Source organism: Typha angustifolia, chromosome 12 (genome assembly GCF_048772165.1).
Source record: "Typha angustifolia cultivar Huaian chromosome 12, ASM4877216v1, whole genome shotgun sequence".
Taxonomy (NCBI): Eukaryota; Viridiplantae; Streptophyta; class Magnoliopsida; order Poales; family Typhaceae; genus Typha; species Typha angustifolia.
Genome location: NC_133250.1, coordinates 2,178,682 through 2,248,934, shown reverse-complemented (window position 1 = coordinate 2,248,934; position 70,253 = coordinate 2,178,682). Strand labels below are relative to the sequence as shown.

At 34.0% G+C, this 70,253-nt stretch overlaps 5 protein-coding genes across 10 annotated transcripts; 4 read left to right on the top strand and 1 right to left on the bottom strand.

Moving 5' to 3' along the window:
- The first annotated feature begins 15,495 nt into the window (after positions 1 to 15,495).
- On the top strand, positions 15,496 to 33,762 carry LOC140771757 (probable E3 ubiquitin-protein ligase ARI8). Its single transcript, XM_073113417.1, is given in 16 exon segments — positions 15,496 to 15,972; positions 16,593 to 16,717; positions 17,934 to 18,036; positions 18,189 to 18,279; positions 20,904 to 21,076; positions 22,502 to 22,606; positions 22,707 to 22,795; positions 24,911 to 25,018; positions 25,117 to 25,207; positions 25,323 to 25,412; positions 30,290 to 30,337; positions 30,625 to 30,696; positions 30,811 to 30,910; positions 30,988 to 31,114; positions 33,040 to 33,228; positions 33,230 to 33,762. Coding segments are annotated over 16 exon segments (1,794 nt in total). The 5' UTR covers positions 15,496 to 15,798; the 3' UTR covers positions 33,339 to 33,762.
- Positions 33,763 to 36,904: 3,142 nt separating this feature from the next.
- Positions 36,905 to 43,695, top strand: LOC140772751 (uncharacterized). 5 transcript variants are annotated; one of them, XM_073114974.1, is made up of 7 exons: positions 36,905 to 37,057; positions 37,294 to 37,368; positions 37,848 to 37,930; positions 38,130 to 38,210; positions 38,310 to 38,414; positions 40,085 to 40,174; positions 43,099 to 43,695. In XM_073114974.1, exons 2-7 carry the CDS (start codon positions 37,344 to 37,346, stop codon positions 43,315 to 43,317), a joined length of 603 nt encoding a protein of 200 aa, XP_072971075.1. In that variant the 5' UTR covers positions 36,905 to 37,057; positions 37,294 to 37,343; the 3' UTR covers positions 43,318 to 43,695. The 5 variants fall into 5 exon arrangements, with proteins under 5 accessions (XP_072971075.1, XP_072971072.1, XP_072971074.1 ...); XM_073114971.1 differs by having other exon boundaries at positions 37,839 to 37,930; XM_073114973.1 differs by having other exon boundaries at positions 36,905 to 37,064.
- Positions 43,696 to 47,793: 4,098 nt separating this feature from the next.
- Positions 47,794 to 51,115, bottom strand: LOC140772274 (uncharacterized). 2 transcript variants are annotated; one of them, XM_073114261.1, is made up of 6 exons: positions 50,979 to 51,115; positions 50,382 to 50,474; positions 49,987 to 50,292; positions 49,783 to 49,865; positions 48,301 to 48,382; positions 47,794 to 48,089 (listed from the first exon to the last, which is right to left on the bottom strand). In XM_073114261.1, the coding sequence occupies exons 2-6, from the start codon at positions 50,437 to 50,439 to the stop codon at positions 47,974 to 47,976; spliced, it is 645 nt and encodes a 214-aa protein (XP_072970362.1). In that variant the 5' UTR covers positions 50,440 to 50,474; positions 50,979 to 51,115; the 3' UTR covers positions 47,794 to 47,973. The 2 variants fall into 2 exon arrangements, with proteins under 2 accessions (XP_072970362.1, XP_072970364.1); XM_073114263.1 differs by having other exon boundaries at positions 48,317 to 48,382.
- Positions 51,116 to 53,207: 2,092 nt separating this feature from the next.
- On the top strand, positions 53,208 to 56,834 carry LOC140772223 (uncharacterized). The gene is made up of 3 exons (XM_073114181.1): positions 53,208 to 53,240; positions 54,747 to 54,794; positions 54,874 to 56,834. Exons 2-3 carry the CDS (start codon positions 54,771 to 54,773, stop codon positions 56,290 to 56,292), a joined length of 1,443 nt encoding a protein of 480 aa, XP_072970282.1. The 5' UTR covers positions 53,208 to 53,240; positions 54,747 to 54,770; the 3' UTR covers positions 56,293 to 56,834.
- Positions 56,835 to 64,874: 8,040 nt separating this feature from the next.
- Positions 64,875 to 70,008, top strand: LOC140772291 (uncharacterized). Its single transcript, XM_073114282.1, has 8 exons — positions 64,875 to 65,145; positions 65,634 to 65,807; positions 66,264 to 66,326; positions 66,592 to 66,658; positions 66,743 to 66,843; positions 68,379 to 68,423; positions 68,555 to 69,028; positions 69,417 to 70,008. Exons 2-8 carry the CDS (start codon positions 65,673 to 65,675, stop codon positions 69,585 to 69,587), a joined length of 1,056 nt encoding a protein of 351 aa, XP_072970383.1. The 5' UTR covers positions 64,875 to 65,145; positions 65,634 to 65,672; the 3' UTR covers positions 69,588 to 70,008.
- Positions 70,009 to 70,253: the final 245 nt, after the last annotated feature.

The window sequence follows — 70,253 nt, the reverse complement described above, 5'->3', positions numbered from 1 at the left end:
CGTTTGTCGGCATATTGCAAGGTGGCAAGAAGCCGCACTAATCCTTAATATTCATTATCGATGATATTAATATTCTAAGTAGCAATTATCATAATTGTAAAGTTAGTCACACTTACCGAGAATCTAATGGTACTATAGACTGACTTGCTAATCATGGTAGGAGCTTAGGCTTCCGGTGTACGGGGATATCCACAAAAGCTTAGTTATATTTTGGTCTCTAATACTTCAGATGACTTTTGTAACCGTTCAATTAATCTATAAAATCTTTTTTCTTAAAAAAACTGAGAAAAAAAAGAGGATGAGAGAAAGATAGTAAGCTATTACGTCTTCGAAGCATTATTTTGACATTCTTCCATTATTTAATAAGCTACTAATAAAAGGAAATAGAAGAGGACATATATTCTTCTTCACCAAATATGAAAAAAAAGCTACTAATAAAAGGAAATAGAACAGGACATATATTCCTCTTCACCAAATATCTCCTATTCTTTCTGTATTCACTGCATCATTACTCATTTTCATTCATTAAACAATTAAAAAAAACTAGTTGGATGCTCTATTCTTCTACAAGCATATCTATTACTTGATTCATTTTTTAATTTATTAATGGGTGCACAAAATGAAGCTTGATGGAATATGTCTTAGAGTCCTAATTTCTACTTGTATTTTTCTTGTGATTTTAGAGTTAAATTTGATAATTGTTATTACTATGTTTTCTTAACTTTGATTTTCCTTTTGGAAGCAATTTTCATCTTTTCACAAACATTTCACTTTAATACCACAGTTGATTTTTTATGTTTTCATCACTTAGCATAGAAATGCTACAAATGTCTAATTCTTTTCTTTGATTTATCCAATTTAGTTTTATTATTTTATTTGTGTAACTTTCATGTTTTAGTTTTGCCTGCTTTTAGTTTGAAGATACATACATTCTTTTATTTATGAACAAATTTGAAAATTTTAGAAATTGATTTGATAAATTTTGAAGATAATTTCAAATTTGAACTATGTTGGGTTCTATCAAGCTGCACTAAATTTAGGTGTTTGGAATAATTATCCTGATATTTTTATATAAAAACTTCAGATGGAATATTATGTTATCTTCTTCTTATTTGTGAATAAAATAAAAAGTTTATTTGATTATTAAAATTATCTATGTGCAAAGTGATTGTTTAGTAAATACATCAAATAAGAAACATATGGCACTTTCTAGGATGATAATGATATATGTATATAATTAATGTTGATTCTTAATACTTATTGTTATAATTTAAGTAAGTCTCTAATTAAATAGTAATGTACATGTAAAGTTATCTTATGGACTTACATAGTAGTCTTATTATTTATTTAATTTTATGTTGATTTAAAGTTTATTTCATGTTGTAATGTTTGATTACTTTATTTTATTTTATGCATATTCATTATCAAAAAACTATTACTACCTGAGTTGCATACATTTGTCATTAAAAAGAATTTTAAAAAGAATACTCTACGTATCACTACCAGAGTTGCATACATAAAAGAAACTAGTGAGATAATTAATTACGAATTGGTAAGTAAAATATCATAATATATGATATTAACATATTTTTCTATTAAGCTACCAAGTTAAATGATTAATTACATATATAGCACTAGCATATGTATTACCGTGCTCACAATAACAAAAAGAGCAAGTCGAACATAATATTCACGAATAGCATATGTAGGATATATGTGAAACTTACTATATATTTACTTTCTTAAACTAATTACAATATTATTGATATATGCAGGCTTGATTATAGTGTATTCTTATTAGAGCATGAAGATCGTATATAAAGAAGATATTAATTTGATTTTGCACAATTAATATATCAAGAATTAAAATGAAGATTGATGCAAACATTATTTTAGATATGCTAAAATATCATTACTATACAATGACTAATACATCTGGTGTGAAACATTGAATTAAAATTTTTCAAAATGTCTATAAATATTGGAAGTGTTTTACAAACTTTATGAAAATATTGTAAATATTATTTTGTGGTTAATGAGATTTATGAAAAAGTAGTGTTATTATTTTGGTACTTTTTTTAATCATTGTAATATGGTTGTATGTTAGATAAATATATTTGTAATTTTGGATACATATTTTATAATATTACGTCATATGCATGCCCACGTGGCTATACGACATCTGCGACGCTTGCCATATGATGCGCGACATAGAAATACACATATACTCATATAATTTATCTCAAGATAAATCATATTTTCATCCAAATCCAAATAAACATATTAACATATGGTAATCGAAAACAACAATAATCATACTAGACTATTACATAATTTAGCAAGAGCCATAAGGTTATGAGAAACCATTAAGATACAAGAAAAATAACTAATATACGAGTACAATATAATCCGACCTGTATTATATAAATCATTGTTTAATATAATGAAGTACAAATATATCCAATAACAATACAATTCAATTTATATATAAATATCTTCTATAATATCCCATATCTGGATCATTTTATATTCAATCTAAAATGTTTATTCAAGATATCTCAAATACCTATTAGATATTACATATCTAAGTGGTTAGAAAATAAATAAATAAATAGAGTCATTGACTAAATCTCAGTGAATAGATCTTACCCCGAGTTAGTAAAATCAAATAAAAAGTAAATTATGTACTTGATAATATGAATTAGAAAAAGATATAATGTCATGTATGAGCATACAAATCTATCTTTAATAATATAAGTGTAATATAGATATCATGTCATAATCAATTAAGTATATAATTGTTGATAATATGTAAATAGATATTTAGTTATATCATTATAATAACTCTCTCAAATATAACGTCTATGATGTTTATCGACCATGACATATTATGATACTAATATATAACCACAATGATACATAATGACCACTCGATAATTATGTATATCAAATAATAATAGAATCATATGCAGTTCTTAATATTTTAATAATCAATGCTATCTTTGAATAATACCATCTGTATACTTATATCCAAATTCAGCATCAAATGAATGATAAAATATGTTTAACTGTAATCATATTTATATATGATTATATAATCATTCGAGATGTCAAAACAGAATGCATATACATAATATATAAAATATCATAATATGAGAAAGCTTTTTAAAAGCTACAACTACTCAATCTAACCAAGCATTAATTCATCTATGATAATGTCCATATGTCTAAAATTAGGGATTCAAAATTTGAAAATATTTAGGTAGCATGAGGTTAAATATTTATTCAATTTGAGTCCGTTCATGTAAAATATGATGGTTATCAGATTTATTAAATAATTAAATTTATATTATATATATAATTATGATAACCTTAATATATTGTTACTATAAATTAAATTATATTTATTTACTAAAGACCTTAGCTATCTAATTATGTATTAGGCATATAATAGTTAATCTCTTTCACTATAAATATAAAAAGGCTAAAATACAATAATATAATTAAAATATAAGTAGATAGAATACATAAATATAATATAATTATTTCGTAATTACTATTCTTAATTAACTTATCACTAATTAAAAATAATAATCATTATTTGATCATATAAAAAATTATTAAAAGTTTAGTATTTTATTTTATACAAAATAGTATATAAAAATAAGATGCTAGAATTACTATATATATATATATAAATTTAATTATATAAAGAAGGGAGAGGTGGAGGGAGGAGGCTTACTAATGCTCGGTGGAGGTGGTGGTAGTGGGTTCCAAGTACGGTTGCAGCAATGCCGTGAGAGAGAGAGGGAAAAATAGACAATGAGGAAGAATGTAGTTGTGACGAGGCTTACCACAGCCAGTTGGTTATAGGCGGTTGGCTGCGACAGTGGCATTTATGGTGCGTGTCACCCTTTTTCTCTCGCTACTGCCTACATAAGTATAAGCTTGACCATGTCGTACTAAGAATTAATTTATTACATTTTATTTTTTTAAGGGTTGGGTTGTTACATATTTATAATAATAGTAATGTTTTGGGGTGATCATTAATCTATAGTTGTATGTTATGTAAATATACTTATGATCTTTAGTGCTGTTAAGTTATTGATATACAGTAATATGGTCATATGATAAATAAGTATGCTTCTAATAATAGTTGAGATAGTGATATATTTTGTGTTAAATATTTTTATTATAATCATCGATAGAAATTTTTTTGTGATCGCAGAAACTATTAGACAAAATAATTATATAATACAAATGTTTTCTAACTTGCACAACACATTTTGAATAAATAGTACGCATAAATTGAATAAAAGATGCACACTAAAAGTGATACTTGAAAATATGAGTGTCATATTTCTAGTTGATACACACTTTTTAAATAATCGATGTACATAGATTAATTATGCGATGAATATTAAAACTAGAGAGTGAGTGCACATTTTTAAAAAACGATCCACATATTTTGAATAGATTATATAAACAAATTAAATAAGTGATGCGAACTAAAATTTATACTTTAACAAATGATTAATTATTATATTTTTTAGTTAATGCATATATTATAAAAGTGACATATATAATGTTTTATTGACATATTTTTCAGTTGATACATATATATCTCGAAAAATGATACACACTTTAATAGTTTAGCAAAAGATCGACTGATATATTTTCAGCTTGATGCATATATTTTGAAAATTAATATACAATTTTTAACATATGGTATATACAAATCATACTAACAATGACATTTAAAAAAAATTAACTTACATATTTTTAGATCGATACATATAAAAGCCGACGCACCCATTTTGAATAGACAATGTATACATCCATGCATATATTCTAAAAATTAGTATACACTTTATACACTTTTTAAATAAGTATTGTCATAAATTGAATAAATAATGTATACTAATAGTAATACTATATAAGAAGATTGACCAACATATTTTTATACCGATACACATATTCTAAAATTGATACACATATTTTGAATAGACGGTTAACATAAATTGAATAACGGATGCACATTAAAAGTGATATTTTAATAGAGACTGATTTTCATATTTTCAAATCGATGCATATATTCTAAAAATTAATTTTTTTTTGAATAGATGGTGCCATAAATTGAATAAATGATGTACAAAAAAAGTGATACTTTAAAAGGTTAAAAAAAATTTACGTTTTTGTATCTAAATTAACAAAGTGCACATAAAAAATTAAGAATTAAATGGTAGGTTGAATTCCCTCTATTTTTAATTTTTTATGGACAAAAATGTTCTTCCACTCTTATATAAGAGTTTATTTTTTTTAGAAAATATACCAATATGTTTTATCCTCTTACTTTCAAGATTGTGCTAACTATGTATTAACTTTGATAGAGAAACTGACGGTTTGACTTTAGTTATAAGTACATGAACTAGTTTGAGATTTTTTAAAATATAGGAGATAAACTGATTTTGGCCATAAGAAGAGTGAGTGTAAAATATATTTTACTTTAAAAAAGATTAACAAACATATTTTTATATCGAGTGACATATTTTAAAAATTGATGCACACTTTGTAAATAAATGATGCATATAAATTGAATAAGTGATGCATATTAAAAATAATATTTTAACAGAAGATTGATTATCATATTTTTTATATCGATGTTTATACTCTAAAAATTTATGTACACTTTTTAAATAAGTGATGCATATAAATTGAATAAATAATACATACTAATAGTGATACATTAAGAGAAGATTGATTAACATGTTTTACTATTGATACACATATTCTAAAGATTGATGCACACATTTTGAATAACTACATATAAATTAAACAAATGATGCATACAAAATATAATACTTTAAGAAAAGACTGATTGTCATATTTTTAGACGTGATGCATATATTCTGAAAATCAGTATATATATTTTGAACAGACGGTGTACATAATTTAAATAACCAATGCACACTAATATTGATTAAAAGAAGTTTGATTGACATATTTTTATATCGATTTATATATTCTAAAAATTGATACGCATACTAAAAGTAATAGTTTAACAAAAGGCTAATTGTCATATTTTTTTTGTTGATGCATATATGTTACAAACCAATACACACTTTTTGAACAAATAGTGAATGCAGTTGAATATTCGATACACACTAATATTTAATAGACGATTAATTAGTAGTATATGTTTTTCAATTCCTATAGTAATTTATAGAATGTTTAAATAGAATTTTTTTATTTTTTTTAATATTTTATATACATTATGTATTTACACAAAAATTTCTTAAGTATATTATTTCACAATCTTAATGATGGAAGCAATATTTAACAATGATAGTTAAAATGGTGGTGAAGGTGATAGTGAGTAGTGAAGTTTGTTAAGGTGATAGTTGAGGAATAAAAATAGGGTGGTAGCCGAATAGTGTAAATTATGAATGACTTTAGTGAGGTAGTGAGGTGAAACTGTTATATATGAAAATAATGATAGGTTGGTGGTGGTAATGGTAATAGTAATAGTAATGGCGGTGCTTTAGTGAAAGTAAATGTGATATTAATGGTAATATTTTGGTGATTGTAATGGTAATGATAAAGTGATGGTTATGGTAGTGTGGTGGTTGCAATGATGGTGAGTGGTGGTGGCTACAGTTAAAGGTAATGATGATGTTGCATAGGTAATAGATAAGATGATAATGATGAATGAAGTAATAGTTATTGGGTGAATGTGTTAGTGATAATAGTAATGATGTTGACTAAGGTGATAATATTGATTATGATACTTAGATGATGATTGTCAACATAAAGTTATGGCAATGATGGTGCTTGAGTGGTAGTTAATGTAGTATTAGTAGTGGATTAGTATTTAAAGTGGTGGTATTGATTGCTATACTTGGGTGAAGGTGATAATGATTGTGGTGATACTAATATTGAAGAATGTAAAAATGATAGTGAGATAGTAGTAATAGGATGATATGATGGTGGAGAGGTGGTGAAAGTGGTGTGTTGATGGTTATTATAGTGATGGTTGTTTATATAATGGTGTTGACAGCGACGATAAGATGGGTGATGGTGGTGGTAGCGACGACGAAATGCATGGTTGTTGGTGGTGAATAGAAAAGAGAATGAGAATAGAAAAAAAGTAAAACATTATGCCTTGGTTTGAGGCTAAGCTCTAAACTAGATTAATCAGCGAATTTGGTTTTGGTACTTTGAACTAGGCTAATGTAATTTAATATTTGGTTTTGAACTAGGCTATGAATGTATTTATTATTTGTGATATGATGTGAAAAAGCGAAAAAAAAATTAGTTTTAGAGAAAAATGAATGATTTTTAAATTTGATGGACGAAAACACCCTTTTCATGTCATGATGGTCATTATTATAATATAAAAATATGATATGGTGTATTATAATATACGATTATTATTATATCATAATAATATAATAATATAATATTCATAGATTGTAGTATTACAATTTACGTATATTATAACATTATATTATTAAGATTTTATAATATAATATTCTAAATGTATATTATAATAGCTATTTGCGAGCTTAAATGTATATTTGCTCGCTTATATAGTATTTATAGTAGCCATGTTTTGGCTTAAACTGTTTATTTGGTGGCTTATATAGTGTCTATGATAATCTTTTGTAGGCTTAAGTACATATTTGGTAGTTTATATGGTGTTTATAATATACAAATAATATTATAATAAAATAATAAAATAATGTAATATTAGTATATTATAATATACGTATATTATAACATTATATTATTAAAATTTCATAATAGAATATTCTAATATGCGAAATGTTATAATATTTGTATATTATAATATTATAGTATTCATTTATTATACAAGTATTATAATATTATAATATGCATTTATATGCTTAAGTGCATATTTGTTAGTTTATATAGTGTTTATAATAGCTATTTACAGTCTTAAGTGTATATTTGCTAGTTTATATAGTATCATTTTGCGAACTTAAGTATATATTTGCTAGCTTATATGGTGTCATTTTATGGGCTTAAGTGCATATTTACTAGCTTATACGGTGTTTATAATAGTCATTGGTGGGTTTAAATGCATATTTGCTGTCTCATACGGTGTAAAGAGAGAAGAATGACTCGATTAGACATAATTTGATATAGTATTAAAACATAAAATATAATTATTTTGGAAGAGAGAAGAGAAATAATAACATCGATAATATATGAAATTAATAGATTTAAGTCATGCAAGAGTAAAATTAGAATCAATTTGAAATGTTATTAGACCTTATATATTAGTATTTATTTGGAGAGTGTGTATTAAACTAGAATAGGAAAAATAAAAGATAATTTGCTATTTGATTATTGAACTAGGTTAAGGCTCTTTGAATTAGAACCCTCTACATTCAAAGCAAACATGCTAAGGAATAGTTAATTTAGGATATATATATATATATTATTTTATTATTAGCTTAATTATACTTAGCCACTCTGTATTTTGAACCTATATCACTTACTTTCTTGTACTATAAAAACGTACAAATACTCTTCTAGACTTTTAAAATGTAATAGCTAAATCCATCTCTTAGCCTTCCGTGAGATAAAATTTATGTGCCAAACACCTGAACACTATATTATTTTTAGATAGACTAAATTACTCTCATGAAGGCAAAAAAAAAAAAAAAATTTGAATAATTTTACCATCATCTCCTTTCGTATGCTTCCCCCTCTTCTTTCCCAAGCATTTTTCAATTAGATATACTTCTTTGAATTTATCTCTTGTTATATAACTTTATATACAAAAAGTAAAGACTTCATCAAATTGGGCTTCTTGCAACTAAAGAGTAAAATAAAAAAATATACAAACATGAAATCTACCATCTATAAGTGACTCTCAAAAGTTACCATTCAATATTGTAGAAGCTAAATAAGTAATGAGAATAAGTCGCAACCATGAAGCGATTTAAGCCATCTCTTTTCTAAGCATTTTTTAGTTAAATTTTAACAAGAAACAATGCAACAAAGGAATAGGGAAGCATACTATCCCATTTATAATCAGACCAAAACTCTTCTATCTCCTTATCAACATGAAAAGAACATCTAGCTCATATGCCACAAACTTTAGTAGTTCATCTCTTACACTTCACCGAAACTGTGGAATGTAGCTCGTGGTGGATGGGTTCTCCGATGCTCGAGTACCTTGGCATTCTAAGATTAAGAGTGTAAACAAATCGAGCTTAAGTGAGCCAACTCAAGCTTAGCTTTGGCTCGAAATTAATTTCGAGCCTTATAATTCTGCTCAAGCTCGGCTCAGCTCAATTCAAGTCGAGTTTAAGTCGAGCTAGATCGAGCCCGAGCCAAGCTTGAGCTTGAATTGAGCCTATTATTAAACTTTAATCAAGTCGAGTTGGACTGAGCCAAACTGAGCCTGAGCCAAGCCATAACCTATAACACCCCTCTGGCATGAACACGTGCACACCCACACGACACGCGTGGTGCACGTGACAGATCGGGCAAGATCTGTCATGCATAGATATACCCCTGTGCTCAGATAATCAATCACCAAATAAATTATACTATTAATCCAAATAACTATGTTAACATATGAATATCGAAGTCCACAATAATATACATTAGACCACAAAATAAATTATGACATCATTAAGTTAAACCTGTTAACAAATCTATATCTATATCTATATCCACAACAACCATACTAGACAGTTACATAATCTGGCAGAGCCCACACAAGCCACGATAAACTATCAAGATATAACTTATAAACACTGACACATGAGTATAATATAATCCGACCTATTTTATACAAATCATCGTCTAATACAATGGAGTATATATATCAAATAATTATACAACTCAATTTCTATATAAACTATCATCTATATTGTGTCATATCTATAGCTCACTTCATCATCGCTCTCCTCAAGATATTTCAAGTCTCTACCATATACCTTAATATCTCGGGGGTTAAAAAAGAAATAAAAGGAGTTATGAGCTAAAGGCTCAATGAATAAACCTTATTCCGAATTAGTGATGCCAAACAGAAAGTAAATCATACACTGAATAAATGAATCAGAAAGAAGCATGATGCCATATATGAGCATTTATATATGTATCCTCGATGACATATATATAAATGAAATCAAGATTATCTCATGAATGAGCATATTATATTCTGAACCAAAAATATATCTCATGATGAAATTATAATATAACATTACTTAATATAACAACATATGATGTATAATAATAATGCTCTAGTGATACTAATCACACCAATGATGTTGCATGATGCATGCCAACCACTAGATAATTGTATATGCCAGAGCCAGATATAATCCACATATCTTTCACTATCACAATCATCCGTCTCAACTTTGAATATCAACCACTAAACTGAATCATGATACTCGGCCCCAAACTCAATACATAGCATGCCACAAGCTTAGAGCATGCTCTGTCATACGCTAGGGGTATCTCTGAAGATAAATCATACCCTTTCATACGCTTAGATGCTAAGAGTATAACTATTAGGCATCATCATACTTTGTCATATGCTAAGAGTATGTCCAGTACCAGTCCGGACCAGATACCGTTCTTATAACTCCCCCGCCCGGCATCAAGATAAAACTAAAACAACTAATACAAGAGTACACTATGATTCGACATATATTATACAAATCATCATCTAATACAAAGGAGTATAAATATTAAATACTGGTACAATTCAATTTTATATAAACTATCATCTATAGCTCACCTCATCATCGCTCTAAAATATCTTCTCAAAATATCTCAAGTCACTATCACATACCACATATATGAAAGGATTAGAAAAGAAATAAAAATAGTAATGAACAAAAGACTCAGTGAATAGATCTTACCCCGAATCAGTGATCGCAAATAGAAAGTAAATCATGTACTAAATAATATGAATCACATAGGAGCATCATGTCATGAACGAGTATTTGATTGTATTCTCAATAATATATATAAATGAAATGTAGATATTATGTCATAATTGAGCAAAGTATATAATTCTCGATAATATATAAATAAATTTCTATGTCTTACCATTATCATAATTCTCTCTCTATATGACACATATGATGCATGCCGATCATGACCATACTATGATATCAAATTCAACCACATATGATGCATATTGATCACTCAATAATCAGGTATATCAGGATAATAAAATTATATCCATTTCTCAATATCACAATCATCACCGACACCTCGGTATAATATCATCTTACTAGACCACTGTGCATAGTTAACCGATGGTACCGATCTTAACATCCTTCCCGTAGGCTCAAAGCATACACTGTCATACGCTAAGGGTATCTCAATCATAATCATACCCTGCCATACGCTAAGGGTATATTAAAATCCACCCAAATCGAATATCCCACCAGTTAATAGAAATCACATGAGGATAACTCGCCACACATATGCCCTAACAAATGATAGGTGCCCGATTGTCTATGCACACAAATTCAACTGACCTCGGACGTGAGCCACAAGATGTCGTATATTAGAGACCATAATCATCAATCCAAGCACCCTTAACCTTGGCGCCTACTCGAGTACCCACATGCTTTCTCTATTAACTTTTCTATCAATGATATTTATGCATTTTCTTCTATATGATAGATCACGTGTATATATTCAGTAATATAACAAGTCATGTATATTAGGAATTTAGATGGTAAGGAAGTCAAAGAGATATATATGATGCAATCTCGAATTATACATCTATCACATGCATACTCATACTAGTCTATCAGATGCATACTCATGTTAAAGATCATCTCGACATAATGTCATAACAATATAATCATCTCCAATTATCTCTATATATCACTAATGTACTCATATCTCAAATCAACATAATCAAATGCAATAAAATATGATTGACTAAAATCATCTCTAAATAAAGTCATATAATAATGCTAGAGGCCAAAATATGCATATACATAATTATATAATAGATCCTAATTCGAGAAAGACTTCTAGGGGATAAGACTACTCACTTTTGATCAGAAGACACAAATCATGTATCCCTCATATCCATCAATCAACCGTCATTCATCGCTAGTAAGGTTCACGGGGTCTCTAATAGAAGGGGGAGATTTAAAAATGTTTAAGTAATATAAAGTTTACTATTTATCTAATTAGGATCCATTTGTGTAACATATGATGATTTATTATGTTTAGAATTTCTTCTTTTATTTTTATTAACTGATTTGATTTATATCATATATTTAATTACAATAAAATTAATATGTTATTATTCTAATTGTAGATTTATCTATAAAATCATAGTTTGCTAATTATATATTAAGTATATAATAGTCAATCCCAAAAAACGTAATAGAGTTACATGTACAATAATATAATTTAAAATATAAGTACATATATATTATATAATTAAACTTTAATTATTTTTTGACTACTACTCTTACTAAACCAATAAAGAGTTGCATACAAAACAATCTTTACTTAATCGTATAATATAAACATTAAGTAAGTCTACTATTTGTTACATGCATCGTAATAATGTATATAAGTTATATATATATACACACATGTATTAATCTAATAAAAATATATGAAGTTAAAAATATATTCATGTACAGATATTTATAATTATAATTAACTGAAATTACACTAATTATACTTATCTAATAACCATGGTACTAATATATCTATTCTTGAAAAATTAAACTAAAAATCTAATTTAGATTAACTAAATAAAATAAGTGATTTAGATAGGTGTCTTATTGTCTGATAAGAAGTTAGATCCATGAGAGGAAGAAGTAGAGAAAAAGAAGAAGAAGAAGAGAAAGGAAGGGAGGGAGGCTCACCTCGGCGGTGGCAGCAATGGCGGCAGGCCGGCGTCGGCAAGAGAAAGAGAGATAGAGAGAGTTCAAGAGAGGGAGATGATTGAGAGGGAGTGTGAGAGAGAGAGACAAAACAAGAGAGTTTAGAGAGAGATAGCTATAGAGAGATAGGGCTATAGAGAGAGAGGGCTATAGAGAGAGAGATGCGGTAAGGAGGGTGCGGCGGCGGTAGCGATGGTGACGGCGACGGCGGTAGGCCGGTGTTGATAAGAGAAGGAGAGATTGAGAGAGAGTGTGTGTGTGGAAAAGAGAGAACGAGACAGTTTAGAGAGCGAGAGCTTTAGAAAGAGAGAGGCGATGAGGGGGTACGACGGCGAGGCCTAGCCGGCGGTTAGGGGCGCGTGGCACCCACAGCTCTAGCCTTGTTTGCATGGCACGCTCGTGCCATGCAACCAATAAGTTTTTTTTTCTTTTTGTCTCTTATATATATGTATTTTATTATTTATTTTATTATTATTAATATTTTTTTAAGATCTGGGTTCTTACGGTTCTAGCTATCACATCACATACACATGCATTTTCATAATTTTCTATATATGATATATCATATGCATATATGCAGTACTGCAATAGATTATACAACTCAGGAATTTAGGTGGTAAAAAAGCCAAGAGAAAGATGATGTAATGCAGACTCCAACCATGTATCTAACATATGCATATTCTTGCTAGTCTATTACATGCACATTCATGCTAGAAATCATTTCGACATAAAATCATAACGGTATAGTCATCTCCAATCATCTTTATATATCACCAATGCACTCATATTCCAGATTAACCTAATCAAATGCATGATAAAATATGCTTGACTGAAATCATTTCTAGATAAAGTCATATAATTATGCTGGAGGCCAAATCATGTATATACATAATTATATACTATATCTTAATTTGAGAAATGCGTCTAGGGGATAAAATTATTCACATCTAATCAGAAGACATGAACCACGTATTCTGCACATCCGTCAATCAATCATCATTCATCACTAGTAAGATTCACGGGTCTCGAATAAGAGGTTTGGAATTTAAAAATATTTAAGTAGTATAATGTTAGCCATTTATCCAATTAGAATTAATTCATATAAAATATGATAATTTATTAGATTTTAATGTTATAAATATACTATTATTATTAAAATGCTAGTGATGAAATAAGATTAAAAGGGTTACTCTTTTATGTTTATTAAAATAGTGAAAATATGTAATTATAAAATAAAAGGTTAAATATGTCTAATTGTACTTAAGAATATAAGTGTCGACAAAAAGTAATTACAACTAAATTATCATTCTAATTCTTAATTATATAATATAAGAGATAAGCAAATAAATGGACAAGGTAGCAAGCTAGTGGCTTAAGGAGGAGCTAGCTTGTCTACAGAGGATGAGAAGGCGGGCTGACGGTGAAGGACAAGGCGTCGGGTTGACAATAGAGAAGGAAAAGGTGACGGGCCGAGGATGAAGAGGTGGCGGCTTGAGGAGGAAGACGAGCACAGGTCAATGGCTTGAGGAGGAAGAGGATAATGAGCTGGCTTGCCAAAGGAGGAGGAGCTGGCTTGCTGAAGGAGGAGGAACTAGCTTGCTAAAGGAGGAGGAGCTGGCTTGTCGAAGGAGGAGACAAGTCGACGGTGGAGAAGGACGAGGCAATGGGCCGACGATGGAGATGAAGGATCGGAGCAACCAAGCAAGTGAGGACTAAGAGGGAGCTAAGGAGAGTTGAGCGGTTTTGTTTAGGAATTGGGACTTGGGAGTTGAGGCTAGGGTTTATAATTTGAGAATCACTTATATACCGAGCTTATCGAGTTGAGCTTGAGCGAGCTAGTTTCGACTCAAGCTCAAATCAAAATTGATTTTGAGTCTTCCAATTCGAGGGCTCGGCTTAACTCTAATCACCCCCGAGTCGAGCTCGAGCTTTAGTCGAGCCCGAGTCGCTCGTTTATTTTGATAATGCTACTTGAGATGGAAGAGTTTAATGAAAGTTTCATCTAGGGATGTGAGTGACAGATTAAAAAGGAAGAAGAGGGGAAAAAGAAGGGGATAAGACGAGAAGAAGAAGATGAGAAGATGTGATGAGAATGGAAGAAGAAGAGAAGATGGGATGAGAATGGAAGAAATGGGTTTCTTTTGTTCTCTCTTCTCTCAACCGGTGATGTGGTTAAGTGATAGGTAAGAGTAGATTGGTAAATTTATATTTTTAGCTAATAAAACTTAATATTTTTCTCCAACTACAAAGGGATAAGAAGATAACTTTAGGGCTTCTGACGGTATCTAAGGGGTTATATTTAAAAATCTATGAGAGTATTTGTACGCTTTTATATATACGAGGCAAAATGATATATATTGAAAGTATATGAGGGCAAAGTATAATTAATCATTTATTACTTTTTAGGGTTAATGTTGTAAAAATAACCTATTGTTGCCCATTCAATAACTTCAGCCTCATTATTGCAAATTTATAAAATAAAATAAATGCGATTAAGTTGCAAATTGCCGATCTCGAATGTAAAATGTCGTATAAAAATGTCCTATATAGCCAAAAAAGGGAGGAAAAAGAATGCAATAGTTATGATGGAAACATGCCACCACCCGCCTGCCCCTACAGTGACTCCCACTTAATCCATTTCCTCTGCTTCCCGTCATCGTATAGCCATCCATACACGTAAAGAAGCTTAAAAATCGCTCCTTTTCCAGCGAAATTCTTGATCCTTTCAAAATTCAATCTCCTCCTCGAAATCCAATTAAGTTTCTACTCTCTCTACCGAATCCGCCCCTCTTTGGGGCCATTTCCAGCCCAAATCTCATCCAATTGGTGCCCTAATCGGCGGCGGCTGCGGAATTCTAGGGTTTCCCGAGGCGTCTAAGTGATGGAGTCGGAGGACGACATGCACGACGCCAACGACGAGGAATCACTGGAAGACGACTTCTACAGCGGGGAGACGGGGATGGGCAGCGACGACGGCGACGACGACGACGGCGTTTATGATTTCCTGGACCAGGAGTCGGACGATTCCGAGGACGTCACCTCGCATCGCCAGCAAGTGAGGAAAATTGTACTTCGCGTTGATTGATGCATGTTTTATATTTTGATTCTCGGGGTTGGATTGCATAATTAGATGGAATAGCGAGTTGAAGGGATCATTTTGCAACGAATCGGATCACGTTTGTAGCTTGTTCATTCCCGGCTTGGTGATTCCACAATTTAATTTTCAGAAGATTATTCCGAAATTGTGGTTGCTTGGAATTTTCCCTAGATAGTTGACCACTTGTGTGGGTCTTCTCATTTTCTTTTTTATAGTAGTTGGGTTAATAGATTGTTATTTTAACTATCGAGGATATAAAACTGACGGGTCAGGTCAGTTCGTTCAACAGCTCAGAATGTGATCTCTTGTGATTTATTATCTTAGGTTTATACTTTCTTAATCAAGTTTGAGAATGAAGGCATGGATTTTCAGCGAGAGATGATGACAAAGTTCAGATAAAAGAGTCTTAAGGCATTTCCATACTTTTCCAAATAGGTCAAATTGTTTGAGGTCATACATAATTTGTGAGAGTATTGATTACCATATTGTTGCCATTTGCAATGTTCTTTTATTTTTCTTTTTCTTTTTACCTTTCTGTCATCAGCTTTATCTGTGACTTCCATGCTTTATCATGTCAGCAGAACTGCACTGTTTTGAGTGAAGCTGATATAAGTCAGCGCCAGGAGGAAGACATAGATAGGGTATCAACAGTTCTCTCAATACCAAGATACGCCGCAGGTGTCCTTCTTCGCCATTATAACTGGTAGGAGTCACTATTCCTTGCTAGAACTCTGTTCTTAATGTTCTAGTCATGCTCTATATATGCTCTTGCTTTGGTCAATCATTTAATTGACGGTAGTGTTTCATGACTTTCATGTATCTATGGGAATGTTAGTAATACGAAAGATCGACTCTTTGTAAGTTTTTAAGTTATATATTATTTTGATGATTTAGTCTGAAAATGAATTTGTCGCTGAGCCTCTACCCGCTAGTGCCGACTCTTGTCCTAGTTGTCTTCTCATCAAACGGTCATTGTCCCCCTAACAATCTCCTCATCAAGCCCTCACCATCACCCTAGATGCTCTTCCCTTATGTATGGGATTGTGAGAAGTAGAATGATTTGCACTAAGCGGATCTAACTTAAGAGTCAATCCACCTTGAGCATATCATCTTTTTCATCTCTCATATCTCCTCTTCAGCCATTACCACCTTCTCCATCCCCTTTGCTACTAATCACCTCTAGGCCCACTTTGTGGCAGCGGAATGCTGCTAGTAGGCGAGAGAAGGTGTGCCATGCGACACTCTCCTTGGCACAACAATCCATATTGAGAACCATTTCTGTGGATTAAATTATGGCTTACTGTGTTAAAATGATCTATAGTTTCATTAATCTTGTGAAGAGAGCTAATCAAAAGATGGTACTGAATTTCTATAACCGCTAGAAGAAAAACCAAATAAGGCATTACCTAATAACAACAGGTACTGCAGGGAGTGAACAGACATTCCTTTACATCTCTTCATCAGATATTAATTTTCAAATTGTATCTGATATCGGAAAGGAATAAATGAGCATTTCGCAGATGTTCATGCAATAGATGATTTTTTCGATTGATGGATGGAACTGATATTTGATAGATTTTCATTTTTGTCAGTGGAAACCTTCTTCAATTTATTTGCTAGAAGTGTGAAATATACCTTTCTGGCTAATGTTATCTTACTAAATAACTTTCATACAAATGAAACTTTCTAATGATTTAGTGAAAAAAAATATGAAATTTGAGAGATTTTTCTCTGGTTTCATCGTATGCAGGATTTGCATATTATTGATTGTTCATGGTAGGCAAAGTTTTTAAAGTGATATGATGTAAATCTTTTATTAGCTCATCTATTTTCAGTTTTCTTTGCTTGACATTCCTGACATTAGAGTTATGATGTGTATGCTTGCCATTAATACTCTGTTCTCATTGTTCGATCAACAGGAGCCTTAGTAAGGTGCATGATGAATGGTTCGCAAATGAAGAAAATGTGAGGAAGGCTGTTGGATTTCTGGAAAAGCTAGTTGATTTGCCAAATTTTAGAGAGGTAAGTTTGGTTAATCTAATCTTTACTCTATTTCAAGTTAACTGTGTTAATTCTGTGCTTTTCAAGACTTACAGATCACTCATACGGTTTCTCTTCTGTACATCAAAATTCAACTACTATACTAATTATGAGCTATGTTCTTTTGGTGGCAGCTAACATGTGGAATTTGCTTCGAAAATTATCCACAAAAAATGATGAGTGCTGCTGCATGTGGCCATCCGTTCTGTGGTGCATGCTGGAGAGGTTTGTTTCATCAACCACTGGTATTTTTCATTTGGTAGCCTAGAATGTGGGAAATGCGAGTTTATCTTTTGTTTAGTCTATTAATGGTGGTACTTGGCATTTGCTGTCGACAATGAGTACTGTTCACTGGAAGCATGCTGCTTTTATAGGATTTAGGATTGCCAGCTCATTTTCCAAGTGAGAGAACTTTGCAGCTAGAAATGTTTTTGGTTGTATGTACAGATTCCTGATAAATATTTTATTACATCCTTTTCTGGTAGATATCCGTTGGTCAGTATATGGACTGATTGACTTTCTAATAATCGTATATCATGTGAAATGGTTTTGCAAAAAAAGAAGGAACGATCTAGGACCATTTCCTACATATCATGCCATACATGTAGAAATTGATTGTCAAAGAAGTGGCACCCATTTAAGAATTATATATATGCAATCATGCATGCACTTGAGCTAGTGCCGAAGATCTACTATATTGTGATTAAAACTCCTTTAACAATGAAACTGTGATATGTACAAACTTTTTATTTCAAATTCGGGATTCGATAAGATCTCATTTTGACCTCATTTGCTCAAGTCAGTTAAATATGTAGTCTCTCTTTGAGTTTTGATTATACTTTTGGTCTTAAGACCATGAAGCCAGTTCTTTTGTAGCATGTATTTAGAACCTTGCTATTGTCTTGCTACACTGTTTACTCAGAAAATTATGCCAAAAAAAAAGTGATTAGAGTTGTGCTGTCGATAATCCATTGCCCCATTGAATTGCTTGAGTTGATGAGTTTTACTTAATATTAGCAGTTTTCTGGCCATAGTTTTGGTATATTGTCCCATCATCCAATTGACCTAGTTGTTCGTGATTTTTGCTAGATTTTGGTAATGGTCTGACCACAGTTTCTACTAAGCTATTAGGTGTGTGGATGAACCTATGAAGCATGTATACTTCGTTTGCCCCTCCGTACTGGTATTCGATACGTATTAGATACCAATACGGCATCGATATGGCTCGATACATATTGGATACAGCCGGAGGAGTATTCAAATTAAAAAAATTAATTTTAATTTTTCGATATGGCTTCGATACTGCGTGATGCAACTCCGATACATTTCTTGATCATCCAATTCTTTTTCTTTTTTCTTTTTGTACTAAACGATGATATGAAACATATACTTTATATATATATATACAATTGTCTAATCCTTCATAATACTTTAAAGCTTTGTTTATTTGATAATGAATTAAACATATAACTTGAAACCTATTTAAAGATAATTAATGGTAGACTAATAGTTGAATTAGGTTTCTATGTTCCACTAACATTTTGAGTTTTATATCAGTTTCTATTATAATATTATTCTAAAGTTTTAGGCATATAGGTATTAAATATATAGCTTTCTTTCCTTTCATCTTATCATTTATGGGATAACCATTTATTACCTTATGTTATATTGGTTGACAACAAATTAAAAATATATTATTTATTTATTTAATGGTGTGTTTATGCCGTATCTGTATCCTACTTTTAAGAATTTATTGTATCCCCGTATTCGTATCTCCGTATCCCCTATCTCGTATCTATATCCATGCTTCACAGGGATGAACACATGATTGCATATTTTATCTGGTAAATGTATACTGACATGACGTTTTAGGTTATGCTTATTTTTGTATGGAAGTGTACTTTTGTTGATTTTTGATGAGAAAAATTGGAGATGTTTGGTGTGAACGTATCTTTGTTTTGGGTTTGGAAATATTTTGCCACTTAGGAAGATGGATGGGAAATGATACTGATACTGATTGGTTTTGAATTTGGCACTCTAGCTTTCATCGTCCAATTTCATGGCCCTACATTTATGGATTCTATCACAGACATTGGATGAGCCTTTTCATTACTATGTTCTGACCTATTGCTAGATATGATGGGACAATATTTTTGAAGATGCATCATCATTAGACATCCATTTCCTTGCTAGTAGTGTTAGCCCCTTTTTTGGTGATGAAGAAATTTTTTCTTTGTTGACCAAGGAGGTCCTTAGCTTTCTCAAATAAACTTTAAAGTTGAATATAATACAGCTCATGATATAAGAGAGTTCTAGAAATTCTTTTCCATATCTTACATACAATTAAATGGGCAATACTGCAACTTTCATTTGGGATTCATGCTTGCTGTTTTTGTAGAAATCCTACAAATAATTTTTTTCTTTTACTAGTTGAAAATTTTCTTTATCTATTTATGAGTTAGATGGTCAATCTATTAGTATGGCTGTTGGGATTTCAGGAAAATGTTATGCTATTAATTATTAACCACTGAGATAGTTTACAAACATGAGCTATTGATGTATCCTAATATTTAAATTATCTTAAGGAGTCTGCTTTCTGGTTCATTTTTTCTTCAACTTTTCTCGGTGTACAGAAATTTCTTCCTAATTGCAAATTTACAATAGTAATTATTTATGCATCTTCATGTGTAAAAAATTCTCATCAGTTTGTTATAGTACCAGTTTTTTGGTCATTTCTTGAACTCCACAATTCTATAATAATTTAAATTATCTAGTTGCCTTTTCTTCTGTTGAACAGGCTTTTTATTTTGTTATTGATAATATGTTGGTAATATATTTTTCATGTTCAGGTTACATTGGTACTTCGGTAAGTGATGGCCCTGGATGCTTATTGTTACGATGTCCTGATCCATCTTGTGGTGCTGCTGTTGGGCAAGATATGATTAATTTATTGGCAACTGATGAAGATAAAGAGAAGTACACACGCTATCTTCGTAGATCTTATATTGAAGATAACAGAAAGGTATATTTAATATTTTAGACTCCACTCATAGCTTGGCAGATGTTAGGAAAATCTGATTTCACTATAGTGAGAGTTCTGTTACTTGGCATTTGGGCATTTAACTGAACATAATGTCACGATGTACTGGGGCTCGATGCCAGAGGCAAGAGATATCAAAATCTTTAGAAAACCTTAATAGTTAATACAAAATACCATATGATTAGTACGTAAAGAGACAATCTGAGTAGTTCGCCAAATGAAACAGTATTTGCACATCTACTTGTATGAACTAATAAGGCACATAGGAAGCTCCCTTTTTATGCACCAATATCTAAATTTTACAACTTCGTTTTTTTATTCTTTTGTTCGGTTTTGCTAATTTCTTCTGGGTTCTCTTGTGCAAAACCTATCCTACATGATGAAGTCATGATCCACTTTAGTATCATGATATTTCTACCTGTTGTGTTATAATTGCATCTGATATCTGATTGTCAAACTTGGTTTTCATATAGAATAATTAATATATAGGTACATGCATCTTTCAGTATGGCCTGCATCAGTGCCATGGTTGACAAAGATATGAAACTATCACTTGCTTGGTAGCATAACAGAGAGTCCAAAGAAATGCAATAGATTTAAGCATGTGCTTGCTTTACATTAGAAAACAACATTTTGGTAGGATCAGAAAATTTTGAATACTCTGCCAAACAGAAAGAAGCTCAATAGTGCACCTAAAAGAAATGCTTTCTGAGTTTTTTATGCTGACTGTAGCATTGCTATTTCATTTTAATAGAAGCTGTTTAACCTTTTCGTTTTGTTCCACCATCCCATTCTCATTACATGATGTCTATTTGAACTAGAGCAAGTATAAAAAGTATGGTATCACAAAAGATTGTATCACTTCAGATAATGGCCCCATGATTTTCATTGTGTACCTACTTGTTCACTGTCAAGCTATATGGAAATTGTGTAAGAAAATCTTACAATGTTGTCAAGCTGCTTATGTTGGAAGGCAAACTTATCTCTGGACTTAATACCCATTTTGAGCTACAAAATTGTTATGCCAATTTTTAAAAATTGTTCTTCTTATTAGAGTGCATCACTTGGTGTGACTAAAACTTTTTGCCCCTTGCATCACTTCTTAAGAATAGCCTCATCAGAAATGAAATGAATGCACGGTTACATACATCGTTCTCCAGACCCTGTGTAAGCGGGTGCGGGATACCCTTTTCTTTATCATTGCTATCATTGATCAGCATCCTTTGTTATTTTTGTGAGTTTCTGTTTCTGAATGTGCTTAGATATTTAACGACCATGTCGTCTTGTGAATAAATTATACAATATCACTCTGTTTCATGGTAAAAAAATTCTAGATTATATTAAGAGAAATAATAATTACTTTTCCGTTCTCTCCTGTCATGATATGATTATTTTGTTGTCTGATAGACCAAATGGTGCCCTGCTCCTGGTTGTGAATATGCGGTGGAATTTGTCATCGGCAGTGCAAGCTATGATGTTTGTTGCAATTGTGCATATAGCTTCTGTTGGAATGTGAGTTATTTCTGTTGAAGAAATGGTAGAATTTCATGTTTATTAAGGTACTTTGTAGTCTAGAGCACATTAAATTGAGTTGTGTACATAATATTTGCAGTGCACTGAGGAGGCCCACCGGCCAGTAGATTGCGGCACAGTTGCAAAGTGGATTCTCAAAAATAGTGCTGAGTCCGAAAATATGAATTGGTAGGATATAAGATATGTATTTACTTTATTATTATTTTTTATGCTCTTTGTGTTCTGCTTCAGCCATATTTTGAAACTTTTTATGTGCATTTTCCAATTTCTTCTTCTTGCAGTTGCAACCAAAATTTGTGCACAACTATAATTTATCTATGATTAGGTTCTTCAGAAAGCCTTTTCTATTGTGAAACTCTTCTTGTCCTTTTTGGCCTTTAGGTTTTAATGCAACTCAAAATAACATTTGATTAAATGTAGGCTAAATGAATTCAGCAATATAGAGAACATAAAAAAATAAATGATCATAGAGTCTTCCATTCAGCTTTCAGCAAGATTAAATCCAGTTCTGCTTAAATTTAACAAAACAACAAATCTGAAATTTATAACCAAAAGATATGGCCAAATGAATCAACTTAGATCAATCAAGAACAGGCAAAAGATAGGTCTAGCTTTGAAGAACGTGGTATTGAATAGTTGCTTTGGTGGCCCCTTTAGTGGGGTCAACACGCTAGCCACCCCGACGAAACACTATGCGCCCATAGTATGCGGTAAAAAAATAATTGGGCTTTGCTGGGCCAATTTGGCAATAAAAGTAAAAGAAAAATCACGTGCCCTAAATCCTCTCCTCTTTATATCCTTCTCTCTCAAACTCTTTCCTTTCTCAATAGTGGATGGTGAGTGGTGCACGACGACATGGAGGTTGAGCTCGTGCAGCGGCGTGGAGGTCAGACTCGTGTGACAGTTTGGAGCAAAGACTCCCTTTTATAGTTTCCCATTGCTTTATCTAGCTAAAATGGAAGTGAGGAGGTGCTGGCAAAGTTGGGAACTTATGGCATTGGTAAGGAAAGGAAGGTGAGAGACGAGGGAGAGGAAGAGGTTTTGTGAGAGCTCTGTGAGTTTCCCATCGCCTTTCCCGCTTTAGATTAAGAAACAAGTGGAGTGGAGCATGTCAGTGAAGCATGCGATTTCACTACATAATAAGGCATATTTTCCAATTGAGATTTAGTTTAATTGCAATTGAAATGTAAAAATGATATATGGCGTCAGATTGGCTAATAACTTTGACCGAATACTAAGCTATTAGAAACAGACTTGAATTGTTCAGGTACAACTCAGATTGTTTGCAAGAGTTTTTGACCAGACCTTCTCATCAACTTATTTACCTAAATGGTCACCTCCTAAACTATATTAGTATATATGATATATCATGTAGAATTATTTTTAATTTTTACATATTAAAAAATACCAGACCGCTTTGGCCTTCCGCCTAGGCGTTAGGCAGTGGGTGATCGCTTGCCACCCGTGACCGCTTTCAATACACTAGAAGAACAGATAGTTGGTTGTAGGATTTAAGACCAAAATAAGGCATAAACAGTAGTACAGATTGCTTTATCTCGCCTGACATGAAGGATAGTGTTTAGCCTTAAACTTTGCCTTCGATGCAACTCCGGACACTAATAGTCCTCATTATATTGCTGAAAATTCCTCAGGAGTCAGGACAATAGTAAATACATGAAAATGAAGTAGAGTAATACGGTAGATTGATAAGAAAATCACAGGAATTATGGGAGTTTTGTAGATAGGAGATAAAGGTTGGAAACCGCAAGAACTGTGAGAGTGTAGAATGAAGAGTAGAGGAGAGGTTTATGTGAAGAAGACAAGTATTTGATAACTTTCCAAAGATCATTCCCTTCTAGGGGCTGCATGGTTTTATAGAGAGGAGGGTAGACTAAATGCCTGTTTTGGAAAGTTCAAAGGTTGAGAAGTTAAGGAGTTATGTTGGCAAGCCCAACCTAAGATTGAGGCAGTCCACTAACCTAACATGATCTAGTCAGAATTGACTACCTAGTCTAATAACTGATCCAAATGGCCAAGCAAATTGGTGCAGACATCCCCCAAGCCTATTATAATTGTTCAAATAAAGCAAGTAAATAATTTAATTGGAAATGATGTCATATGAACTATCTTTCAACATCTTCTTTTGTCACTGTGATTGATTCATGAGAATATATTTCTAATTAGTACCTAGATATGGAAAGGTAGCTCTTGCCTATTCTGGTCAATTTTGTCATAGTACTAAGATTTTCCTGTTATTTATTTTACAATTGGCTATGGTTTCAGGATATTAGCTAATTCTAAACCTTGTCCGAAGTGTAAGCGGCCTATTGAGAAAAACCAGGGGTGCATGCATATAACGTGCACGCCTCCTTGCAAATTTGAGTTCTGCTGGTAAGATTCTACAGATGAGAACGGGCACTGATAGCACATAATTCAATCTGAACTCCATCCATATTCTTATTTTGGATGTACTTGACATGTGACTGCAGGTTATGTCTTGGGGCATGGTCAGAACATGGGGAAAGGACCGGAGGTTTTTATGCATGCAATCGGTATGAGTCAGCAAAACAGGAAGGAGTGGTAATGTTTATCTATTGCCTCTCTAGTCTCTTCTGAAATGTGTATTATACTATTATAGGTTTGCTATCTTAGAATATCTTTGACATACTATCTCTTTCTCTGCAATCTTTTCCAGTATGATGAATGTGAAAGGAGGAGAGAAATGGCTAAAAACTCGTTGGAGAGATACACCCATTATTATGAACGCTGGGCAACCAATCAGTCAGTATGTATTATTTTTATATTTTATTCCTCAGCAGGCCATGATTGCGTTAACTTGAAATTTTCTTAAGTTGCATTTGTTCTCTTATCAAACTTGCTGCGTTAGATGTGCAGATAGTTGTATGCATATCTCTGGGTTGTCTACTTGCCTCTGAGGTGGATCTCAGGGATCCATGCAGACCAACATATAGAAGAGAGAAAAATAACATGCAGTGTTGGATGAGTATTTGGCATGTTAATAAGAAAAGGGATCACATTTCCATAAGAATTATTAAGCCAAGAGAATCATCACATTTGTGATATCCATAATTGTACAGTTGATGACATTCTTGTACACGATACTGAAAGCAATGACAATGTTATTCTACATAAATAGAAACGATCTACAGGGCATCGACGATGAACATAGGGAGAAGGTTAATTTAGATAATTAAAAACTTGGAGTTTGCCCAATGGAAACATTAGAAGGCCAAAAATGTTCAAGTAGAAAATTGGAATAATGTATGATTTGGTTGTTTCAATGAAGGAGATTCTCCAAAGGCCCCAAATTGAAGATGAATGGATATTTAACCAACCCTAATTATTCATCATTATTTGCTGACATAACCGATATCCATAATTAAGGAAATATGTTGTAGCTATAGATCCTAGTTTTGGATGGTCCTGAGACGGATCAGTCGAAATGAATCAGATCAACTATCCTAATCCGAAACAAGTTTGGTGACTAGTTTCGATATGTGATCGGCCAGTTTTGGCCGTATTGACCAAAACTAGCTGAAATGGATTTTTTTTTTAATAAAAGTTTTAGGTCAAATATAAATAGATATAATCTAGGGAACTATTGCAATGTACCTTAACACATTATGTCTGCAATGTCAGCAACCATATCACTTGGATGACTAGGCTTGGAGTAAACGATTAAGTTTTTAGGGTAAATGGAAGGTCCCTAGTAAGTTGTGTTGACTCTTGGTAGTTAGCATAGTGAATCTTGGAATTATGTGACTAGTAAATTGTGTTGACTCTTAGTAATTCGTATAGTGTCTCTTGGAATGATGTTTTGACTTTTGGAGATGTGTCTCTTGGAGAATGTCTTTTAATAAGTGTTGTAGTGAAGATTGTATTAAAGTTAATTAGATAATTTTGGTAGAAGCACTATATATACCCTATGTGAGGGGATGATAGGTATAACTTGGATTTGGATATTTTACCTCTCTTATAAGAGTTACTTGGTGAGCATAGCTCTCTTTTGTCTATCTTGGAAGTGCTTATTAGTTCCTCTCTCTTACTTTTCTCTTTAATATTCTCTATCCACATTAGGAACATTAGTAATTGATGTATCCAACAGTCTTTTTTTTTATTAAAGTTTTCAGTTTTTACTCTCTCTCTTACTCACACACACACATATACTCCTCCCACCCCTCACATTTCGCCGTGCTCATCTAGCAGCCGATTCGATGAGCTCTTCAGGCTGCTCCGCACTAGTAAATTCGAGTATCTTTTTCTTTAATTTCCTTTTCCATTTCTCTTTTCTCTATCTTTCTCACTCTTCTTTAATTTCCCATTTTTTACTATTGCAGAACAATAGTGAAAAAAATAGATCTCTCTCTTTTCATTTCTTTTTTGCAATAGTAATTTATGGGTATAGAAATTTATTGATCCAACTCGAAATTCATAATGGTTTAAAGTTTTTAGGTCATATATGACTTATTTTTATTTTATTATTTTTCTATCACTTTTTCTAAATATTTAGACAATTTCCTTCATTTATAAGTTATATTTAAAATTTTACGTAATTAAAAATAGTTTGATCTGATACGCATGGCTTGATACAGTCGATATGTATCTTTTTCGATAATTATCTTGCAATATTTAGTTCCCCATTATATCAAATGTGAAAGATTGTACTTGGGTGTTTCCCATCAGTATACTTTGAACGAGTCATCTCGCATCTAATGATTCTTATAGGATGGTTCTGGTAAGAATGATCTTTCATCACTATCATGCACGTCATCAGGGTTAGGTTCATAGACTTATTCGCCAATGTTGTCCTCCTTGATCATGTTTTTCTATTCTTTAAGCCTCTGATCACTTCAAGAATAACTTTTTTTTTCTTTATTCTGAAATACAATTTCTTATTCCAGAGTAACAGCTAAACATTATAATAACCCCATTTTAGAATACAAACACTATTTGTCAAAATTATATTTTATACCACACACTAATCCAATTACTAATTTATCCTTGATATCTATCCCATCAATCTACTTTATATAAATCAAAGTATATTCATGGTAATTTTATAAAAATAAAATATCATTTTCTCATCTTTTTTTTTACTTTATATCATATCAAAGGTAATCATTATACCTTTATTCAAGAATACAAGTGAATATAAGAATAATTATTCATTTGAGAATAACAATGATGAATAATTATCTTAGAATTGACCTTATTTCTAAAGTAAATAAGGCTTAAGCTTTGGTAGGATAATTTATGGCCACATGTCCCCACTTTATTTGTTACATTGATGGGGATAATTGGATGACATAGCATTGTTTTAGCAAGCCTTTGCCTTCGTCTCAATTAATGGGTGACATACTTTGATTGCATTTATTAGGTCTCGATGTTGTTTGTGAAACAATGGTGAAAGGAGTTTGGCCAGCAAGGTGTCTAGAGTCTCTAGATGGTTGTTTTGTGATCAACTTATAATTCAACGCAAAAATGTAGGCTTGATATAATGACATTATCTCACGGAGCACTAATTTATGCCTAATATCATCATTAAGACCATGCCTTAAATAACTCAAAGTCATTCTCCCGTCTTCAAGTGGGTGGTGGCGATGTTGAGATTGGAGTTATGGTGACGAGGTAGTGGCGCTGCTGATATGGCGTTGTCGTGTCAAAGTGGATCTCAACATTGAGCTTGTTGTCAACTATTGGGTTAGGAGTCACAAAATTTTGGAGGAAAAAGGAAATGGAAAGAGATACACGTAGAGAGAAAATGGAAAGAGGAAAGCGGGTTTGGGATTTAATACCAATTTGAAATTCAAGTGTAATGTCATTGAAGACTATTTTTATTTTTCCTTTTCTTTTGGGGGTAGGGGGAGGTCAAATTTGACTAATACCAAATCTAGATCAGTGGTTAAGGAAACACGTTGAGGAATCTCAAAATTTAGGGAGGGAATTGAGGAAACAGAAATGTATTACCAAAGATTTTTTTTTTTAGACGTTTTTGTTCTTTTTCCCTTTTACTTACCTATGACAGAGAAGATGGTGAAGGGTTTGGTGGCGGTGACAAAAGAAGAATAGGAGAAGATGACTGCCGGATCTCTCTTTGTGGTTTGACGGTGACGACGATGTCTTCTTATTGTTCGATGACAACAATCATTTCATGCGGCTCAGTAGTTGCAATGATCAAATATGGAGTAGTAGGATATTCGGCTATGATACCAAAATTGATGCCAGAGAAGAAACAAAGAACAAATCTGTGGAATCCACCAACAGGGTGTTAGAATCCACCAACGAAAGAGAAAGTAGACGGTCTCAAAATCTCAAAATATCCATTAATCCACAATAAAAAGATAACATGCCTTTAGATAAGCAAACCTTAAAAGGTAAATGGACTAAAATATCATAACATAAAAAGATAAAACTACCCTCAATATCAAAGTCTCTATCTCATGATGTCTTATCAATGATCTGGGACCGGTGTCTGCACCATAAATATTTTATCTTTTTATTATATTGCATCATAACCTGAAGTGTAGATCAATGAGAATATCATTTGTAAAGTTAGAGCAAGATAATTGAATAGAAAAATACTTTGGATATGTGCTGCGATTGCAATAGAGCAAAATGTGGGGGACTAATGAAGGTTATGAAAATATTTGATTAAAGCTTTTCTGTTGACTTGATCATGCATGACCCCTTCTAGGTTATCAGCTGGACCAAAGGGCAGTTGTTTCTCTCCAATTAAAATTGCCAGTTATCTGAATTGAAAATTAGAAGTTTATGTGCTTAAGAATTTGATGATTAGGAATTTAGGATGTAGTTAACATGAGATCTTTGTATAAATTTGCCCATTTGTGCTCATTTGATATGTATATTCTCTTTAAATTATCTAGCGGTATTTTGGATTGGTTGCTTTTAATTTCTTCTTGCTGCATCCATTGACTACCTGCATGTTGTGGATAGTTCAAACTATTTTAAATGAACTTTAAACGTAATTCTAGTACTCCCTTTTTTTTTTTTAGTATCTTCATTTTGTTGAACTTGCAAGGAACATGTGGAACACATATTTTAAGCTGCCAAAGCTCCTTGCATTGGGTGAAATCATTTTCAGAACTTGTTGGATAAATTAAGACTTCATGCTCTTAAGCATTTTTATACTGATAGGTAACTTCTTTTGCATGATAAGGTGTATTTTTCTCTGATATTGGTTTTGCCTCACATAAGCATTTGCAATTTTAAGCCGCAAAAGTTTCTCCTTGCATAAGTTGAAATTGCTTTCAGAACTTGTTGGAGACATAAGAGTGCATTGCTCTTAAGCATTTTTATAGTGATAAATTCTTTTGCATGAGAAGCTGCATTTTTCTCTGATACTGCTTTTGCTTCTTTTAAAGAATTGCAATTTTATGTCCAGTAGATTGATTTTTTTGTTCTTCTTTTGTTTCAGAAGTCTATGAGGCATTTTAATTCATGGGTTCCAAACTTTGTTAATATGTTTATTCATTTGAAGTGTCTCCATATGTACAAAGTCCTTACATACCCTAGGTCTATTTGTATTATATTTGTTGTTATATTTGTGTCATCTAAGTTACTTTTTGTTTTGACAAGTATCACTTTTCTGAACTTGTTTATCTTGTCTTCATTTGCTTGCAGTCGAGGCAAAAAGCACTAGCAGATTTACATAGTATGCAAACTGAAAAGGTATACAACATTTGCTTGTTTTTCTTTTTCTACATCCATATTTAATTGGGGGAATATGTTGAATTAAATTAACTCTTGTCATGAAATCTTGTATATGGATCTAAATATGAGACGATGTAAGGCAGTTCATCTGCTTGAATATTGAAATTGAATAGTAGTTTGAGAAGTCAAAGATACTGATGTAAGCAAGCTGTGCTTCCAAGTATCAGAATTTTTAGTTCTTCTATATTAATTTCCCAGTGATATTCTTAAGTATTGCTCGTGTTATTGATTTTTGAAATTCGCAGCTTGAGAAGTTGAGTGATAAACAAAGTCAGCCCGAGTCTCAGCTGAAGTTCATCTTAGAAGCCTGGTCACAGGTATAAATTTAGTAACTGTGTATATTTTGCTGGCTGCCATATTTTAGCCTGTTTTATGATTTTTTTTACTGTGTATTTGTTTCTTGCTTAATAACATTTGCATTCTATTTGCAGATAGTAGAGTGTAGGCGCGTATTAAAGTGGACATATGCTTATGGTTATTACCTTCCTGAGAATGAATTTGCCAAGAGACGATTCTTCGAATATCTGCAAGGTTTTGTACATCTTCCTTTATCTGATGGGAGTTGTGTTATGCTGTTATTGAAATTATTCTTTAAATCTATTTTTCAGGTGAGGCTGAGTCAGGATTAGAACGTCTACATCAATGCGCAGAAAAAGAACTGCAAGTCTTCCTTGATGCAGAAGCTCCAATGAAAGATTTCAATGACTTCCGTACAAAATTAGCTGGGTTAACTAGGTATTTCCATTTCAATCTTTGCCTGCTAATATTGTACACCTATAGGGCGAATCTAGCTTTATCCTCTATCCGAACTGCCCTTTCTATCCAAGTTTGGCTCGATAACGAAATAGTCAAAAAGGTCAAATATACACATGCACACTTATACATACATATACATGTATGTATATACTTTTTCTGGCTTGAATCCTGCAGGTATCCATCATTCCATCTCCATACATGGTTTCATTTCTATTGTTGAGTTTGGATATATGTTATATCTGCTTTTATTTTTTTTATAAAATATTTGATACTCCGCAGATAGTTGGGACTGAAGGAATAATTGTTATTTATACTAAATGTTTAATTAGTGCATGGGATGACAAAGTTTTTCAATAGTAGCTGCATCCTTGTACTCTTTTATCTTAATCTCTGATTTTCATGTTATATATACATATATAATTAGTGCGATATATATTTAGCAATTTATATCTTTTCCCGTCCTTTGTCTTGTATGAAATAACATGAATATAATAAAAAATTCAATGTATTCCTGGAATCCAGTACCATGTTTATCCAAGAAACAGAAGCTAATGCAGTTACAGTTGTATAGATATCTATCTGCATATAATCCCTTTCACCTCGTCCATTACCTGTCATTCAGAAAGAAAGGTATTTTTTTTTTAAGTACCTTATGTTCAAAGCTGTGACTTAGTATAGCAGAAGGCTTACCTGTCAGTCAAGCACACATTGTCATGAGTTTGAGCTCAAAACAATCTTTCTAGCAGTGAGAATCAAGATGCATCTTGTCTCATAGTGTATTCACATTTGTAGGAGTCTCTTGAACCAAGACTTTCTTTTTACCATATTCACACTATGAGAAGAATTAACACTTGTGTTGGCTTCTTAATTTGTTTACAAGATCATGGATCCAAATTTGTACAAAGGAGTATTAAAATATGACATGAATCTGGAATAACTAGTGAATTGTTAAGGTCATGGCATTGACTATTCAACAGTAAGAGCATAGAGCTGGTAAGAGCAACTGTGGCAAAAGATGGTTGCTAAGACTAGCCAATATTCTAAAGAGTGGCCAAGGTGACCATGGCAGTTGTGATGGCGTTTCCCCCTATGGGCACCACACTATCTCTGTTGTGGCGGTCAGAGTGGTAAGAGAGTGCGGGCAGGCACAATGGTTCTATGAAGCCTGCCATGGCGGATGGATACCCATATAGCTTTCTGTTAACTATGCTTAAGTCGGATCCATTTAAAAGGATAAGATAAGACCCAATGGGAAATAATTATGCATCATTTGTGGACCTGTCCTGATAGGCTTAAGTCTTGTCGCAATCTCACCTCTTCATATTAAATCCTAATCTCCTTGAATCCTTGTGAGGGTGAAAGGGAGACCAGAAGGAGAGAAAGGGAAGAATGAACTACATGATTACATCAGTCACATTCATGATATTTGCCTACGGCTCCACGATGCAAAATATTTCTTACACCTTTTCTTTCTGTTTGGAATGAGAGTAACTTCTTGGCTATCAGGTAATTTATTAAACGTTCTTGCACTAACCATATCTTTTTGTTGTTTTTTGTTTTTCTATTATTTGCAATAGTACTCCCAGCAGGTTAGCAGCAGTCAAGAACTTTGACCTGAACCATATAGTGAATTTTCTTTAATTCTTTTGAGGCCCATTTGAGTCTTCCTTCTCACTCTCTGTTATTGCCGAACTATCATGCTGAAGTTCTTTGCGTTTCCGTCATACTTGCACATGCACATTTCTCCAGTTCTCTGCCCTACTTCTTTTGCCCCATTTGTGCTTCTCATTTCTTCATAATTGTAGATGGTTTCATATGCCCTTTGCTAGACTTTTTACCTTTTGTTCCTGTGGTTGGATTTGACTGAATTTAATGCTTGCTATTTTATTTTCCTTTTTCAACAGTGTAACTCGGAACTATTTTGAGAATCTTGTTCGAGCCCTGGAGACTGGGTTGAAGGATGTTGGTCCTTCCAATAGCCAGGCCACATGCAGCAAGACTTTAAGCCCCAAGAGCCCAGGTGGTAAAGGTAACAGCAGCAAAAGCAAGGCTGCTAGCAACAGCTCCAGATCAAGTGGTTCAAGCCGCTGTTTGCAACCTGTGGACATGTAGCCACTGCTCCTACGGCAACCCCAAGTCAACAAATACCTGCCAGATGTGTGATAAACATCGGCCGATTATTCATGTTAGAACTTCCTCATGATCATGATCGGACGGTTCCTGTAGAGCAACTTTCTCACCTGTAGCTATTTATTTGGCCTACCCTCTCGGTAGTTTGGTGCAGGCAAAGGTATTGTTAATCACCTCTTGAGGGAAGTTCTGCCGGCGAAGAGGAATATAACAGGAAATGCATGTGGAAAAGAAAATATGCATCATATCGTGTCCTGCGTGTTTGTTGATTGGCAACATCTAAAACATCAACTTGTCTGCTGTTTCTCTGTATATATTCATTGATATTTCTGTATGTACTCTACTCTTTTGTTAATTTAAGTAAAGGCATGCTGGTCACCATGCTCCAATGTCCCCACTTCGATGGTTCTGTTGTAATAAGAGGATTGACCTAAGATGAGAAGTTTGTTGTGTGATAATGGATTGTCTTAATTCTTAAGAGTATATATTTTGGTTCACGCATCAAGGTTCAAAACTCTGTTATCTATGTGGATAGAGTAAACAAGACCCACACGCTTATCAGGTCATAAGCTTTGCCTTGAGCCAACTTCTTAGTTTTACCTTTTAAGGTTGATTCCATGGTTTGGTAAGTTCTGCTCTTACACTATCTTGATGGTTTTAGCGAAGTACTTATATATTCTCTTGAACTTTGAATAAAAATTACTATACCCTGAACTTTGTTTCGTATGAATGTTCCTCTCTGAATTTTTGACTAAGTTATAATTGTTAGATCTCCATGGAAAGTTAATGGTATTTAAAAATTAATACTAATTTGAATAAAAATCATTTTATCCACCTGAATTGTTCTTTTGTATCATTTTTTTTTTTAAATTCACTGATTGGGATAGTAATTTTAAATATAAGTTGATGATTGGATCAATAATTTATATGGAAATTTTAAAAACTGTTAAAAGATTGCTAAGTGTGAGAAAAAAATATTTCCAATTCAATGATTTTTAAATATAAATTACTGACCTACCAATTTTCTTAGTTGTTTTTAAAATTTTATATAGATCACTATATTTAGATATTATTTTTTGATTTTTTTTAATTCATATATTCTTGTATTTAAATTTTAGGGTTAACAAACTTTTAGCTCGTGTACTTATGACTAAAGTGAGATTGTCAGTTTTATTATTAAATTAATCAAAACTATGACGATTTTAATAATTTTGTTGCATCATATTAAAATCTACGTGTCTTCGTTAACAAACACAATAGTAACATTTTAGTTATTTTGACGCTGCTCACTTAAGTTTAACGGAAAAATTATGGCAATGTGCTTTAAAGTACATAAGGGTAAAGTGATTTTGTGTATAAGTATATAAGGGTATAATATATTTAATATAATAAAAAGCTCTTATAATTTTGACATTGTTTTTGTGAGCAAATGTGTGGTCTATTTTTCAATCTTATTAGAGGAACAGTTGAGTTTCCAAACTTTTTCTCAGAGTAAATTGAATACATTTGATGAAAGGAATTTGCTCTCAACGTCAACAATTTTCTAAGCAGTCACAACCCAACAACACCATCTGAAGAACACCCAAAGTGAAGAAGCGTTGATGCTGAGAAGAAATTGATTTACTTGGAGCTGTGCAACTTTTTCTCTAAAACTTCTGAAATTCTCATGTTTTTGGGCAATTTGTGTTAAAAAGCCTCCTTATCATGGTATTGATAGTATTGGAATCCTCAGTTTTTAGAATAGTAATTTAGGGTCTTTTACTCATTTAGCCCTCAACATATACTCTTTGTGTATAATTTAGATATGCAATGCATATTATTTTTTATTAAATTTGGATACCTTGACAAAATTAAAAGTATACCTTTTCCACGATAATATTTTTTTGGGTTAAATATATTTTACTCCTTGTAATTATGCTCAAAATTACTTTATCTTTCTATACTTTAAAAATTTTTAAATTAGTTTACGATTATAGTGAAACTTTTTCTATCGAAGTTAATAAAGCGCGCCCAAATAACCAAAATGACCCGGTCGTGTTTATTAGGTAAAATAAATCTATTTTCAATATGATTTTTAAACCCATATTTGTCTTTTTCATAGATGTGATATAACTATTAAACTTTATAAAAACTCATATTTAATATAACTATAATTGTTACAATCTAGAAAGTAAGAATAAAATATGTAAATATTTTTTGAAAAGAAAGAAATGTTTATATTAGAGGGGAAAAACATTTTTATCATAAAAATTTAAAAATGGAGATAATTCAGCCCGACATTTAATTTTGAAAATTTTTCGGTATGCTTCGTTAATTTGGATGGAAAAACTAGTAGTCTCACTTTAATCGTAAGTATATGAACTAGTTTGAGATTTTTTGAAGTATAATTGGGTAAAATATGTTTTTATTTTTTTGCTTTATTAGGGCTAGATGAAAGTGATATGAAAATGTAATTTAAAAACTTAAAAACCTAAAACTATCAATACCATAACTAAATGGATTTTTCATGCAAATTGCCCCTTATCTTCATCTAATAAGTTTAAAAAATAGATAATTTTAAAACAAATCCAATGATATTTCAAGGTAATCTTAAAATTTTAAAATAAGAAATTTTATAAATTACACCGTATATTTTACTTATTTTTGTGATTCACATTTCGAGGATTTTGTAACTTGACCTTTTTTTTCTATAATTTTTATTTAACACTATTAGTTAACACGAACGGTGCAAGCAAATAAATATTATGTTATAATATATAAAATTATATTATAAAATAGCTAAATTACTCCTATCGCCTTCATACTCTCATTCTCTCCCATTGTTTCCCATGGGATTGGTAAAAGAGGAGGAGGAGAGAGAAGATGAGAGAAGGTGGTGGCAAGAGCGGCGACCACCGGAGGAGGTGTTTGGGAGGAAGACGAAGAAAAATGATGGACGGAGATGAGAGTATTTTAGTCAAAATAATATTATGATGTTAAATAAAAATTATAGAGAAAAATAAGGGGTCGAATTATAAAATCTTGTGACGAGATAGAACTCAATTGAGAGCTAGAGTAGTCAGGTTAGAGTTCTAGTTGTATTGATATTTAATAAGTTGTTAACCAAATTAGACATGTTTTTAAATTTCTTTTCAAAATAGCTTATACCCCAAACTTAATACTAAAGGAGTCGATTTCACAGTAGCTATAAATAAAAGTAAAACGCTAAATAAAACATTGAAAATTAAATATTTTATTGTTAACAAAACTAGCAAGAAAGATATAAATAAAAATATAAAAAACAATTTGTGTATCAATTATCCATTTCAGTCATAAAAATATTGTTCCGAAGATACGAAAGAAATATATAAAAAGACCATAGCTCTTTTAATTTTTATTTTTTTTTAATTTTGTCTAAGAAAACAATTAATATTTCAGCTTTTTATGTAGGGATATAGTGATCGAGAGCCATTTTAGTATTAAGTTTAAGGTAGAATCTACTTGGAGAAATAAGTTTTAAAATAGGGCTATTTTAGTAAAAAAAACTCATATTCAGTGGTATTTTACAGTTCTCTCTCAAATAAAATAAATAAATAAAATTCTGTCTTTTATTGTACTTAAAAGTTCCTATAAGAGGGCCAGTTTGCCGACGATCTCTAAGGTTCTTCGTCTTCACGTATCCGAGCTCTGCTCTCCCTGTTATTAGGGTTTTACGTTCTCAGATCAGTTCTCTCGATTCGAACCAACGCCGTCAGGGCTCGAAAGATACGATATTTTGGGACTACTCAAGGTCGAGGCCAATATCTTACCGACGTAAGTGGTAAGTAGTAAGGCTTTGGCGATCTGTAAGTTGTTAGCTTGTTTTCATAGCTGCGGTTTTGTTCATCTTTATTGCGTTTATAACCTTGTGCTGTGGTAATTGTCGAAAGATTCTTGATCAGGAAATATATTTGAACAATCTCACTATTGTCCAGTTTTTGGTATCTAACGTTTATTGGTTTGTATCGTGTAGTGATTTGTTGACAAGTTTATGTTTTTGTGTTCTGTAGATCCAATTTTGTGGTTATATCTTGAACATATATAAAAGCGGTAAACCGCGATGGGTGACAGAACTTTGATGAAGGGTATGTTTCTCTGAGTCTCTCAATTTTTAATTTGTTGCATCTGATACATGCATTAGAAATTGTTTTACAGTGTTCATTACTACTTTAATTTGAAAAATAGAAATCTTCATGTATCCAAATCGTATGTTTTGTTAGATCTTTGATCGCACACAAGTGGCCATTGTCAGTCTATGTTTGTGCTTTCTGTTGGGCCTCTGTGTCACTACCTTGCTTTGCTGTTGCATGTGATAAGAAAGGAGATTAACAAGAAGTAAAGGTGACAAACATTTAAAGATCTTGGAAACAAAATGCATTGTTTTGATTTCATTAATGTATCAATGCATGTGTATTATGTACATATTCTTACATGGTCGTTTATATGTGTATCTGTATGTCTACTGTTATGCACAACATATGGTAGTTGTTTGATTGGCTCACCCAAAAATATTTGTTCTTTTCAATGTTTGATTGAAATCTGCATTTGGTTGTAGCTCTTGCAGGACTTTTCTCTTTTAGTGCATCTGCTCGCAACGACTCAGAAGTTGATGAACTGGGAAGCTTTTCTGAAATTGATGATGTCGAGGTGTGTCATTTGGGACATATTTTCTCATGCTGTTTTATCCTGATGAACTTCTGTCCTGTTTTCTCTGCGATGTCAGCCAATATTTTCTCCTTCCATCCAGATATTCCTCCATCATTACATGAATGCAACCATATTAGTTCTCCTTTCCTTCTCTAATATTTAGAGTGTTGTTATGTGGCTAACATAGTGAAGTTTCTAGGTTGATAGGTACCTTCATACTAAGGAGGAAAAATATTACAAAAGAATAATCTGGGAAAAACTTCACAAGGAGTATCTTGAGGTGATTATATTAACGATTTAATTCTTTTAGTTGATAATTATCTATGTTCTCCTGATCATGGCAGTGCAGATTATTAATATTATTGTTGAATTCTTGCAGGAACAAACAGCAAAGGAATCTTCTATAATAAGAGAAATCAAGTTTCTCAATAACTGTTCCAAAGATGCACAGCTGCATGCAACAGCTTCAACGAAAACCAGAAAGGTTATATTAGTTTACCATGCCCTAATTAACCTTGCCTTTTAGCTTGGTTATTTGGCTTAGGGTTTGATACTATGTTATTCTGGTGTCAAATTATGTTTCTAGTATTCTTAGTAAGGACAAATTTGAGTATCCTGTACTTTCCTGTTCTTCCGTATGGCATGAACATCATTGAAGAATGTATTGTTTCTTAAGCATAACTTGAACCCCTAACTCCCGAGCAACTCGAGCTTTAAGCTTGAATGAACTTAACATATGCAGATGAATACAATGTGTTTAGGTGATCAGCAGGTCGACTTCCTGAACTGATCGAATGAACTTTGATTCTGGTGTCCATAGTTGTTCACATCTGCAATCAAGTAGGTTCAAAACAATCGGGTCCTCAACTCAAGATCAACAATATTAAGGGCCATTAAGAGGAAGAAGAATGTGAGCATTTTAATTGCAGATGATTTAAAAATTTCCAGCTTGTTTCATTGTAGTCACATAAACGAGCTTTATAAGGTTTTTGCATATTTGAACTTGAAGTAGTTATTTGGAGTGCTCGAATTTGCATACGTACCCCACGAAACGTCTGATTTTCATGTCTACCAACCTGAATTTATGATATATATGCTGTACAATCCTTAAAAATTCTTCTTCCATATATATCCTTCAAAACAATGAATTTGTATATATATTCCCTTCAAATGTCTAAATTTGCATGTACACCCTTAAAGTCACATTTTCGCTTTTATGGTACATGGTCAGTTAAACAATGTATATAATATTTTATTGAAAAAATATATATCAAGCTAATTCGAGCCGAGCTCAAGCAAGCTGAGTCTAGCTCGGCTCGGTTCGATTAACTTTTCGAGCTAGAAAACCTAGTTTGGCTCAGCTCGTTTAGAGTTTGAGCTGAACTCTAAATGAGCCAAGCTCATGAGCCTCGCGAGCAGCGAGCTTTTTTTATTGTCTCGCCAGTCTTAAGTGATGAAGCTCTATTAGCAAATTGTGAGCATGTGAATTTGATCAACTTGAATCCCCTTTCGAACAAGATTGATTAATCCAGCTTGTTTGTAGAATTATCACCTTTTCTCTTTTGCATCCTTTGGTTCCTTGAATAAACAAGAGATGCATCCTTCTCCTGCTGCTTGATGTCTGACTGAAGTTAAATTTGACTGGAAAGCCTACATCGTGTTTATATTGTTTGTAGAATTATCACTTTTCAAACAAGAAGGGTTAATACAGCTTGTTTGTAGAATTATCACCTTTCTCTTTTGCAACCTTTGGTTCCTTGAATACACAAGAAATGCATCCTTCTCCTGCTGCTTGATGTCTGACTGCAGTTAAATTTGACTGGAAAGCCTACGTCTGTGTTTATATTGGTTTGTGTTTTTGCCTTGAAAATGCATGGTTAAGCTCCCATAAAATAGCAATACTGTATGAGTGAAACAATGGATATAGCTGTTTTGGCCACAAACATATATTAAAAATTTTAGTGCCACTCTTGCTATTTTAAATTATTGTGAAATGTGTTCCTTATACAAGTATTTAATGCAAATCTATGTGGTCTTCACATATGGAATTTCTTCGATGCTATGTGATTGTAGAGCCTCATAAGGTGTAGCTATTTGGACATATTATATCATACCTTTTTTTTCTTCTTCTCACACTTAGATTTCATTTTCTAGGAAAGAAAGAGAAAACTTGCTGAAGAACCTACGAACTTGATTCCAGTCCCAGCTCCTTTGGAAGCGCCAAGCAACACGCTGATCCAAAAGGTCTCTTCTTCTTTTCCTGCATGTGTTGAACATCTAAATTCTACTATGTTTGCAATATCAATTACAAAAGTTTCCATTTGATGCAACATCTGGCTATTTGTGACCATATAACTATAAATCAAAAGCCAAGATACTAGAACTGGAGGAGTTATTCTGCAATTTTTTTTCATTGTCCACATTATTCCTTTTCCCCCTTTGTGCCCCAGTTAAGGTAGTTGATTCTTCTGTGCTGTTATGTGATGATGACTTATTGTCATTGTGCACATCAATTATTGTCACTTGTATAAAACTTATAATAGCATGGGGAATGCTTATTCTTGTTGATCACGTGATAGTACTGACATCCCCTATTATTTGAACTTTTTAATTACACTTACACCAGCTGAACTATAGCCTAATATCAAAGTGACCTTCTAAAGTTTTGAAACACTATAACCAAACCCTCTAAACTATTAAGGGATGAGATGGAGTGGACAATGTTAACGGAAAATATAATATTACTCTTTTCTTCTTGTCCACATGGCATTGTTCTGCATTTCTATTGGCTGATACCAGAGGCAATAGAAATACTTTTTTTATTCTTCACCATTTGTGGGATGGGATGTGGGCGAGGATGCAGCAAGGCAACTTTCCATCCCTCTCTCCCCTAATCTCATCTCTTTTCTCTCGTTTCCATTTTCAAAAATTCTGCCCTAAAGTCTCCCATTGCTTAGTAAAAAAACCAAAGTGGAAAATCATCTTTTCCTAAACACAAAGTGGATTAGAAAGAGCACAGTAAAGAAACCAAGGAATGTTGAAAATGCTTCACTGACATCTTGCTGTACCTAGGGGAGCTAAGGTGGAAAGTAGGGAAATTTGGGAACTCAAGAGTTGGTTGCAAAAAAAATATAAACTTGTTCTTGTGTTATCGGATTGTGCTGTGAAACATTTTGGTTAGTTTTCTAGATGTGTTTTGGATGTTTTGGACATTTTTATATTAAAAGTGTCTAATACATTGGAATGTTTTGGATGTTGTGTTGTTGGAGGTGTCTAATACATTATAATTTTTGGATGTCACAGACAATATTTTGGATTTGGTTGAGGATGTTCTGTTAATAATGATACATTGGTAAATTTTGCAATGATGGAGGAAGAAGGGTTTGAGTTTGAGTTTGGGTTGAGGAAGAAGAAATGTTTGAGATGGAGTTGAGGAGGAAGAAGGGTTTGGGTTTAGTTTAGGAATGTAGAGGAAGAAGAAGAAATGAAGGGTATTTCGATATAATTTAAAGTACTTTTTATTCTAAAGGCACAATAGTCACAAAAATAACTAACTAGAACACCTCATGTGACCATTTTCGGTCAAAAAGTGGATGCAGGTATAACAGAAGCGCAAACTACAATGTCTAACTCATTTAGAGGTTCTAATTGTAACATTTTAAATTTTAGGGGGTTACTACGATATTAGACCATAGTTCAGGGAGTGTAATTGTAATTAAACCTAGAACTTTTATGCAATCAACATGCTGTCAATGGGTCATTCTTATTGATCATGGAGGCATAAGGAACCAAGGTAGAGCTTTTCATGTTGAACCAATGCACTGATTTTGCTGAGTTCCTACTCACTGGTTTACTTGCTTCCTATTAGGTGTCCTTGATTCATTACTTATTCAAAGCAATTTAAGTGGTCCTTTATTTTTAGATATCATTTCATGATTACTTGTGTTGGTGACTTTATTTGTAGTAAATGGGTCAGTTTGGTCAATTTGGTATCATGGAGAGAATTTGAACCCTTTCTTCATTTTGAACATTGATCAAGAGAAATAACATACATAAGTCCTTAATTTTTTTAAACATTGATAAAAAACTGAATTCCATACTTTTAAGATGAACAATTCTCTTTTGCAGCCATGGATTCTACTTTCAACATTTATTTTTCCCTCTCAGTGCTACTTGGTTAAACTTAGTCAGTTTGTAAATGACATAGAAAATACAGGATTTTCCAACTAAAAGAAGTAACTTGTGATCCCACCTTATTTCCATACAATAGATCTTGCATAAGAGTTAAAAGTTGCCTCATGTAAGAGCACACAGTGTTTCTTTATACCTGGAGACTAGTCAATATTCTGGGGGAGGTAACAGCTTAGTTTTTTTTTTCTTTTGTAAGCATGGAACTGTCATTAATCAAAGAGCTTACTTTTCTACAAGCTAATATATCTTAGCGGTTCTGCAGTAGATGGCAACTGTTAACTTTTGTATGAAACACACAGCTCTTTAGTAGTGCATGTGTCCCGAATATGGTCAGCTTCTTCAGCCAAAGTCTGATAAATAGTTACGGCATGGCTTCTAATCTGGACATTTTAGAACTCTTTGATCAAATAAGGTAGATAGCAGATTCTGGATTTTTCTGTTGGCAAACTCTGCGCCATGAAACAAGAAGTAGAGATAACTTCTATTCCCTATTGAATGTTTCAGATCTGTCTACAACCTATGGATAGAACAATGTTTCTAGGACATTTAAAGGCAATAAACAGATAGTGTTTCTTTGCTTTATTAATTTATGGAATATATGTCTTGTATTAATTTTGCATGTGTGTGAGTGTATATGTATTTTTCATTTGGGGTGGTTCTGCTAAGATGAAAGCCTAGTCTGTTATTGCTCTACTAGTATATTTTGATAATTAAATCTTGGGAACAACCTCTTCAGAAATGAAGGTATTACTGCATACATTTTCGCTTACTAGACCTGTATAGACAGGAGCCAATTGTACTAGTTAGTCCTCTTCTTATCACACGGGTGATCTTGATCTTTTTATATTCGCGATGCATATTTTAGGTCATCAATTGCATGAAGATTTTGGTGACAGCTAAACTGGCTTTAGATTTGCCAAACTTGTATATTGATATAATTTTATTATGTTTCATTCTTCCTCAATCCTCTGTTCAAGAAGGATGTGAAGAAACAAAAGATTGAACCAGATGCTGCTGATGCTGGCAGTCACCTCAATGGTATTGTAGATAACGACAAAGAAGACGAGGAAGATGCAGAAAATGATGATGATCCCGAAACATTTCAAGATGATGGTTTTACTGAACCGGACTATGATGACTACTATGAGCATGGGGATCAAGACTACACATACAATGATGACTTTGACTTTGAATAGCAGCAGAAGACAATGAAAAGCCAATCAGATTACTTGAATACATGCTGATGAGGTTTACTGCAGATGGCTATTTTACTGGTGAAAAAAGAGAGAACTCATTGAGAAGAGGAAAACAATCGATCCTACATTTGTGCTCTGCAAGATCTCATGGACCCTTGTAGGTCTCTTTCTTGCCTCCGAACCCCATTGTTTACTGCAGTGTCTGAAGCTGGAGGATTGGAGCTCTTAAGTTTCCACTTTTTCTGCATTTGTCCCAGATATCTTCCTTCTATGTAATCCAGCAAGTGAAATGTAAACAGATTCTAAGCTAAATAATTATTTACGTTACAGCAGAATGCGCGGATATATAAATTATGCATCTTCTGCTTTTCTATTGAAGTGTATGTCTTAACTACTGCTGGTTTTCCTTGTGACATTCACTATTACTAGCGATGTAATGATTCTGAGGTTCATCAGAGAATTAGGGTAATGACTAGCCTATATGAGCAGCTCTTCCAGACTCAGGGAGAGTTTGAATATGAACAATGCAGTATTACAAGTGTTCTCTGTCCTGCCAAAAGCATTCTGAAATATGTATTCACCTATGTAAGTATCAAGGTATTGGTGCTAATCTATGCCAACTTCATATAGTCTGGTTCAAAGTTTCAGCTTATTATTGTGATTGTTCTAGTTATTCCCTCCCAGTAGAGAGAATATTAATTGCTGTAGTATATTAAATGAGAAATCAAGTAAATAAAGTCTTAATATTTATTTTCTTTCCATTAAATGTTGAAAGAATATGTTTTGGCATTCACTTAATTTAGGTGGATGAGCCCAACTCAGTCTTTAGAAATGATATTTTATAAGATCCATAAACTGAAAATTAGTTTTTATATAGCAAAGCCAAATTACCCTTTTGTGGCAGTGCTATCCTTATTTTATTTATTATGCCAAAGAACTTTTTATTATTCAAATAGATTCATAATTTTTGTAACAACTCTGAATTTTAAAACATAAGTAAATAAAATAGAAATAAATATTTAGATAATCAGAATTTCATTTTATCTCTTATATTTTAGAATTTTGATTAAATTAAGTTAAATTTTTAAGTATATTTTTAAAATATTAGAATTCTTATTTTAATAGGACTCTTTTCCAAGATGGCTTTTATATATTATTCTAATTCTTTTTCTGCTACTATATGTATCATATGTTGATATTTGTTATTAGACATATTATTAGTAGAGTGGGTTACTTGTTGGGCGTCTAGTTCATGAGAACTTATTATTTTACAGGAATTTAAAAAGCTACTTAGTGAGAACTCTGAAGGCTGAGTATCATTTCCGTTGTGTCAATCTATTTTCGAATTTAATTATTATTTGAGCTTTCATATTTTCTCTGAATTTTGTCATAAAGATTTGCGGCCATCATATTCTCAAATTGGGGTGGGACAATTTTGACTCATTGTTTTGCTGATTTACTTTTTAGGGTTTTTTATTGTTCAAAATAAGTTTTGTATGCATACCTTTAAAATCTTTATTCTTTGAGTGAATACCCCTTGAAGTTAACTATCTTAAATTTTAAATAATTTAAATGATTAATTACGTTGATAACCCCTCAACTATATCCGATTTCACGGATACCCTCTAAATTTTTTTAGGTTAAAATGTCACCCCTAAACTTCAGAAAAAAATGAAATAAGTAATGGTAGTGATTGATAATACGTAATGACTAACTATACCTCTAATTAATATATCACAATATTATTAATTAAAAAAATAATATACTAAATATCTTACCATCTTCTGTATCCCATCTCCTAACTTTCTATCTTCTCTTTTCTCTCCTTTCTTCTCTCATGCTACCTTCGACATCGAGCGGCGCGTGAGTGAGAGGGCGACGACAATAGCGGCTTTGCTACCGCGACCTCCCATCTATGCGGGGCGATAGTGAGCTCATCACAGCCTCTTGTCCCACGCAGCGCGGCAGTGAACTAGCCGTGGCCTCTTGTCCCACGCAGTGCAATAGCGAGCTCGTCGTAGCCTCCCGTCCCACGTGGCTCGGCAGCAAAGCTCGCCACGGTCTCCTCTCCCAAGCGGCGCGGTAGCAGAGCTTGCTACGACCTCCCTTTTCCACACGGCATGGCCTCCCCTTCCTATGCGGTGCAGCAGTGATCTCATTGCGGCCTCGCCGTCCTACCACGGCCTCCCTGTCCCACGCTGTGCAGTAGCGAGCTCGCTGTAGCCTCCCGTCCCACGTGGCTCGGCAGCAGAGCTCGCCATGGCCTCCCCTCCCATGTGGCGCGATAGCGGAGCTCGCTACAACCTCCCCTTTCCATGCGGCATGGCCTCCCCTTCCCACGTGGTGCGGTAGTGATCTCATCGTGGCCTCGCCATCCCACGTGGCGCTCAACAGTGAGCTCGCCGCGACCTCCTCGTCCCATGCGACAGGACAGCTTAGGAAAGGAGAGAATATAAGCGAGGGAAGGAGGGAAGGAGAGAATAGGGTGTTGACGGTGAGGAGTGGAGGAAGAAGATTGAATATAATAATACAGGAAATTTATTTTTTATTTTAGAATATTTTTTATCCTAATTTAATTAGTGGCTTGTGTAAAGACTATGAGGGCATTTAGAATTAATTATGTCTGATATAACTACCATGTAAGTTGACTCGCCCAATTTTTCTAACAGTACACTTATGGAAAGGTGACATTAAAACTTTTAGCGTGTTTAAGGGTGACATTGTAACTTAAAAAAGTTTAGGGGTCTATGTGAAAACCGAATATAAATCAGGAGGTGTTGAGGTAATTAACCCTAATTTAAATGCGAAAAGATAAGAATTTATTTATTCTAGTTTTTCAAATATTTCTTAGTTAAGGGTATTTTTATCTTTTTATTAAATTATCCAGACTTATCTGAGATTTTTTTTTAAAAAAAGTTGACTATACTTTTGCATATTACTAGAGTGAGTGGTGCTTAGGTGCAATTTGTCATTAAAGGGAGTTAATTTCGCAAATGAGGAAGAAAATTTATAAACTAAGCACCCCGTTTACTTTTGTAATAGGAATAAACTTATCCTAGAATAAACTTCCTTATTTTGGTGTAGTAATTAAACAATATCTTACCTTATTCTAGTATACTACTTCAATATTCTCTCTCATCTAACTCTAATAACTTTCTAAAAATTATTTATTAATAACCAAAGATTATAATTTTACCCTTTGAGATGACAACACACTAGTCATATCAACTATAGTTGCTATCTAATTTCTCTCTCATCTCTAAAGGTAGCACTGTATACTAGCATAATGCAAGATAACCAATGTCTTCAAACAATCTAGTGCGTTCCTCCAAGCCCATTAGCATTCCATCGTTGGCCACGATGTCTCCGTCGTCGCCAAGACCATCTGCTATGAGATCATCGGCTCCCTTTTCTCCGTCGTCTATAAGAAACTCGCATTTAGCCTCCTCCGCTTGCTCAACCTTACTCCCAACCTCTACGACACACTCAACTTCGGCCTCCGATCCGATCTCTCCTCCCCCAACCCCGAGGTCTTCGCAACAGCCCTTTACTTTCTCTCCTCCCTCCCCTCCCACTTCCTCCCTTGCCTCCTCTCCAACTCCCACGCCGCCCTCACCAACGCATTGACCTCCTCTTCCCCATCCCTCTATCTGACCGTTGTCCTCACCTGCGACGATCTCATCCTCCTTTATGATACCTCCCTGTCCCTCCTCGACTGCGTCTCCCTATGGTGGGGCAACATCTCCGCCTTTGCCCTCGATTACTCTGACGTTGTCGCTAAGTAGCATTAATGAACACCCAAGTGCGGGATTATAACCCTACATAATGCAGAAAAGTCTGCAATAGAAAAGCTCCATACTATTTACTATTTAATATATAGTCAAAGATATTTTTGTCATTAGATTTAAAACATCACCAATTCCTAATATAATTTTATTATTTTAATATCAATTTTATATTACATCAAATATAATTATTACATCTTATACTAGTATTGAACTAAACATTACAATAGCTTATACTAGTATTAGCTCTTTTCTTCTGATATTAAAAAATAAGAATACTTATGCCTATTATACCCTTATTCTACAAGTGAATAGAGACTAACTAAACGAGGCATGTAACAATAGCATGCATTTCTTATCATGAATAAAATGCTTAATTTCCACTATTCTTAGCACTGAAGATCACTCTTCGTGTGAAAAATGCAAATATTTCTTATACACGAGAAGAAATGAGAATATTTCTTTGTAGTATACAGAGGTATTATAGGAAAATGAGAATGTAATTACTTATGGGAATTTCCAGATGGACAGTAGAAGTGATCATATATATTAGTTTTCCCTGCTAAATATAAAACTCAGAAACAAACATAGTAATAAGACAGTGATCCTCAACACGTCAGCAACATCTTCTGCACTCATCTTTCAGCTTGAATTCAATCAAATAATCAGATGTTATGCAGAAACCATAGTATAACATCAAAATGGTCCAAATTAATTGACAGCATATATACAGAAGAAAAAGTATACAGAAAAGGGAAATAGTCAACTAGCTATAACAGGAAGTACAACAATAAGGAACAGTTAAAATACTGGTTTTCCTTTCTAAGACACAAAAACTCAGAAACAAAAGAAAGAAACTGGAGATTTTTCCTCAGTCAGCAACACCATCTGCACTCACATCATCTTTCAGCTTGAAGTCAACTGGATGCTCAAGAAGTTGGAATTCATGAAGCTCAGCATCAATAAGATCATCAATCTGTCTGTCATCTGAAATCAAAGAACAACCAATAAACACACAGACCAGAATTGATATTTCAGTTGCAAATGCAGCACAAAAAATGGAGATGTGGGTATATAATATAGTCTGATACTTCATTGGAAGTATATATACATGGTTAGGGGCCGGGCATTCAAGCGATTCTGTTGTGCTTGTGTGTGTGTGTGTGTGTGAGAGAGAGAGAGAGAGAGAGAGAGAGACTTGATCCCGAGAGTGCCTTGGGCATTTGAAGAACCTCTGGCTCCAACTCCATCTTTATGTCTTCAAAGTCCTTGGCAGCTTCCTGATTTTGATTAAAAAAGTTAAAAATCTACCAAGTGTCACAAAAATGTATTCCGCAAGGAATACAACAATAAGCATCTAACTGAAGTTAAAATCTACTAAGGATGACAAGAATATACTCCAACAACAATAAACAACTAAATAAAAATCCAACAAAAAGAATGCACATGCAGAAAAACTCTGAGTTAGAGTATGCATGTTTGGAAAAATTCTATGGTACCACATTATGAATGATTGCCCATTTGATAACAATTCAGTCATGGTACATTCTGCATACTTACTGGGTCACGAACAAGAAATGTTGATATCATGTATGCAACTTGCTATAAGTGTAATATATAAAATACCAAAATCCTTATTCGCCTGCAGCCACTCAATAAACTCAAAGATCTAATGGATAGAGTCATGAAGATTAAAACCATTATTTTTATTATAAAATAAAGTAAGAGTTTGCCAGAAGAAATATCCTTACTGTTCAACCTACTCCAAAGACCATATAGCACATGTACCTAGATATGCACCATACACACAAGAACAAATGGCACTACAGTACAACAACAGCCAATGAAGGAATCATGATACAATGTAATGGAATAAAAGAAACCAAGTTTCAAATGCATCTATCTATCCAGGAGTATAAGTTGTCTTTTTAAGGAGAACATATGTAACAACTACCCAACTTACTTATTTAACAAGTCCTGCCTACTAATATCATAGAGAATTCTTAAAAGTTGAATATCTAAATAATCTTTACAATCAAAGCATCCTCAAAATCACTTACTTGTTTGATACATGATGTTGCTACTTGCTATATATGCTTCAAACAGTAACATGGTCAAGAAAGAAGATTTAACAACCAGATATGGATCATGTTTAGTGCAAAATCACACGCAAGAGAAAAAGCGAGCTGAACTTGCTTTTTTTCCGTCTTTATAAACCTGATTTTTCTTTAGTTTCTTGAGTTAAATGCCACACACAGTTGTTTTAAATAGTGTAAATCAGATGGTAAAAAGTAGTTCCTCAGATGAAATGCATCAACCAGGTGGAGCTGCTCCCCTTCCAGGCGTACTAAATTGACTATGCTGAAATTTCCAAGTATTGAATATTTTCCTGAAAGATCTTTTGACATATTTTAAAATTTCTCAATTGCAATGAGGCCCAATGAAACATCAACCTAACACCTCTATAAGACTAGATTCAATCAACAACTGCAATAATTTTTGCAAAAAAGGAAAATAGCTTCTCTAGTCATCAAGTCGAAATATCAGGGTAATAAAACAGGTCCTCATTCATGACAATATGTCACAACTCATGAAAAAGTTTTGAATTTTTGTTTGCATGTAAATAACATTTGGATTTCAGTATACATACTATGTAATCTCTACATATTTCATTACATACCTCTACTCGATACCCAAGATCATAGATCGTACTTGACCATTCATGCAGGGCGGACATTACCTTATTGACTTTCTTCTTGATCCCTAAGTAGACAAGAGAAAAATGCATCCAAAATATCCACTCACTCCAGTAAAATAGTAAATGGAACAAAGAAATAAAGGAATTAGGTGGAAGAATGGACATTGAGCCTAAATAGCAGCCTACTTTTTTCCATTTGATCCTTCTGGAGATTCTGCATGTCATTTCCTGTAAAGTGGGCTTGTTCAATTCCTTCCTTAGCCCATTCCTGGCATCTTTTAATCTCCTCATCAGTCAGGAAACTATGCTTTGGGACATTCTTGATGGCCTCACGGCCATATACCAGAGATTTCCCTTTCAGAGCAGAATCTTTTGTTGCACCAGAAACTGGAGGTTTCCCAGTGTTGGAAAGATCCCTCAGAGCTTTTCGCTCTTGACGCCCAGTTTTTGCTGGCTTTGGCAGATCAGCCTTTATCCCATCGACTCCCTTTCCTGAAAAAAGAATGTATTTTCTCTTATATCATCCAGTTTTTCACAACTAAATCACAAATCAAACTACAATCACAATTACTGTCCCATACCTCTGTGCATGTGCAGATTTTCATTTTGAACAACAGCAACAGGAGTTCGAAATGCCATGCTTCAGAATTATCCTTCTTTTGAAAACAGCGCAGCTGGTAATTTTTTCAACCAAAAATTAGATGGAAAATTTGGAACAAAGAGGCAAGATAACTATCAAAGAACCAAAAGAAGCTACCAAGTAGAAATAGTATTTGGGGTCTTCTTAAGTCTTAACAAACATAACCAAAAACTAGTAACTTATTACTTCGAAAGACTGAATAGAGATATTATGACAAAGACTACCCAAGAAACTGAGTAGATCCCATATGGAACACCTTATGTTGACTCAACCACCTCTCTCTTTTCTTCGCGAACCCTCCCAAATTTCCTAAATTGATAATAATATGACAGAAATGGTAAACTTTACATTTGGGGCGTCCTCATCTTCCTCTAAAACCCCACACACAAAAGACCCCAAATATTGTATCGACAAAAAAAGAAGAAGAAATAATCGGAACTGAAACACATCCAGGAAAGAGAAACTCCAATACAAAACAAGGGATCGATCTTTGAGATCAAGAAACGTGGAAACGGATGTGAGGAAGTTGAGGGCTTACCAGGTAGCGAATCGCGTCCGTTTGAAACCAACAGTAGGGGATGGGATCAACCAGAGAAATCACCTTACAAAACCCTAACCCTAATCACCAGAGGAAAAGGAGAAGAGTCTTTCTCTTTTTTGGGATCGGAGTGAATGCTAACGGTAAAATTTCGGAAGAGTGGGAAACGCCTTTTTGAAATATGCGGTGTAAACGGGTCGGATGGAAATCGCTACCCGTATCCACTTACCTTTGAGGAATAAGAAATTTTCAAATAACACCCTACATTTGAGTGATTTTGCGATTAACAAACTACCCTTAGTCCTATAATTTGGTTTATTTAACTCTGTGAATAAGTTACAAAAATACCCTTGATGCACATTGTAACCTAACCCACATTAATCAAATTAACTAAATTATTATCGACATACATGTTTTTGAAGAAATTGAAATATTTTAGAAGTTAATTAAAAGGAAAAAAGAAAACAAAATTAGTATTTATGTTTTTATTTTTATCATTCATGAGCCCGAAGGCTAAATTTGGGTTAGACAAAGGCCAACTATCTCTAGATACAGAGGCACTTAGATCCATTAAGCTTTTAGCTGTCTTGTCTAGGTTTCAAGTCATATGCGTCGCCGAATAATTACTTCGGACCAAACACCGTCGAGACTTGCTCTAAACCATTGCATTGTCAAGCTGTTTCTCCAAGCTAACCGCGCTGCCGTGCCCATAAGATGAATTGAGCCAATCCACTAAACCACCAACTATCAAACAATATCTCCATAATATTACTTGGGGTTAAAGTTAACCCATGAACTCGTTGATTATGGGTAAGATACCTACCAATTCTATTAGAATTGGTTGATAAATTAGTATTTATGTTATAAAACAAGATGTCGATGTACTTAAGCATAAAAAAAATTAGCTAAGCGAACATTTGCATCACAATATGTGAATGCTCATATCCATTCTCCCACACACAAAAAAAATAGATCTTTTACCATGAGGTACTTAGTTTTCATGATTTTGGGTTTTAATTTGCTAACAATTTATCAAATTGGTCTTATATTTTTACACAGTTTTCATATGGTTTTATACTTTTTGTATTCTTTGAAAGAGATTTAAACACGTGCAAATTTTTACTGATTATTTTGAAAATTTAAACCCAAAATCAATTTACTCCTATATATCTTAATAAGTTCTAAATCAGTCTCTGAACCTACGATTAAAATGAGATCATTAGTTTTTTCTATCCAAATCAACGGAACACACTCAAAAATTTTAAAAATTAAATGTCGAGCTAAATTGTCTCCATTTTTTACTTTTATGGACAAAAATATCCTTGCCTACTTATATAAGTATTTCTTTCTTTTTTAAAGAGTACCAACATATTTTATTTTTCTTACTTTCTAAATTATGCTAACTATATAGTAAGTTTAATAATTATATCACATCTAGAAATAAGACAAATATGGGTTAAAAAAATCAGATAAAAAACCCATCTATTTTACCTAATAAACACTATAGGGTATTTTGGTAATTTAGGCATGTTTTATTAACTTTGACCTGATAATTGACAGTTTCACTTTGGTCGTAAGTCTGTAAGTATATAGACTGGTTTGAGACTTTTTAAAATATAGGATAGTAAAGTAATTTTAGATATATATATATATATATATATATATAAGAGTAAAATATATTTAATCCAAAATTTAAGCTATTTTAGAGAGCAATAATTTTTACATTTAATATTCTAACGTACGCATTCGACGTCCGAACATGCACGGAGTCTCATTTCTTGAAAAAAAAAGAAAGAAAAAATGGAAGCAAAAAGAGAAATTTCCACGAAGGGCAAATTGGGGAATTCACCCGCTCCCCCAGTCTCTTGTTGTGTCAGAGGAGCCCACCACCTTCCGCCGAATTCGATCTCACCGTCCACTACGAGGGGTAGCAAAAGATCTGACGGTCACAAACGACGTTAGGGCTTCCTAAATCTTTCGCAAGATCAAACGGTCACAAACGCACCACTCTTTCCTCTCCTCCGTGCGAAATTACGAACGTTGACCTCCGTCGCGTTCCATCTTGTATGGACCTAAGATTACAAGTCGAGGGTATTTAGGTCATTAACGGATGGTTATGGAAAGTAACGGTAACGACCAAGTCGGACGCGGGAAGCCCTTCTCGGACTTCGTTTCGGTGTCGGAGGTAAAGGGTATAAAGTTAGCAGCTTTAAACAACTACGGAAGAATGGCATACTCCAGTGGTCTCTTTTCTCGATTCAGGTACGCTTTCTTCTGTGCTTAAATTCTTGGAATTTATTCTTTGGGTCCTTGAGAAGAGTTTCTATTGAGGTTTTTCTTTGCTGGAAATTTACAAGAAGAATCATAGAACCTAAGTTTCTCTGTGTGGAATTAATAGGGGTGGATTCTTTTTGAACTGTTTTTTTTTTTGGGCCTTTTTCGAAGTGTTTGAACTATATTTCGTTCCTTAGTCTTTGGGATCAGGTTTCTAGATGGGTTCTCTTTTTGCTATCTTCTTTGGATAATTTTAGTATAAATAGGTATTCTCATTTGATGACTCTGCTGGTCAAAATGAAAGTAAATTTACTAACCTTTTTATGGCATTACAGAGTTCAAAATCACTCGAAAATTGTTGGGTTGCGTCCCTTGCAAATAAGAGGAATTTATTGCTAAAAATTTCTGTAATTTATCTTCTGTCCTGAGGGATCCCGTAAGGGTTCTGAAACTTTCAGAACATAATTATGATGTTCTAAATCTTTCGTCTCATCTTTGATCCAATTCTCAGGATTCAAAAGAAAATGTTAAATTACTCCCTCATGTAATTTCAAAGTTCGGGTTTAGGGGAAGTCGAATGTAAGTTTAGGTCGAAGCCTCTATTTTTTTTTGGGGGGGGGGTTACAAATTTGGGAATGGAGTGGTGTTCACAGTGGTCAAATTGAGCTGATAGTATCATCTTTTGTATTGCATCTAGAAATTAGTATTTTTCTTGTTAGATATATACAAAAAGATTCATTCGAGCAAGTACTACTTTGATAAGTGCTTCCTGATCCCTTTCCAAAATAGAGTTTGTAAAAAGTTACTATTAGTTTATACTGAAAATTAATTTTTTCTTGTTTCTCTTTTGTACCCTTCCACAAAGTAAGTATTGTTAGGTCAGCTTTCATTTGGTAAGAATTGCGACTTCTTATAGGTTTCTCATTTCCTTATGTTGCACCTGTACCATTTATGCATCCTTGAATTCCAAAGAGATAATTGCAGGAATGTACTTCTACTTAGTAAGGATTTAGAATGTCCTGGGGTTTAATATTTAATGATCTCAACTTACTCTCTCTTATCATACTTGAATCCTCGAAGTCCAAGGAAATAACTTTAGAAAATTGAATCTGACTTATTCCAGGATTATTCGATACTTTCTTTGTACGAGTGTAAAACAAATTGGATTTGAGTACTTGACGAAGAGTTTTGGCTTTATCATATTCAATTATGGTATGGTTGTTGATGCAAGTTGATTAGTTCATAACATGGATATTAAAGTCTGATAATATGTTAAGGCTGACCTTTTCATCCCTTTGCCATTGTCTCACTAAGCTTTCCGTGCATCAGTCATCTTACTTGATTTTCTGTAATTATTGTGGTGCATGAGATCCAAATTAGTCATAGTAATTGGTGGCCCAAATTCAATTATTCTATTATCATATTTGGATCTGTAAGGTAATGACCTGTTCCTTGTTTTTGTTTGTTCTCGACATGGATTGAATTTTTATTTAGCTATCTGGAGGTGAAGTTGGACATATGGTCAGTGGCCCTCTGAAGTCAGTAAGTAAATCATCTTCCTTTTATCTTTCCATGTGACTATGTAAGTTATATGCCAACATCTTGACTGTTGAATTCCAAGAAAATGGGCTTCAGTAGCATAAATGAATCATCAAGAGAAGCAGAAGATGTGTTACCTAGAAACCAATGTGCTATCGATTTCAAAGGTTCTCTGAGAGGCCATGCGGAACATGCAGATGAAATTTACAACTTAAAGGCTTCAAATATTTTTACAGAATCAGATATCGAAGGTATCGATACTAAGCAGAAGATCAATTGCTCTAAAAAACCATCTGCTAGAAGTGACTGCATCTGGTTGATTTCAGATGACAACTCTCCTTCATTGCTTAGTTCTGATGATTCAGAGATTGATTGTGGTGTTTTGTCTTCACATGATCAATTCTCTTCAACCTTATCCTTATCTGAAAGCTTTGGCTCTCTTCTGAAGGAGGACAAGGGTGATTCAAGTCTTTATGTGCCTAGAATGAGCTCCAATGATAAGGCATCTTGCCTTGCTAATGGACCATGTGAGATTGTCGAGGGCAAAGATTTGAACAATCAGAAAATTATAACATGGATACATGAAACAGTAGGAAATAAAATGAACGATTCTCCATTTGGATTGTTGGAGAGTGATGACTCTTCTCATGATAGGTCTGTCAGTGAGGACTCATCAGCTGTTAGTACTCCATCTACATCTGCTAATCTTCATGATGATAGACCTTTCAAAGATTTTGACAGAACAGACATATGGGTCTCTTCGTTGGATCTTAATGAGGATTCTGAGTTGATCGGATATAAAGAACAAGATTTTGACATGCTCTATACCGATTTCCCCAGCCCTTCTTTCTGTGCCACTAGAAATATCCAAATCAGTTCTTCCAACTCTAGTTCCGCCACACCTTTAAGTCAGACAGAGTCCAAGATTGTGTTGGAGGACAAGGATTCTGATGAGCCTATCTTCTGGCCATTGGATTACAGTTCATATAAGAATCCAGAATTTGATAAGTTTCTATGTTTGTCACCTCGCAAGGATATACAAAATGTTGGCCGTCCAGGAGTTCGTCGATTGTATCCAATTAGGTCAGGACTTCATCCAAAGAACAGTTGCCAAGCAGACAAAGACACTGGAAAACCTAAGGTTACTGCTTCAGTGTGCAAATCCAGAGGTATTAACAATGGCTCCCAGATGATTGCTCCAATTCCTTCAAGGTTGAGCAGATCAATGAAATGTTCTTCCTTGCAGCAGCAACAGAAGCAGTCCAATGATCCCAAGAAAAGGAGACAGGTCCAGTTAAAAGTTAATGTGGACAAGCACATTGTTGATAAGGAATCATCAAACAAAATTTTGCAAGACCTTGAAGCATGTGATTCAAAGAACTTATTCGTGGACGGAACTTTGATCGAGGAATTACTTGGGCTGAATGAGTTTGATGGTCATGAAGGGATCAATGGGGATGCTAGGGATGATCTGTTTAAATTTTACGTGTCACCTCGATAGAATGTCAAGGTGATCCTTCAAGTAAGTGTTAGTAATCCATGAACAATGGTGGTGACCAAGATGCTCAAGTTCTACCATCTGCTGTGGTATAAAAGCTATCCCAAGGGAGATTATTCTTCAGTAGAGATGCTAATGATTCTTGTTTACACAAATGAACCTTGTTCTCCAGCCAACACCTCAAGGAGTTCTGTGATTGCTGATCGGAGGAATAAACTCGTCCAATCTGGGTCTTGATACCATCCTTAACTAGTTAAAATTTTCATTTCCAATAGCAATCAGCAGCTGATAATCACTTTCTTAGACCTTAGAGTAGCAAGAGCACACAAAGTAATCTGGTTCCATTCTAAAGTTTAGTACCATTACTACATTCTGGAGCCATTGGCTTGTGCATTGTAATTAAGCATGGCTTACTGAGGATTTGCAAACAAGCAGGTAGCATATTTTACTTTCTTTTGGAACTGAACTACCAATGCAAATTGGAGCAAAAGTTTTGGCATGTCTTCTAAAAGTATTTAAAAGGAATATTCATCTGAAATACAGTGAAGTTTGTGTCGTTTGATCTTTGATTCGGTAATCTCAGCAGTGTATATATCACATGAATGATATAAGATTTCCCAACATTATGTTCTTCCTGGATAGGCCTTTAAAGTGCAGTTTTCCATCATAGTATTATGGTAAACAATTTAATAACTTAATCTTAGAATGTATTAATGTTATTTATCTATCTCTTTACATCCTTTTCCTATAAAAAATAGATATAGATAGAAAATGCTGCGCTTGTTCATTAGCCCACTCTTAATTTACCTCCTCTTAGCTTGTTTCCTTCATTTATTATCAATCCATCATGAATTCAAATGTAATGTACTTGTTCATAATACTCTTGTAGGATTCTACAATTACATCATTCATAAAGAAATTTTTGCTTCCCATGTTTTAAGAAACGCTGTTTTCACAAAGCATGCCAACTAAACAACTACTCTAAAAGGCTTAAAACTAGTACAGCAATTTTTCTATTTAATTGATAAGGTAGATATGACTGAATTTGAACTCTTGACTTTTTGCTCTGATATCATGTTAATTTTACTTCAAAATGAAGAGGATAATTTGTATTACTTAAACAGTTAAAAGCATTGTTAATGTTAGCAATCAAATATTGTACGACATTAATATCATGTTAACTTATCGACTACTCTTAAAGTTTAATTTGATAGAGAAAAATACTCTTTAGCATGAATTTTACATTTACAGGTACATCACAAATTTTAGAGAAGCAGAGTTCCAAAGATTGTGATCGTGTTTGCATTATCATGACCCGAACCCAGATAACTCGACTCGATTGTCTCCCCTATACATAAGTATACTTGTGTCGATGAGAAGAATGGGATCATCTTGTTGTGCATAGCCTTAACACTAACTCTTGAAAGCATTCTCACTCCATGCATGTTCTAATCTCACCAAATATTAGATGAGAATAAAATAATTACAGTAAAATTAGGCATAAGGATATACATGGAAAACTAGGACAATTATAAATCCACTACGTAAGATATAACCTACGCGAATGTTAAAACATGTGTACCACAAAACTCATACAAGATAGACCATGAAAAACTATTTCTTATACTATTTTTAATATTGTATTTATATTGATTTTGTATAGGTATTTATAGGGCATCACATTAGCACTTCGCTATCATCTTACACCGCGTATCTCACACATTCTGTGCCTTCCTATGACTCTCTACTCATTATCGCATCTCATATATATCTCTTACACATTAACCACCGGCTCAATGTGTCTACCATAAGCCTTTGTTCGCCCTCCGTCAGCACCTGTTCATTATCTAAAATGTTAGCTCTTTTATGTCTTTATATAGTTACCCGAGATCTCTATCATTTTTCTAGTCAAATAAAAATATACTCTTAGACCCACAACGAGATCTCCTATAATCTCCTAATTTAATTAAAAGAGCTCTCAACGTCTCCTACTTCATCAAGTTGACTAAAGAGACAGATAAACTAGATTTTCTATTCAGATTGGGACTTTTCATGAGGAGGCATAATCCAACACATCTAACATTGATTAAATAAACCTAAATCATGTGCATAGTGCTTGCATAGAATTCTACTATAACAGCCCCCTATGTCCAAGGTGGAACTTAGAACTTATAACCTCTATTTTGGATCACAAAATATTAACCATTTGGCAAAAAGGCTATAATTTTTTGTTTTTTTAGTCAATATAAAAATCTCATTTGGATTTGTCAATCTAGACAATAAGACTTTTCACCGACCGCTAGTTTGAAATTTTCTACACCTAAGACCATGGGAGAAAAATATAATGGCCGCTAATTTATCACGAGATTAAGAGATAGAAACAGGAGTAGGAAGAAAAATAATAGCAGTATAGAATTTATTATATGAAGTAAAGATGAGTATAAAGTTATTTTTCTATTTTCCAGTGTCATGTTAATATTTAACGAGGTACTAAAGAAAAAATATATTCGAGTGCAATAGAAATCGAAAATGAAACTAACCGATAAAATAAAAGATCAGGTGAATTTTTTATGCAAAAGAATTTTTATATATAAATTCTATGCATTCAATTATAATAAAATGTACATCTGGTGAAGAAAGTTTACTAATTGAAAGGAAGACTGCAATTAGGTTGCAAGAAAAAATTCCATGTGAAAAAATTCTAATTTGATTGGATCATAAAAGTCAGTGCATATATCTTTTTATAGTTGATACATATTTTATTATAATAGATTGTGTATATATACTAAAATTTATTATTATAAACTAAATACTAAATATAATTAAATTATAAAATCTCCAAATTCTAACACATGACAAATGACCAAGTCAATGGGAGGCCAAAACAAAATTCTTGATCAACCTATATTTTTCTATTTTTTTTCTATCAAAATGGGCTAATCCTCTTCATTGTAGCCGTAATAAAAATGCGGGACTAATCAACGTTTTTCCCTGGGCAAAAATGCTGATCAATTTAACATTTATTTAGTCTTAAAATTGAATAAAATCTCTTTAACTTAGTCTTTCAATAGTTAAGATAAAAAAAATACTTGACGATAAAAATGCTGAACTAATCATTATTTTTAAAAATGCTAACCAGTTTAGTATTTTTATTAAGACCATGGATGGCAGGCGTGCTGGTGGCGTACCGGCACATGGCACGAGGGGTTCCTAATAGTTCCGCCGCTCGCCACCGACCTCATTGTCGAGCTACCCGTTGCCGATCGCCGTTGCCGTCGTTAATCGCCGTCGCCATCGAGTGCCTTAGCCCGAGGGAGAAGGAGAGACTGAGAGCGAGAGTGAGAGAAATTGAGAGAGAGAGAGAGAGAGAGAGCGCGACAAGCGGCGACGACGGCAAAGGTGAGTATCTCTTATTTTTTCTCTCCTCTTACGGTATGATCGGTGGTCGGCACGGTCCGTGCCTGTGGCACGACCATCGTTGATTAAGATTAAAGAGAATTAAATCTCAATGTAATAAATTTAAGTGGTAGTTTTATTTTAATAAAAAAAATATAAAAAATGGGAAACCGCGTACCAAAACTGAAGTCCACTCCCACGTTGCCGCACGTTGCTTAATTTCTTTTGACCTTGTTATCCACCTCCACACGGTCACTTCCGCCAACCAACAGATACTTTTTTTCGTTTTACTCCCTTAAATGTGTCAAATGTCTTAATTGCGCATAGGCCCCTCTCAATTTAATATTTACTTTATAGCGCCAATTTGAACACCTCTTTCAAATTCGCCTGTCTCCCTCGAATCCTAGTTATTTACGTATGTACAGAGTTCCATTTAATAGCATAAATTAGGAGCCTTTTTTTAATTTTTTATTCTTAAATAAATTAAATTTCAACCCATAGCTTTCAAAAGTTTCGTTGAAAGTTTCTTATTGGCAAGGTAAGGGCCCAAACTTCTTTTTTGCTTAACACCTCATATTAGAGTTTTTTTTTTAATCCAACCTCGTTTTTTTCTCTCTTCAATTTTTATTTAACACCCTACTATTATTTTAAATAACTACCATAATACCGGTCTATGTTTTATGATACTTTTACTTATTAAATTACTAAATAATTTTTAGAGAAATTCTAACTTGGATCCATACTAGCCAAATCACTTTTAAATCATATCACATCATAACCTGTCCCACCAAATTAAAAATATTTGTTTATATTTAATTTATCCTATCCACCAAAGGATATTCTTTAGTTAACATCCTTCTATTTGAAAGTGGTCCTGATAACTTAAAGATAGGGTGTTATTTATAATTAGTTATATAATTATAGTGTTAGTTGGATTATAAAATCTATGTAAATAAAATAAAAATGTAGGGTGTTATTTAAAATTCACAAGGATTTGAATCTAGGGCACCTTATTTCATTTGAAGGTACTTGATAATTTATTATATGAGTACATGAGGATTAAGCGGGATGATCCTATAAGAGTGGGTCTAGGTGTATTATTATTATTTTCTATGAAAAACAGTCCGTAGACTAGAGATTTTTATTCAATCCAAAATTATCGCCTATATCAAGAGGCGGTTCAACCTAGGTTTTACATAGTGATACGGTCAACCAGTATGGCTAACTGATGAGTAAGCTTGTTGTTGCTCCGGCTAGTGTGACACATTTTCACATGAGAAAGGGTGGAGACCCACTTGATACATTCCTTAGTTACCTTGAGGATAGTCCAATGCATGTCCAGTTAGCCGCTATTAACTGCGTCGATAGCCAACTGGGATTCGCTGAAAACCCAGCAAGGATTCCTAGTGTTTAGCTTTGAGATCTCCTTAAGACCTAGAAGAAGATGCTCTTCTGTCTCCTAAGTAGATTTATAGACTAGACAACATGTGTCCACTATTGGCACACGCCTGTTAAGAGCAGCAAGCACTAGGATTGCACCTGTTATGCACCTCCATAGGAAGGTTTTCACTCGAGATATGGAGTTGTTCTAGCACCACACCAGCTGCCAAATATTGTTGGTGATGCTGAGTAGAAGAACTAGCCTCATCTCCGCTGCAACTTTCCCTATAGGAGCTGCTCGAGAAAGCTCCGGATAGGAAGTGCCTCTAGATAAGCTTGTCCTTAGTAGTAATAGAGTTTGATCTCACAAGGATCCTGAGAATGGTGATCGCGATCTCGACTGGAAACACTATTTGATAAGTTCCTCATTCCAAATGTCGTCAGCCATTAGATGCCTAACATGCGTGATCCCATCAAGGAGTTGGATCATCCTTGGGTCAAACTGCAGTATCCAAGGGTCATCCGTAATGGATGTTGACCCCCTATCGTCGATAATCTATCGAGCACCATGTCTGATCCAATCTTTAATGTCCATCATATATTTCTAGACCCACAAATCATTTTGCTTTGCCTTAGCTTGCCAGAATGAAGTGAGTGAAAAATTGTTGGCCTTTATCACTCCGGCCTAGAGTGGATGTGTTTAATATCATTCTCCACCCCAGCTTGGCCACTAAAGCTTGGTTGACATGGATCAATTTTTTCACACCCAAACCTCCATTCTTTAGGGGTTTGTAGATGCTATCACAGTTTTGAGATAGATCCTCCTTTTAACTCCATCATATCCCCACTAAAATTCTCTTATGATCATCGTCAACTTCTCAATTAGCTTTTTGGGAAGCAGTATCGTTAACATATAATATATCGGTATAGTGTTGAGCACTGCTTTATTGAGTACTAGCTAGCCTGCAAGAGAGGAGTTTGGCTTTCCACCCATCAATGTTGAGTTTGTCAATGATAAAGTTAAAAAGCCTCCACCTTAGATCTCGGTGTGAGCATGAGATTACTAAGATATCTATCCTACATGTCTAGTGGCTTAACCTTGAGAAGATTTAGCACTAGGGTCCCCTTGCGCACCTTAATCCGAGGGTTGAAATGAATTGAAGTTTCTCGAAATCGATCACTTGCTCGACCAAGTGCAGTAGAATATAATTCTATCTTTGAGGTTGGTGATCTCCTTCACTTTAGCTCTCCCAAATAGGAGCAAGTTATTTGCAAATATCATGTGTGTAATAGGAGGAACATTTCTAGCCAACTTGATGCCTCTAAGCCTCTTTAATTTAATTCATGCTCCAAGAGCAAAGATAGCACATTTAAGCCAATAATAAATAGGTAAGGCAAGAGGGGACGCTCTTGCCTTATACCTCTAGTGGGAGGAAAGTTCCCGTCAGCTATGCCATTTATCTCAACCGCCAAAGAGGTGGAGAAGATACAAGCATAGATTAAGCCGATAAAGCCATTCAAAAAGCCAAAAAACTTCAAGGAATCACCAATGAAGTTCCACTCTAAATGATTGAATGCCTTGGATAAGTCCACTTTGATCATGAAGAACCCCGACTGAGATTGAGTGTTCTTGAGAAAACACTCAACCTCTTGCGCCATAACCTGATTGTCAATGATTTGCCTTCCGAGGATGAAGTCATTTTGAGCCTCTAAGATTAGAGAGTTCAGCAAAGACTTGACTCTCAAGACAAGAAGCTTGGCTATGACCTTATACATGGTATTACAGAGACTGATTAGCTGGTAGTCATTAATAGTTGCTAGAGCTATATGACGATATTGGTTTTATTTAGCTCCTTGTCCATTATCCTAGTGGAGAAAAATTCTCTCATCGAGTCACATATAGCAGATTTCATCGCAGACCAATGCAATTAAAAGAACTAGGGTTCATGCTGTTCGGACCTGCAGCTTGGTCTGAAATGAAGCTCTTGAGAACAAATCCAATTTCCTCATCGGAGGGAGGAAAACAAAGACCCTCCGCTGCACCTTGGTTTATTTTGGGCCATTGGATGCTATTAAGAAGGTAGCGATTTAAAAGAGAATGAGGGCTAATGGTGGTAAAAAGCTGTCTGAAGTGCTTAACAAAAGCTTTCCTGATCTCCTTTTGATAGTGCGTCCACTCTCCATTGCACAGCTTGAGGCCATCGATCCTGTTTCTTCTTTGGCCAGCCATGGCAGTTGCATGGCAGAACCATTATTCTTGGAGCGTCAGTGCCAGAATATCTCTTCCTGCATGAGTTGTTGTGCATGCTGCAAAGGACTCGTTCCCTAGCTCAGTCCTCCTCACCTTGCCATGAGTCTAAATGTGAAGAATTTCATCTTCTAGAGTCTTGATTCTCTCTTTGGGGTTGCCTCTCTTTCTTTTTGCCTAGTTTTTTTTCATCACCATAAGAGTTTGAAGGTTAGAAGACAAAGGGTGATAGTATGAAATTTATGCATGTTTTGTCTCGATGGAGGAGCTGTACGAAAGAGGATTAGGTTGTGGTCATTTGAGATGGCTAGGAGGTGGTAAACTTTAACAACATGAAAGAGGATATTCCAATTCGGGGAAACAAGTGCCCGATTGAGCCTCTCTTTGATTAAATTGCATGTTGCCCTTCTATTTGACCACGTTTTGGCGGTGCCGGAGAAGCCAAGGTCCATTAAATCTAAGCGCTTGATCCACCTAGCAAATTTTTTGAGTCTTCTACTGTTGGAGGGGAGAGCCTCTTTTTTCTCCTCCTCAGTCGCATAGTTGTTTAAGTTTCCCGTGCAACACAAAAGGAGATTAGAAGCTTCTAGATACTAGCTGATCTTGCTCCATAGGGAAGAGTTGTTCGAGCTATGAGGGTTACCATACATAGGAGAAAGTACAGTCAAGCAAGCTCTCTAAGGAGAGGAGAAAGCTAGAGGAGGGGAGGGGCCTCCACCTAGAAGAAAAAGCCATACTTGGTCTAAATGTATTTTTGGATCCATGCCTGTATATCAATGTGCCAATCTAATAGCTTTTAGTTTATCTATTCAAATCTTACAATCCTCTTATATTATCTTTTGCTCATATTTTTGATCATCAAATCAATGTGGTCAATATGTTGATGTGCATTCAACGATGTAGTCCAACTGACTTGCATAACTCGACCTACACTGAATTTATACTCCACATGAACTTACTCATTCTGACTCCATTTATATGTTGGTCTTTCCCATTCCAAAGAAGACCATTTGCAAACCATACCTTTGATTTTAAAAATCAGTTAACATAAGGTTAATCTAAGTGTAAAAGAAAGTACGTACAAATAAGTCAGTTAACTGGATTAACAATTCATATGGAAATTTTTTTCCTTGTACTTGATAACTTTTTTAACTGTTTTTAAATTTTCATATAAGTCATTGACCTAGTCGGTAACTTATATTTCGAAATTACATTTTTAGTCAACGATATTTTAACTCGGGAAGTTTCAAGATAAATTAGACACAGGATAAACAATTTTGAGACTTAAAATAGTCAAAAAGAAATCTAGAAAAACATCCAAGAAATTATGTTAGTCAACATAGTGAGGTTATTATTTTTGAATAAACCACCATGGCTACTATTTCCCGTTGACCAACTAAAACGTGACGAATTGTCCCAGCAATTCCACCCTCAGAAAGGAACGAATAAATTATTCTATGCAAAATAGCCCAGAAGAAAGGAATAATTGTGAACAAGTCCTTGATGAGTGGAGAAGTATATTCGGTTACGGCCTTACGGGACATTTGTTGGGTGAGTCAGCGGCCAAAAGCGCTTCCTGCAGCCATGGGAGAACCATGGAAACTTCTACTCTCTTTCTCTCTCTCTCTCTCCCCTTTCTCTAATACAATATATAAAGCTCGGTCTTTTGACTTGGATCCAATTCATGGTAGGATATATACGCATTAGATCTAGGGCCAGGGTTCCTTCGCTGAAGCTGCGGTCTTCTCTCTTGCTATTTTAGTTGGACTTTGAAGAGAGGGCTTCTCTTTCTCGAGAACATCGCGTCTTCCCGGATCTCTGCTCCAATTCCAGTACGGCATCCTAATTCCTTTCTTCTTTAATCATTCTTTTAGATGCTCGGTTTGTTGCTTTAGTGTTAGACTTGGAAAGGTGGAAGCTTTGTGTGAGAATTTTACAATTTTTTTGTGGAGCTTATGAGTTCTCCTATTTTTGGATGATCTACTTGTTCTGTGTCTGGGTGTTGGATTTCTTTGTTTATCTTCTCGCTGATGTTTGCTGGGCTTTCTGGAAATTGTTGGGCTGTGAATTAGTTGAATTTTTCCTCAGATTATGCTTTTGTTAACTTGTTTGGCTGATCTTGTATCTAATGAAAAAAAAAGGTCTCACCGTTTTGCTACTATGAGGTAAATTTTGGACTTCGAAGAGCTGGTTTTATAACGATCTGTGGTTCTCGAATTTTATGCGCTCAAGATTTATTGATATATTTGATTGTTTTGTATAAGGCTATTAGCACCTATTTTTAGCTTAATTTATTTCTGAATGGGGTTTATTTTGGCAGTTTGACTGCATAATCATTCCGAAGTCTAGTAAGGGAACGATGCGGGCGCCATCTCTCCTTTTCCAATGCTTGCCGGGCTTGTTACCAAATGACAGATCCAGTAGTTGTGCTCCCATTGTTCCTGAGAGGGATCTGCATCTACCTTCACCAGCAGTTGAAATTCTCCCTTCAAAGGTACTCCTTTTATCATTTATCAGAGGAACTCTTCATTGATTGGGTTAGCAGTTATTTTATGTTGCAGATCTTATACAATTATTTGTAATGACCTCGTTAGTTATTACTAGTATGGTTTACACTGATACTAAAAGTAAAGTTGCTCCAGTTGTTGTAAAGGACTTGGTAAATGAGATTTTAGTTTTTGAGACTTCATAATATATGCCGATAGTTTGTATTAGGGAACTTGATACTGTTCTTGTTAATAATGTCATTTCTAGTCTAAATTCATGAATACTGTAAGTAAGGATGCTTTGTTGGTTGTGAAGGAATAGTCGTAATTAATTTACTTTCTTCTACTTATAGAAAATTCAGGTTAATCTATAGGACCAAAAAATATTGTCTTAAAGTGAGAGGATTGGATATATTTTCCTTTCTGCTATCAAATAAGAAAATGTTTTCTTGAACTTTTTGCAGAATGCTCATCCTTACAAGTATGCTGGAGAGAAGGTTGATGTGCAAGGTGTAAACATTTTCAAGGTGAATGTTGTGTCCAGGTTCTCCTTGTTAGTTCTTTACTCTATTTTAGGTCATGTCAGCAGATCATGAAGAGCAGTTTCTGTTGCATTGTTTAATTTAATGTGATAACCTATTCACCTATATGATATTTTAATGGGAACTACTGCTTTTGGAAAATTGTTATACTTTATTTCAAACACTATTATGGTTTCTGAATTTTCTGTTTAATCTTTAACAGTTAATCTTATTCAGCTTGTAGATATTAAATGTCTTGTTTGTGCTTCAGGGAAGAGTTAATGTGACCGATATGATTGAATTCTCAAGTTCAGAGGTGATACCTTCAAAATCTGATGGTAAGTTTGATGACCACAGAATTAATTCTGACATTTTCTTTTTCATACAATGATGGAAAGTCTCATTCTACAAACTTCTTTCAGGATCACTAAAATATTGGGAAAGTTCTATCATTCTTGTAAATATTCTGAAGCATGACATCCGTGATGGGCAGTTGAGTTTTAGGGGAAAAAGTGTTTTAGAGGTAACTTTCTTTACAAAGTCTTTGCCTTTCTATTATTCATAACTGTACCTATATTTAGCTTTACTATTGAAAACTGTGTAGGTAAAAGTATTTGCCAAGAAACCATAACCTCATGGTTGCTTGACTTAGGATTATAGTTACTCAAATTTAGTGCTTCTTTTGTTTTCTCTATTCTCTTTGTGAAATCAGTGTGTCTTTGATCTATTCAAATGTGTTTTTTAGTGCAAAACCATCTTGAAGTACATATTTGGTTAACCAGTAGAGGTTATTAATTCTTCTTCCTGATCTGGGTTACTGTGTTTAGTGAAGCTTACTTAAGTTCCTCACCCTCCATTTTCTCCTTGGATTATCTTGATTCTTGATCCATCTATAATATCCATGTTAGCTCAATAAGTACTCCATTATGCATCATCTATCTGTACCACCATTAAGCCTTATCTTTCTGTTGTAGAGAACTTCTGCAGTACAAAAGTAAAGAAGCATAGCTTTGGATGGAAATATTCTTACCCAAGTATTCACTACTACCTAAATTTGATCCAAATTTTACAAATTATATATATTCTTCTTTCTCATCTTATTTCTCAGGAGAGGTCATCATAGAAACTAGGAGTAGTGTCTGTACTAGCTATTAAGGCCGAGTGCAAACTTACATAGGAAAAGAGCAGTGAATGATAGTCATGGAAAAAGGAAAGTTTAGTTACTGAATCAGGTTAGGGATCCCTTTAAGGGAATAAGGGTCTATTATGTCTTATTACCCTTTTTGTTGCTGAATACATCTCACACCATATTACTTTCAATTCTCAGAAAAGTTGTGTGCACTCTTGAAATTAATTATCACTTGTTGGATTCTTAGGAAAGCTTGTTTGCAGTTTCCCAGGCCTTTTTGACTATTCATGATAACAGACGGGCAAAGTTATGTGAGAAGCACTACGTCACATAATTTTGGCTCTTAGAATATGGTACCTTTTGCAATTGAATTAAAAAGAAAAACTTCTTTCTTTTCACAGAATACGGGAATACGTAAACCCATAACCATGTAAATGTCCTTCAACTTCTCTTTGCACTTATCAGTAGTTGCCTCACTTGCTCAATGTAAGATTTTGGAGAGCCAATTACCTGGAGTGCACCGCACCCTACCACCTACAAGATTTTATGGAACTTTATTGCATGAAAAGATTTTAGTTGATACTACCTGGATTTTAGAGGTCAGTTACCATTGCTGATACTAACTATTGCTCAGATAATTGAAACTTAGGAGTGTATGTGATGCTTGGAACTTGGAAGTCATCTATACTTTTAGCTACAACTTCTTCCATACTTAGACTCGTTGAACTCCAGGTTTCTTCAGTTATTTGTCAAGATGTATTGGATTCTTGTTTAGCTTCATTTATATACAAGTATGTTCTGTTTGAACTTTTCCAAGAAAACTTTCCTAGTTGGTACATTTTGGAGTTAGACCATCTATGTTCTTGCAGGTTATATTTTTTCATGATAGCATTTACTTTCCTAATCATTTTAATTGGCACTTTCTGCAGCTTGGTTGCGGCTTTGGTTTAGCTGGCACTTTTGCTTGCCTGAAGGTAAACTTCTGCTTACATTTCTTGCAGTCAATTTGGTCATTTTTGCAAGGTTACCTTTTCTTTTAGAGCTTCTAAGTTAGGTGTTTCTCCTATACATCCTATGTTTGCTGATTTCTTGAAATCTTCCACAGGGTGCCTCCAAAGTTCATTTTCAGGATCCAAATGCAGAAACTATAAGATGCAGAACAATACCTAATGTCTTAGCAAATCTTGAGCAGGCTCAGGACAAGCAGAACCGCCCATCAGAGAGCCCTGTCACTCCTTCTCGGCAGCAATTAGCTCCAGATGTACATTTCTATGCTGGGGACTGGGAGGAGTTGCATACTGTCCTGTCTGTGTTGCATGGGGATGATGGGTCATTGGTTGCACCGGCAACTAGCCTTAGCTTCTCTGAGGATGACTTCATGGATGGTTATAGCAGTCAAGATGGAAGTATCACTGGTCGTGAATCTTGCTCCAGGCGGTCAAGGAAGCTCTCTGGAAGCCGTGCATGGGCAAGGGCAAGTGAAATAGGTCAAGAAGATGGTGGTTATGACGTTATTTTAATTTCAGAAGTCCCTCATTCTGTGAGCTCTCTACGGAAGCTCCATGCTCTTATAACAAAGGTTAGTTGATTAGTTTCCTTAAATATGACTTGCATTCTAAAGTTAGGCATCATGTTTCTGAGTTCTTACTGAGCACAAGAAATGGGATATTTTCAACCAATAACAAGCACAACGTTGCCCAAATCTGGTGAATTTACCCATTGTTCTAGACTTATATAATCAAGGTACTGAGAGTTTTATCAAACTGCCTACAAGCATGATTATCTTGAGAGTTTGAGAGTACATCTGAAGATTCTGAACCTCCCTGTATCCTCTAGATGGTCCCCTGGAAGTTAGCCTCTCCATAGAATAAATGATTGCCAACTTTTTCATCACTGGAGAGCATGATAGTTACTTTAGGTGCATAATTATAGTTATATCCAGTTCTGACTGAATCTCTTATATCCAGTGCCTTCGACCTCCTTACGGGGTGCTCTATCTGGTTGCAAAGAGGAATCTGGTTAGTTCCAATGGTGGAGTGCGGCAACTGAGAGCTCTGGTGGATGAGGAAGGTATTTTTGGTGTCCATCTGGTTACTGAATTGGGGGACAGAGAAATTTGGAAGCTCTTTTTCAAGTGAGGCGATCATGATTTATGAAATCGGGAATAGAAAATCGTTCCCTGACTTCGTATTTCCTATGGTTCATTTTCTTTCATGTCTACAACTATATATACCACCAAATAGCATACACCAGTTCAATTACTTCTTTTATTGTTTGATAATAAGGTCCAATTAATTGACCCACGAGCTTGCTCAAAGTATTGCAATGCTAGCATCATACTATTTTTTTTTAATCCCATTTGTACTTAAATATGTTCACACAGATCTATCCATCATAGTTTGTATATTCGTCCAAGTCCCTTATTTGTCAGAGTTGTATCTGTGGAGGTTTATTAGAGGAACTAAATCTACTGTTATATCAAATGAGCACTCTTTTGTAAATTTAGACGCTGACATTATGTAATGAGGTTCAATTACATTCTGAGTATTTTTGAAGTAATTGAGCTCTGTTAGAAGACCCCGACCCAAATGTTTTGGTAATTATAGCATGAGCTGCTTCAGAAGTGATGTTATCTGCATAGCTTTGTTCCTCTTGAATTTGATAAATGAATCTGGATTTATGCTGAGGCAAAATTGGCTATTCTTGTTGTCTGGAATAATTCTGATGACATCCAGTTTACTATCTGGTGACTCTTTCCAAGAGGGAATACTTGAGTACAAATCTCTAAGCAAATGATCCAGATT

What these genes read in the sequence shown, in the direction of transcription:
- LOC140772751 (XM_073114971.1), top strand. Translation starts at nt 37,344, where the DNA reads ATGGGTGACAGAACTTTGATGAAGG. An exon ending in CTGAAATTGATGATGTCGAG is followed by an intron (nt 37,931 to 38,129) that starts GTGTGTCATTTG and finishes TGAAGTTTCTAG; the next exon opens with GTTGATAGGTACCTTCATAC. An exon ending in CTTCAACGAAAACCAGAAAG is followed by an intron (nt 38,415 to 40,084) that starts GTTATATTAGTT and finishes TTCATTTTCTAG; the next exon opens with GAAAGAAAGAGAAAACTTGC.
- LOC140772274 (XM_073114261.1), bottom strand. Translation starts at nt 50,439, where the DNA reads ATGGCATTTCGAACTCCTGTTGCTGTTGTTCAAAATGAAAATCTGCAC. An exon ending in AAATCTGCACATGCACAGAG is followed by an intron (nt 50,293 to 50,381) that starts GTATGGGACAGT and finishes TTCTTTTTTCAG; the next exon opens with GAAAGGGAGTCGATGGGATA. An exon ending in CAAGGCACTCTCGGGATCAA is followed by an intron (nt 48,090 to 48,300) that starts GTCTCTCTCTCT and finishes CTTTGATTTCAG; the next exon opens with ATGACAGACAGATTGATGAT.
- LOC140772223 (XM_073114181.1), top strand. Translation starts at nt 54,771, where the DNA reads ATGGTCAGTGGCCCTCTGAAGTCA. An exon ending in TCAGTGGCCCTCTGAAGTCA is followed by an intron (nt 54,795 to 54,873) that starts GTAAGTAAATCA and finishes TTGAATTCCAAG; the next exon opens with AAAATGGGCTTCAGTAGCAT.
- LOC140772291 (XM_073114282.1), top strand. Translation starts at nt 65,673, where the DNA reads ATGCGGGCGCCATCTCTCCTTTTCCAATGCTTGCCGGGCTTGTTACCA. An exon ending in GGGGAAAAAGTGTTTTAGAG is followed by an intron (nt 66,844 to 68,378) that starts GTAACTTTCTTT and finishes CACTTTCTGCAG; the next exon opens with CTTGGTTGCGGCTTTGGTTT. An exon ending in GCACTTTTGCTTGCCTGAAG is followed by an intron (nt 68,424 to 68,554) that starts GTAAACTTCTGC and finishes AATCTTCCACAG; the next exon opens with GGTGCCTCCAAAGTTCATTT.